The 51,576-nt window shown below is 41.8% G+C and overlaps 1 protein-coding gene and 1 pseudogene across 3 annotated transcripts; one reads left to right on the top strand and one right to left on the bottom strand.

Moving 5' to 3' along the window:
* Window positions 1-5,029: 5,029 nt before the first annotated feature.
* On the top strand, window positions 5,030-34,811 carry LOC116891146 (cytochrome P450 2C70). Of its 3 annotated transcripts, none has more exons than XM_032891895.1 (9): window positions 5,030-5,240; window positions 7,751-7,913; window positions 9,864-10,013; window positions 19,259-19,419; window positions 21,767-21,940; window positions 22,794-22,935; window positions 28,098-28,285; window positions 31,401-31,546; window positions 34,405-34,811. In XM_032891895.1, the coding sequence occupies exons 1-9, from the start codon at window positions 5,073-5,075 to the stop codon at window positions 34,580-34,582; spliced, it is 1,470 nt and encodes a 489-aa protein (XP_032747786.1). In that variant the 5' UTR covers window positions 5,030-5,072; the 3' UTR covers window positions 34,583-34,811. The 3 variants fall into 3 exon arrangements, with proteins under 3 accessions (XP_032747786.1, XP_032747787.1, XP_032747788.1); XM_032891896.1 differs by having other exon boundaries at window positions 5,055-5,240; window positions 31,401-31,542; window positions 34,401-34,811; XM_032891897.1 differs by lacking the exon at window positions 21,767-21,940 and having other exon boundaries at window positions 5,058-5,240; window positions 34,405-34,582.
* A 6,687-nt stretch (window positions 34,812-41,498) lies between these two features.
* On the bottom strand, window positions 41,499-42,608 carry LOC116893792 (annotated as a pseudogene).
* Between the last annotated feature and the right edge of the window lie 8,968 nt (window positions 42,609-51,576).

Here is a 51,576-nt window from a genome sequence, read left to right as displayed (position 1 = left end):
GACATCTATAGAGACCCACTGCTGCTGCAGGCCCAAGGAACCAGACATATTCTGGGTGGTAGCATGAGTAAGGATCTCTCTATGGCCTCAGTGGCAGCACAGGCTACCCCTATCAGACTGTTCATCACTACCCTTGCCTCTCCAGCACTGTTTCCCTTCACTGTCCACACACACAGCTCTGCTTTTCCTTCTCTGCCATCCCTCCACTACTTATTTGCTCATATTATTTATTGCTGGGCCTCTGGGTGTCTTCACCCCCACCTACACCTTTCTTCAATTTCTCTAAGAGATTTATTCATCTCCTCCAATTGTTAGTTTGTGCTTTCTTGGATTTCTTTAAGAGATTTATCCATTTCCTCTTGAAGGACCTCTACCATCTTCATTTAGTTGGTTTTAGAGTCATTTCCTTGTGCATCAACTATGCTGGAATATTCTAGGCCTGCTGTGGTAGGTTAGCTGGGCTCTGGAGGAGACATATTGCCCTGTCTGTTATTGTTTGTGGTTTTTATTATAATATTTTTATTGATTATTTGGGAATTTTATGTCATGAACCCTGAGCATCCTCACTTCCCAGTCTCCTGTACCCTTGGGATGCCCCCTCAAAACTAAAAAAAAGAAGAAGAAAAGTAATTAAGTTCAATTTGTGTTGCCCATGTACTCATTGGCACATGGTCAAACTCCTGGTGGTCTCCCCACAAAGAAACCAGAATCCTTCTCCATCTTTACCCTTGCCAGAAGCCATTAGTTCTGGAGAGCTATACTTTATCCTTATCACAATATTTAAGAGTTCTCTTCTGTAGCTTTTTATTTAGGTTGTTACTCTTTGGGAGCTATTGGTAGGAGGAGGAAATGTCTCAGAAAACTTCCAGGTTCCGGGCAACATCCTGGAGCACAGATATCCACACACACAGTTCCTGGTATCAGCATGCGGCACTGACAACATGCTCTCCTGTGGCAGTAAAGACCACAGACATCACTCTGGCTTCCTCTGCTGCATGGACCACAGTCACCATCACAACACCCATCAGCAGCACAGGTGAAGGAAATCAACATTGTTCTCAGTATTAGCACAGCTCATGGACATCAATAGGGGGCCAGACCACATCACAAAACAAGTTTCAACAGATACAAGAAAGTTAAAATAACCCCCTGTATCATATCAGACCACTTCTGATTAAAGCTGCATTTCAACAAGAGCACAGACAACAGAAAGCCTAAAAACTCAGAAACAGAACAACCCTGAGTGACTACAGGGTCAAGGCAGAAATAAAGAAATTAAAGACTTCCCAGAATTCAATGAAAATGAATGCACAAAATACCCAAACTTATGGGATGCAATGAAAACAGTGCTAAGAGTTCATAGCACTAAGTGCTTCCATAAAGAAATTGGATTCTGAACATCTATGCTCCAAATGCAAGGGCACTCACATTCATGAGAGAAACTTTACTAAAGCTCAAAACGCACATTGCAACTCACACAATAATAGTGGGAGACTTCAACAGCCCATTCTCAGCAATGCACAGATCATGGAAACAGAAACTAAACAGATACATAGTGAAATTAACAGAAGCTATGAACCAAAAGAGTTTAACAGATATCTATAGGACATTTCATCCTAAAACAAAAGAATATACCTTCTTCTCAGCACCTCATGGTACCTTCTCCAAAATTGACCATATAATTGATCACAAAACAGGCCTCAACGGATATAAGAAGATTGAAATAATCCCGTGGATCCTATTAGATCACTATGGACTACGGTAGGTCTTCAATAACAGCAAAAACAACAAAAAGCCCACATACACATGTCAGCTGAACAATGTTCTACTCAATGATAACTCTGTGTGGGTTTAAACCACACAAAGACCCTTTAACAACAGAGAACTTCAGATCAATCTCCCTCATGAATATCAGTGCAAAAATACTCATTAAAATTCTCACAAACTGTATTCAAGAACACATCAAAATGATCGTCTATCATGATCAAGTAGGCTTCATACCAGGGATGCAGGGATGGTTCAATATATAGAAATTTTCATCAATATAATCCACTATATAAACAAACTCAAATGAAAAAAAAACCCACATGATCATCTCATTAGATGCTGAGAAAATATTTGACAAAATTCAACACCCCTTCATGGTAAAAGTCTTGGAAAGATCAGAAATTCAAGGCCCATACCTAAACATAGTGAAAGCAATGTACAGCAAACCAGTAGCCAAAATCAAACTAAATGGAGAGAAACTTGAAGCAATCCCACTAAAATCAGGGACTGGACAAGGCTGCCCACTCTCTCCCTACCTATTCAATATAGTTCTTGAAGTCTAGCCAGAGCAATTAGAAAACAAAAAGAGGCCAAAGGGATACAAATTGGAAAGAATGAAGTCAAAATATCACAATTGTAGATGATACGATAGTATATTTAAGTAACCTCAAAAATTGCACCAGAGGAATCCTACAGCTGATAAACAACTTCAGCAAAGTGACTGGATATAAAATTAACTCAAATCAGTATCCTTCCTCTACTCAAAGGATAAACAGGCTGAGAAAGAAATTAGGGAAATGACACCCTCCACAATAGTTACAAACAATATAAAATACCTTGGTGTGACTCTAACCAAGGAAGTGAAAGATCTGTATGACAAAAACTTCAAGTCTCTGAATAAAGAAACCAAAGATCTCAGAAGATGGAAAGATCTCCCATGGAAAGCAATCTACAGACTCAATGCAATCCCCATCAAAATTCCAAATCAATTCTTAATAGAGTTAGAAAAAGCAATTTTCAAATTCATTTGGAATAGGAAAAAACCCAGGATAAGAAAAACTATTCTCAACCACAAATGAACTTCTGGGGCAATCAGCATCCCTGACCTCAAGCAGTATTACAGAGCAATACTGATAAAACTGTATGGTATTGGTGCAGAGATAGGCAGATAGACCAGTGGAATAGAATTGAAGACCCAGAAATGAACCCACACACCTATGTTCATTTGATCCTTGGCAAAGGAAGTAAAACCACCCAGTGGAAAAAAGAGCATTTTCAACAAATGGTGCTGGTTCAACTGGAGGTCACCATGGAGAAGAATGCAAATAGACCCATTCTTATCACCCTGTACAAAGCTCAAGTCCTAGTGGATCAAAGACTTCCACATAAAACCAGATACACCGAAACTAATAGAAGAGAGAGTGGAAGAACACATGGGCACTGGGGAAAATTTCCTGAACAGAACACCAATGCCTTGTGCTCTAAGATCAACAATTGACAAATGGGACTTCATAAAATTGCAAAGCTTCTTATGTATGGCAAGGGACACTGTCAATAGGACAAAACAGCAACCAACAGATTGGGAAAAGATCTTTCTCAATCTTACATGAGATAGACGGCTAATATCTATTATATACAAAAAGTCAAAAAGTTAGACTTTGGAGAATCAAATAACCTTATTAAAAATGGGGTACAGAGCTAAACAAAGAATTCTCAACTGAGGAATATCAAATAGATTCAAAGCACCTAAAGAAATGTTCAACATCCTTCGTTGTCAGGGAAATGCAAATCCAAACAACCCTGAGATTCCACATCATGCCAGTCAGAATGGTTAAGATAAAAACCTCAGGTGACAGCAGATACTGGTGAGGATGTGGAGAAAGAGGAACACTCCTCCATTGTTGGTGGGATTGCAAACTGGTACAAGTACTCTGGAAATCAGTCTGGAGGTTCCTCAGAAAGTTGGATATAGTACTATCTGAGGACCCAGCTATACCACTCCATCCAAAAGATGCTCCAACATATAACACAGTCACATGCTCCACTATGTTCGTAACAGTCTTATTTATAAGAGCCAGAAGCTGGAAAAACCTAGATGTTTTTCAACAGAGGAGTGGATATAGAAAATATGGTACATCTACACAATGGAGTAAGCTTCATCTATTAAAAACAATGACTTCATGAAATTCTTAGGCCAATGGATGGAACTAGAAAATATTCTGAGTGAGGTAACCCAATCACTAAAGAACACATGTGGTATGCACTCACTGATAGGTGGATATTAGCCTAAAAGCTGGGAATACTCAAGACACAATTTACAGACCACATGAAGCTCAAGAAGAAGGAAGACCAAAGTACAGATGCTTCAGTCCTTCTTAGAAGTGGGAACAAAATACTCACAGAGGATATATGGAGACAAAGTATGGAGCAGAGCTGAAAGAAAGGCTCTCCAGAAATTGTCCCACCTGGGGAATCCATCCAATACACAGTCACCAAACCCAGACAGTATTTCTGATGCCAAGAAGTGCATGCTGACAGGTGCCTGATATAACTGTCTCCTGAGAGGCTTTGTCAGGGCCTGACAAATACTGGGGCAGATGCTCACAGCCAACCCCTGGACTGAGAATGGGGTCCAGATGCAAAGACCATAGCCAAACATTAGGCAGAGCTCAGGGGGACTCTGAAGAAGACAGGGGGAAGGTTTGTAGAGTCAGAGGGGTCAAGGACACCAGAAAAACATGGTCACAGAATCAACTAAACAGGGGTCATAAGGGCTCACAGAGACTGAACAGGGATTCTTTTGCTTGCTTTTGGGATCCTTTCCCTCTTAGTTGCCCCATCCAGCCTTTATATGAGGGTTTGTGTCTAGTCCTGCCGCATCTTATTATGTCATGTTTGGTTGAATCCCTGGGAGATCTGCCATTTTCTGAAGAGAAATGGAAGAACAGCGGGTCAAGCGGAGAGGTGAGGTTGTGAGGAGGATTGGGAGGAATGGAGAGGAGGGAGACCGTGGTCAGGGTGTAGTGTATAAGAGGTGAAAGAATAAAAAGAAAAAAGAAAAAAAAACCATAGGCATCCACAGTGCCTTTTAAAGAAAGGAGAGTTATGTTGAAACGACACACATTTTTACAATTCCTAATTTTAGAAAAAGAAGTGTTAGGAACGGGCAGTTTTGTTTAAACAGATCAAAGTGTACTAAAGATAATGAGGTCATACTCAAAGTCCAAACACTGTGTACTTTCTGAAGTTGCATTTATAGACCCTTGGAGCGCAAGCTTTCCAGCGTGTTTGTTCCCAGTGAGCCAATGGCTCTCTTCATTTTTCTGGGGATTTGGCTTTCTTGTTCGGTTTTTCTTTTTCTATGGAATCAGCACCATGTCAGAAGGAAGCTCCCACCTGGTCCCACTCCTCTACCAATTTTTGGCAATGTTTTGCAAGTGGGTATTAAAAATATCAGCAAATCTATGTGCATGGTAAGTGTGATTCGTTTCTTTTCAGTGCCTTTCTTTCTTTCTTTCTTTCTTTCTTTTCTTTCTTTCTTTCTTTCTTTCTTTCTTTCTCTCCCTTTCTTTCTTTTTTTTCTTCTTTTTTTTTAAAGAAAATTATTTATTTTATGTATGTGAGTACACTGTTGCTGTCTTCAGACACACCAGAAGAGGGCACCAGATCCCATTACAGACGGTGGTGAGCCAACACGTGGTGGCTGGGGATTGAACTCAGGACCTCTGGAAGAGCAGTCAGTGCTCTTAACCGCTGAGCCATCTCTAAACACCATCCCCCCCATTAGTGGTATTTTTTAATGAGTGAATTATACATCCTTAGAACAAATAATATGCAGTTCCAGACTGCATCAGATGTTACGAGGAGCCAAGCAAGAAGTCTTCTTTTAAGTGTAGGAATACAGGTTTACAGTAAGGCAAGGAAAGGTATTTTAATATCACAGTGGCCACTCAGATAGATAGATAGATAGATAGATAGATAGATAGATAGATAGATAAAGAGATAGATCCAGAGGCTTCCTTTAGGTTGGCAGTCTTGAGGTTTTATACAGGTGAAAAACAAAGACAAAGCTTGAGGTGTTTGCACAGCATGGTCTTATTGATCAGTGTAGAGGAAGCTCCTAGTTCTTCAGGATAGGGGACAATGCCTATTTGGTACAGAGGAAGCAGATTTCTTTTTGTGTTCAGGAAGTTGTTAAACTGCTCAGGGATAATCTCTTGGGATTCTGGATTGGTGCCTTAGTTCCCGGGAGATGACTGCCCTTGTTTAGAGGGTATTTTCTCCACAGAGTGAGCTTGCCTGTTCCTGGTTGTTTAACACTGTTGTTGAAGGCTTCCGGGGCAACTATAGAGGCTCTGAGACAGGATCTCACGTTGGTGGTTTCAATATTCAGGCAGGAGAATTAGCCTCTTAGGATAAACACTTGAATGCTTTTCTAGCCTACACTCAGAGTCCAATAGAATCACACTTTAAGGTCAAGAAGACAGGTACCACCTGAGGTCAGAGATGTATTTATCCTGTTTTAGGTACTCAGGCACCTGGAGGTCCAGCTCAAGAGTGAATGTGTGTGTGCATAACATGTACATGCATGCATATGTGTGTGGATACGTGTGTTTGAGTGTGGGCACATATGTACTACAATCATCCCGTGACAGTCAGAGGTGTCCTGCTTGTCACCTTATTTGAGACAATGTTCTTTGTCAGTTATTGCTGTGTATCTCAGCCTAGCTGGACACGAGCTTCTGGGGATTCTCTAGTCTGTCTTCCTTCCTGTGGTGGGAACACTAGGATTGCACGTGTGCATGACAGTGCTCAGTTTTATGGAAGAACACCGAGTCCTTTATATACGGAACTATATTTCCAGCCCAAGAATGAAAACAAAAATTTTAATGCAAGTCCAAGTCTGTGCTCTGCATAGAGTTTGGAGGAGACAGGATCCAAGAAGTGTTTTGTGACAGTCAGGGGCAGCAGAATCCATGTTCACAATCTGTCCCAGGTCCCTTTCAGTCCGTCAGTTATTCTCTGATGAACTGCAATGTAGGAGGGGCTGTGTTCAGTTACAAAACATATTAATCTATACCGTCTCAAGTCTACATTTTTCTATAACGATTTGGAGTCAAGGGCATAAGCAAGGTTTCAATAATTCTGAGAGTTCTCATTAAATTTCCAGATAATGAGTCAATGACTTCTCTATCATTCATTCACATGGTGGTCATTCCCTGAAACATGAAGGGATGACCAGAAATCTATCTTTTCTCTGAGACAGTCAGAGTCACCAGGGAACTCCCTGCCTCCACAGGTTCTTCTTCCTGGGCTGGGAGCTCTGAATTAACTCATGGCCGGAGGCAAATCTTAAAATCTTTCTGAGCTTTACTTTGTATTTCTCTATATTGTGTAAGATAATATATATTATATATTCAGCACATGGGAGTTGACTGTTTTTGCATTCAACAGCAGTGAATGGCTGCTTGGTATCAGGTACTACGCTCTGTGCATGCGGCTGGTTTTAAGAGAGATTACAATATATAAAACCCTGTAGAAGGGACAGCCTGGACAGCAGGCATGTCCAACTAGCTTTGTTCTCAATGCTGTTAGAACTCAGAACCGTCAGTGTATGGATGGCATGGAGAAGGGATGGCGGGAGATGACTACTAGTGTACAGCGTGGTGACTGAGAGAAATACCATAAACTCAGGAAGAGAAGCACAGTGTCCATTGTAAGAGCAGGCAGGAGTAGAAATCTGATGCAAATGTAGGTTTTTCAGAAAAGGTAAAAAATTTGAGTAAATATGTATCACAGGCTGTGTTGCACTGGAGAACAGTAGTAACAGCAACATTGGCAAGAGCACAGTGATAACGGCCATTTAAATGTCACGTATTATGAAACTACTGCATGTAATGTTAGTGAAGTTGGCAAATATTAAGATATCTGTGCAGTATGAATGAAAATATCACCCTCTCTGATCACTCTGCTCTGTTTTCAGCTAGCAAAAGAGTATGGGCCTGTGTTCACCGTGTATCTGGGCATGAAGCCCACTGTGGTGCTGCATGGATATGAAGCATTGAAGGAAGCTCTGATTGACCGGGGAGAAGAGTTTTCTGATAAAATGCACTCGTCAATGCTCAGTAAAGTCAGCCAAGGGTTAGGTATGGCTCTTTGTTTGGACGTATCCAGGACTGTACAAGTGGCAATGAAGCTAAATAGGGAAGAAAACCGAGAAGCTAGAAGTGACTTTGTAAAAATTCAGAACAATTTAAAGGTAGCACACGAGACACATTTCCTTATATCATTTATTTTTTTTGCAACCTTGGCTTTAGTCACCGTTCGACTACTCTCTCCCATTCCTATTCCTGTTACCGATTCCCTTCCTCTTCCCAGGAGCCCCATCTCTGCATGCACACATTACCCCCTCTTTTCACCTCCCCCTCTTAGATGTCTTCTGCCTCTCTTATGGGCTTTCTTCTTTCACGTGTGTGTGCATGTGAGACACATACATACAGACTTGCTCACACACACATCATACACAAATACAAGCACATAAACATATATCTCTAGGTTCTCTATAACAGAAAAAAAAGTGGTCTTTGTTTTTAAAAGTCTGGATTCTTTTACTTGAAATAATAATTTACACTTTCATGTAAATGTGACTTCATTTTCTTTATGTTTGCATAAATCTTGACTAACGTGTATTAGTAGATTTTAGTGGCCTTTGGTGTGATATGTGTACACAGACACAGCGTCCATTGGTGAGTTTGGCTCCTCTATCCCCTCTTGACACAAAGAACTATAAGAAACTGAGAAATGTTGAGAGTGGAAGAGGTTGTTTTATCCAGGAAACTAATTCAACTGCTTGGAAATGTTTTTGAAACTTTAGTGCAGATGTTTCTCAAGTCACAATGAGATTACATCCCAGCAAACCCATCTAGGCTAAAACTAGCCTAAGTTGAAAGCGTAGTTACAATAATTAGCCTACAAATCACCACAGCCTCATAGAGCACTGCACGGCAGTGCTTGTCTTTCAAGGTTGCATGGCTGATTAGGCCATCGGGCATGCTGCCCAAGATTAGGAGGGTGTATTATTACACATGTGAATAACTAAGAAAGGAGGAATATTCAATATCCTCCTTTACACTGATCGGGTAGCTCCTTTTCTAACTCATAAGCAGACAAGCCACAGGTTGAAACTGTGCTAGATGGAGAAATTAACTGTCTATCAGTTATTGGTTTTCAGAGCTGGTATAAAGCTATCCAGCTATCCAGTCTTCTGATGGAGAACTGAGTTCTGGAAAAAGTGACAAGGAATCTTTTGCTTCTCTGTATCATTCTCTAAAATTTTCTTGACAAGTTTATTTTTTTTTATGGGTTTATCTTCCTTTAGTATCACTTTTTTTCTGGAGCTGAGGACTGAACCCAGGTACTTGCACTTGCTAGGTAAGCGCTCTACCACTGAGCTAAATCCTCAACCCCATCGATCCGGTTTCTAATTTTGAGAATTTTTGTTGAACTTTTTAGATTCAAATACGTCACAGTACATGCAAGAATTTAAACAAGTACAGAGTAAATTTTAATCTACAAAGAGGAATTTGTCAATTACTTTACATACCCCTTATCTGAGGAACACAGTGTTGTGAGATCTTACCCATCCCTTGTCTCCACTCAAGGCCTTGGACATACTAAGCAACCACGGAACCACCTGATCATAATCCAGTATTCATTTTTTTCTGGAGAATTATCACTTGATGGTTCTAAAATTCACAAGCAGAAAAGCTAGCCCTGACTTTGCCTCCTTACAATTTATAATCTATAGGATCATAGAAGAAACACTTTGCTGACATCCTCCTTGTAAGCAAAATGGAGGAGATTGAAGATTCACAGAGTTATACTGAGGCTTTGAGAAGTTACTGGTGGGAACCAGCTCTTCAGTATGTGAAATCTAGAGCCCGAGTGGTGAAATACTAGGTTGAATTAAGAGGGGTATCAGGTAAGGTGGGGTTGACAATCAAGTCTTTTATGCCTGCACAGGAGCCAGTGTTATTTCCTGAGATGAGTACTCTCAACTAGAATTCATGATAACAGATTTCTTTTTGTTCCAACAGGCATTGTCTTCAGCAACGGAGAAATATGGAAACAAACACGGCGTTTCTCCCTCATGGTCTTAAGGTCTATGGGGATGGGAAAGAAAACTATTGAAAACCGAATTCAGGAGGAAGTTGTTTATCTGCTGGAAGCACTGAGAAAAACCAATGGTATACCTATTTCTATAATTAACAGATATGGAAGATGAACTTTTATTACAAATAGGCTCTTTATAAACATGGAGCCAGAGTATAATTGAAGGTTTCTCTTCTCTCATGACAACAGTAAGAAATGAGGTAGTTATGATGTCAGTTTTTCCAGGACCCTCACTGACCAACTTTTGTGCAATTAACTTTCAGTATTATCCATGGTTCTTGTTTTCATGTGATCATGGAAGGAAACAAAGGTATAGACAACAGGAAATGTGTTTTTAAGTTAGACATGGAAGTAGCACAGAAAATTCGCCTTACCTTGGTAGGCTGTGTCTAGCAACAGGTCCACATCTAACTGGCAAACTATCCGCCCCCAGAAGGAAGACATACATCTTGGTTGCATCAACTTTGAAAAGTAGGAAAGTTTTCTGATAACCTTTTGAGAAATGTTACAGGGTGGTCAAATTGTGTAAAGTGTCAGTGTACGACTGTTTACACGGGAAAGTATGAAAGGATGGAGCTGCCCCAGCACAGAGCTCAGTGAGTGTGTGTGCACATGCAGGTGTGGGATATGGTGGAGGAGAAAGAGTGGGCTGGAGAGCAGGCAGGAGGGGATAAAGTCAGGGTCAATAAGGGTCAATATGTGTGTGTGTGTGTGTGTGTGTGTGTGTGTGTGTGTGTCCATAGGACCTCACGATTTAAATGTTTTATAAAACTATCATTAATATATTATTTTATTTTCTGTGGAGAATTATTATGTTTTAAACCAATATTCTATACCATTTATTTTTGGTATCGCGCAGAATGCAATTTTTTAAAATTTTTTCTCCATCTTTATTAAATTGGATATTTCTTAATCTTCATTTCAAATGTTATTCCCTTTCCCCGTTTCCAGGCCAACATCCCCCTAGCTCCTCCCCCTCCCCTTCTATATGGCTGTTCCTCTCCCCATCCTCCCCCATTACCGCCCTCCCTCCAACAATCCTGTTCACTAGGGGTCCAGCCTTGGCAGGACCAAGGGCTTCCCTTCCACTGATGCTCTTACTAGGCTATTCATTGCTACCTATGAGGTTGGAGGCCAGGGTCAGTCCATGTAGAGTCTTGGAGTAGTGGCTTAGTCCCTGGAAGCTCTGGTTGGTTGGCATTGTTGTTCATATAGGGTCTCAAGCTCCTTCAAGCTCTTTCAGTCCTTTCTCTGATTCCTTCAATGGGGGTCCTGACCTCAGTTCAGTGGTTTAATGATGGCGTTCGCCTATGTATTTGCCGTATTCTGGCTGTGTCTCTCAGGACAGATCTACATCCGGTTGCAGAATGCAATCATTACAGAGAGTATTTGTGTAGTTTGGTTGCTCCGAGGATAATTTGAAGAAACGAAGTGAGTGTGTCAGTAAGAGTTGTTTGGGTGATAATGTAGTGTACCAAACTATGCACAGACATGGAAAGGAATAAACTCCATGCATTGTGTATATTATGCTTTTAGTTCATTTTCAAATATCTCTTCTTGGTTACTCTCATGTGTTTAACTTTTGTTGGATTCTAGAACGTTAACTGCGATTTATCTCAGTCTTTGATGTTAGTAATATAAAATTTACAGTGTCTGAAAGTCATTGCAGATCTTTGAGTTCTCTGTCGGTGTATTAGAGTAATATTTTGTGGCTAACTGGGGTACCTATTTAACATACCACAGCAGAATCGGTGCCGGATTCTCTGGACACCTCTCAATCTCTACCTGCTACTGGGTAGAGCTGGCATTTCCCATCCTCTACCCTGAATGTTTCAGCATATGGGCTGGGCTGCCCTTCTCCCAGCTGCCCTTCCTTATATAATACAGCCATTTTGGTTTCCTGGTTTTTTTTTTTAACCTACCCTTTATTCTCCTGTCTCTCCCTTCTCCCCTTCCTCCTCTCCTCACATGGTTCAGCTGAGGGTCATGTCCATTCCTGAATCTCCCAGACATCTTTGATTTGATCCTGGCCATGGACTCTTACATCTATAACAAACCATCTCCTCTACCATACCTAGGAGCAGTCATGTCCTTCCTTTTCTATTTCTTGTTTCATTCATCTGGTACTGGAACCTAGGATTGGCATATATGAGTTCCCTTTCAAGGAATTCAGCCTCTCGGAGCCAAGCTGCTGATCTGACTATCCTAAAGCATGCACAGATTGTTTCTGCTGGTTCCTGCCCTCCATGAACTCTGACCCCAAATTCTAGAGTCTCCGTTCTGAGCTACTTTCCCCCTCTACATGTTCTAACCATTCCTCCACTTTGGCTATGCCCTAAGTGTCTCTCTAGCTCTGCTACACCTTTCTGGGTGTCTGTACTAAAAATACTCTGTCCCTTTTGCCTGCTTTCTCATCTCTCTCTGCTGGATAAGTGTAACCGGAGCTGCCTCTTTGTCTGCTGGTACTACAAAAGTCGCACCGGTGTGCCAGGAAGCTCCTCTTGCCCTACTTGGTCCTCAGTCATGGTCTTGAGATCTGCCTTGTGGCTGGGGTGTGGGAACGCCACTTGGGGCAGGCAAAAATGGATATTCTAGATTGCATTTACCCTATACCATCATCAGATGCTTGTGAAAAGCGGGGAGACACTGCTCAGGGGGTGGGAAAACACAGCTTAAGGTGGGGGCCTCTGCCCTAGTGCAAAACAACATAGGTTGAGGCCGAAGCTGGGGTTCCCTGACTCCTGGACATCCAGACACCGCTGGAAGTCTAAGGGAGGTGGGAATGTAGGGGATAGGAGGGGGTGGCGGTGGGTGATGGGACTCTGGCTTTGCTCACCAACAATTGTCCTTAGCTTAAGGGTGATTGTCCAGGAGTGTGGAGGGACCTTCTGCGGGAGACTACTCTGTGGATGAAGGCCTTTTCCATGTTCCGCATGGCAGTTCTTGATGAGAGAGACAGGCTTTGGTCCCAAACTGTTTATTGATTGTTCATTGTGGAAAATGGGTGCATATCCCCTCCTCAGGGTGGACCAGAGATTAAATACTTTTTGTAGAAAAGAATGTCTGGGAAGGGCCGCTAGATAAGCATGGAGAACTCAGCTCTGGGCTACCTGACTACAGGTCACGTCCCTCTGTGGGGAGTGTGGACATGTGTTCTGGGATAAGAATCTGGTAGGAAGCAGAACCGCAGATGGGTTCTGGGGTCTCTGAACTCACTTAACCATACCAAGCTTCCCGGCACGGTCCACTGCCCCACAAGAAAGAATGCCTCTCCTCTGTGATTTGGAACTTTTTTTTTTCTGACAAGTTTCCCATTCTGCTCGGGAATGTCACTGGGTCTTTACTGAAAAGAGATACATCCACAAAACAAGTTTCAAAGTAACCTTTTAACTTTATTCCTTCTTTTAAAAGGAACTTGTTTATTTTACAAATATTGCTCCCAGAAATCAACCACCTGTGCCTCATGGTAAATGGTTGGATAGAAGTTTGAAGTTTATGTGAAGAAAGTGTTCTAAGGGTCTGGAGAGATGGCTCAGCCGTTAAAGTCTAGACTCACAACCAAAAATATAAGAAAGTGTTCTAAGGTATACAAATGTAGGTTGTAAAGTCTAAGAAAGTAATTTAAGGTATGTAAAGACCGAGGATGCACAAGTTAGAAGACTGTTTCAAATTTCTTTCTCCCTACGTTATTGTCAACTAAAACTTCTAAAGTTCAAATTTCCAACTTCAATCAATGAAGCTCTGATAAAAGCTAGTAAAGCCCCAGATACTATTATCAGTGACAAGTTCAATATTTTAAATTTTCTTTGGTTGTCTTCTAAGAAGAGACATAAAAGTGCTTTTTTTTTTTGAATGTCTTCTTTTCCCATCTTTATTAACTTGAGTATTTCTTATTTACATTTCAAATGTTATTCCCTTTCCCGGTTTCCAGGCCGACATCCTCCTAACCCCTCCCCCTCCCCTTCTATAGGAATGTTCCCTCCCCATCCTCCCCACATTACCACCCTCCCCCAACAATCCAATTGACTGGGGGTCCAGCCTTGGCAGGACCAAGGGCTTCCCCTTCCACTGGTGCCCTTACTAGGCTATTCATTGCTACCTAAGGGGGTGGAGCTCAGGGTCAGTCATGTATAGTCTTTGGGTAGTGGCTTAGTCCCTGGAAGCTCTGGTTGGTTGGCATTGTTGTTCATATGGGGTCTCGAGCCCCTTCAGCTCTTTCAGTCCTTTCTAAGATTCCTTCAACGGGGGTTCCGTTCTCAGTTCAGTGGTTTAATGATGGCGCTCGCCTATGTATTTGCCGTATTCTGCTGGGTCTCTCAGGAGAGATCTACATCCAGTTCCTGTCAGCCTGCACTTCTTTGCTTCATCCATCTTATCTAGTTTGGTGTCTGTATATGTATGGGCCACATGTGGGGCAGGCTTTGAATGGGCGTTCCTTCAGCCTCTGTTCTAAACTTTGCCTCCCTATTCCCTCCCAAGGATATTCTTATCCCCCTTTTAAAGAAGGAGTGAAGCATTCACATTTTGGTCATCCTTCTTGAGTTTCATGTGTTCTGTGCATCTAGGGTAATTCAAGCATTTGGGCTAATATCCACTTATCAATGAGTGCATATCATGTGTGTTTTTCTGTGATTGGGTTACCTCACTCAGGATGATATTTTCCAGTTCCATCCATTTGCCTATGAATATTGTAAACTCATTGTTTTTGATAGCTGAGTAGTACTCCATTGTGTAGATGTACCACATTGTCTGTATCCATTCCTCTGTTGAAGGGCATCTGGGTTCTTTCCAGCTTCTGGCTATTATAAATAAGGCTGCTATGAACATAGTGGAGCATGTGTCTTTGTTATATGTTGGAGCATCTTTTGGGTATATGCCCAAGAGAGGTATAGCTGGGTCTTCTCTTGATTGTGCTAAAAACATCTCCGATCAATCTATATATCCAGTCCTCTGGAAAGAGTGCTAATGCCTTTAACCCAGAGTCAATTTTTGGTCCCCATGCTTTTACTATGACTCAAAGGCATGAGTCTACTGCCTTTTCTGAAACAGACCTCAAACAGTGGCAATGCTGACATACGTTGGAGGTTGGTCTGGTGCTGTATATACACATGCTAATTTATGAACCCCAAGTTCTGGTTGCTCTAAGACAAGTGAATTCTCAGGTACACCGGTCTTTGTTGTATAAACCTTGCTCCTCAATTTAAAGCTATTGGCTATATAAAAGAGGCTATGGCTAGTTACTGTGGAGAATAGAAGTAAGCAGAGCTTCTATAGCCAGGCCGGGGGCTGCAGAGAGGGACCATGAGGAGAAGGAGAGGAAGAAGAAGAAGAAAGGGAGAAAAGAAGGAGAAAAAGGAGGAGAAAGAAGGCAGAACAGGAGGTCTCTATTAGATGTGATGGACCAGGAACACATGCCTGAGTGAAATGCTTCACCCCCACTCCAAGGACAGACTGATGGGGTAGAAATAACCCAGGTGAGACTCAAACAGCAAGTACTTGGGAAGCAGCCAGTCTAGTGTTAGAAAAATAGATTAGGGCTAATTTCCCAGTAATTGGGCTGAAGCTAAATGAGTAGACTCAGTCTCACTCATTTGGAAGCTAGCCAGGGATAAAAGTAAATATGTGAATTTACAAACATATCTAAATTTTTTATCTCCTTTTGTATACTTATTCTGATAAGCTTCAGGGAGTCAACTTGGATTCACCTCTAGCAGGTCAAATGAACTTCAAATAAGTATGCCTAAGTTTCTCCACCTGCCTTTTCCTGAAAGTGGGATCTTTGATCTTGGGATTTCCCTAACCACAACTACCAGGACCTTAGGCCTGAAAGTTTTAGATATACCTCCTGTCCCTAATCTATCTGTCCCAGCAGATTTCAAATCAACCACAGACTGCTCCAGCAATTGACCAGCTCTAGGGATTTTGAGTCCTAGAACACTTGCACATAGCTAGCTAGCTCCAGGTAGTCCAGTTTCACAAACTGTCCCAAAGCAGCCTATGATTCCCTAGCCCCAGTCCAGCCCAGCCTGGACAGAAAGTGAAAAGCCCGTACTTCAGTCTTTTTTTTTCTTCCCAGGCTTTGGTTAGCATTCCAGTTTTCTTGGGTCCCCAACAACAAAGCCCCAATGTCAGCAGTAAATAGTCATAGAATATATTTCATTGCTTCTTTTAACTCATTTTCAACAGAAAAGCTTGGATGTTAGGTCTCAAACTCTGGGACAAATGGTTATCTGATGAGCCTATTTGATGTATCAAAACAGCCTGGCCAGCAGGTTCTCCAAGTATCCTTCGGTTCCTACCTGCCATAGGGTGTGCCTGACATACTCTGCTCCTCTACCATAAACTTCTCCAGCCCAGGGGCTGGGCTGACTTCTCCCTAGCTGCTTTTCCCTATATAATCACACCATTTTGGTTACTTGCCCCCCCCTTATTTTGGTCTACTCTTTACTTTCCTGGCTCTGCCCTCTCTCCTTCCCCTCCCCTCACATGACTTGGCTCAGGGTCATGTTCACTCTAGACACTCCCAGAGTCTCTGACTCTGGCTCTGCTCTATTATCTATAATAAGTCTTCTTCTCCACCATAATTAAAAAATGAATAATATTTTGAAATTTGAGTTAGTAAAGGAATGTACATATGGGAAGTGATTTTGTATATATAACATTACAACAATGTAATAATATAATAATATAATATAATGAAATACAATACAAGTCTTGTCTGAAAATGGTGTGAAAGAACAGGGAAATTTATACTTGGTTATGACTTTCCATCATCTCCTGGCCCACATTCGCTTACACTTACCTTCATTCAACCTCTCCATTGGACTTCACACTCTTAGCAATACCATTTCTTCATTACATAGCTCAAAACACTGGAAGTTTCTTAACAGGTTGCATAGACCTATTGTCTCTGTAACTTTTGTTTTTATACCCAGCTGTTTGTGTCCTTTTGAGGTTGTAGTGTGATGATTGGCAGAAGTCAGAGGTCCTGTGCAGATGCTGCACACTTGACAGCACAAGGATGGCTTCATGATACTTTTTGGAGGTCAGAGTGATGCTGTAGTTGGTCTGTAAATGGTGGAAGTGGTGCTCTGAATTTCCATATTGATTAAGAGGTGGGTCTAGGATGAGGAGTCCTGTATTGGCCACAGTAGCATGGGTTGACCTTCCTACCAGTGCTAAAGGAACATATACTGGGTCCTTTAGTCCACATGCCAGATGTGGGTGCAAGGGAATCAGTAAAGGAAGACTGTAAGAACTGGTACTGGGTGCACTACATTAGTGTGTTCCCTAAACTACCATGTATGCTTTCAAACATCTGAGTATATTTACACTTTCTATTACCACCATGTAAGGAAAGCCCATTTGAATTATCTTGTGTGCTTTGTTAAATGCATTGCATGTTTCCTGTGTCTGTTGATTTTCCCCAGCCCTAATTACTGCTGCTTTTATTTCATGCTAGATTATGTGAAAAACAGCATTTGGGAATTTGTGTTATGAAAGTTGGAAGTGTATCAGATCCAAAAAATAGGTTTTTGGGAATTTGATACAAGTCCTAGCCTATATCACTTCCACCCCTTCCACAGTTGATGATTCTTCTTGTATTATTGATTTGTACTGAGATTTGTATTTAGAAGACAATTAGAAATTATTTTTTCCACTCCCTCCAACATCAGAAGGCCCTGTCTGACTTTTGTAGTTTTCCCTTTTTATTTCCACAGGAGATCTCAGTCTATATGCTCTCCATTCCACTATGTGTCAACCTGCTATTTATTTATTTATTTATTTATTTATTTATTTATTTATTTATTTATTTTCACACTCCAGATTTTCTTGCCCTCCCGGTCCACTCTGATTGCTCCACATCCCATACCTCTTCCCCAGTCTCCACAAGGATGTCCCTACCCCACCCACCCCACCAGACCTCTAAACTTCCTGGGGCCTCCAGCCTCTTGAGGGTTAGGTGCATCTTCTCTGATTGAACCCAGATCTGAGTGTCCTCTGCTGTATATGTGTTGGGGGTCTCAGCTCAGCTGGTGGTGCCTGGTTGCTGCCTGGTTGGTGATCCAGTGTCTAAGAGATCCCAGGGGTACAGGTTAATTGAGACTGCTGGTCCTCCTACAGGGTTGTCCTCCTCCTTACCTTCCTCCAGCTTTTCCCTAATTCATCCAGAGGGGTCAGCAGCTTCTGTTCGTTGGTTGGGTGCACATATCTGCATCTGAGTCAGATGCATCTGCTTGGTGTGTCTTTTGGAGGGCAGTCATGGTAGGTCCCTTTTTGTGAATGCCCCATAGCCTCAGTAATGGTATCAGGTCTTGGAGCCTCCCCTTGAGCTGGATCCCACTTTGGGCTTGTCATTGGACCTTCTTTTCCTCAGGCTCATCTCCATTTCCATCCCTGAATTTCTTTCAGACAGGAAGAATTATGGGACAGAGCTTTGACTGTGGGATAGCAACCCCATCCCTCACTTGATATCCTGTCTTTCTGCTGGAGGTGGGTTCAATAAGTTTCCTCTCCCCACTGTAGGGCATTTCATCTACTATCTTCCCTTTGAGTCCTGGGTCTCTCACTTCTCAGGATTCTGGTATATTCTAGAGTGTCCTCCCAACTTCTTCTCGAGGTCGCCTGTTTCCATTCTTTCTGCTGGTCCTCAGGGCTTCAGTTCTTTCCCCCCACCCAATACCAGATCATGTTCCCCTCCTCCCCCATCCCCTTCCCCTCCCCTGCTCCCCCGCCCCCAGCCCTGTGTATCAGCCTGCCCTACTTTCTGCAGTCCAAGCTACCCTGGGAAACTGAGGAGCCCTCATTGTCATGGAACTGCCCAGGGCATGGTGAAAGTAGATGGGCTGTAAACGTAAGATGTACTGTGATGAGAATGTGATTGTCTCCTTCACAAGTTTAAAGCATATAACACACACTGGCTGTTTTAAATTTAACGAAACGTAAAAGTTTTTAGAAGAAAATAAAGCGATTTAAAGAACGAAGTTATTAAGGTTTGTGTAGGCATGGTGAGGAACTATCAGCACCTAGCTTTAGGTTGCACACATTTATAAATATTTTTAAATTATCTATCTTCATGTTTTGTCCTCTTCAGAATGAGGACTTTCGGAGTGTGGTAAAAATAAGAGAACAGTTGGAGACCGCAGAGTAGATGGAGCACATCAGATAGTTTATTTGGGGAGCCCAGAATAGTGTCTCTCATGTCTGCAGAGGTCAGAGGGTCTGATTCTTCACTAGGTGGCTCTCTCTCCTGTTTCAATCTGAAAACTTAAAGCCCGTATGAGGATTGTCTATTAACTTCTAATTCCCTTTCTTCTAGGGTCCCCCTGTGACCCCAGCTTCCTTCTGGCCTGTGTTCCCTGCAATGTGATCTCCAGTGTCATTTTCCAGCACCGTTTTGACTACAGTGATGAGAAATTCCAAAAATTCATAGAGAATTTCCATACAAAAATTGAAATTTTAGCATCTCCTTGGGCCCAGGTGAGGTTCAGCTCTATTTATATGTGAAATATCATGTACCCTGGTCTGTCCTCTCACCCTCCAGGAGAAGGTTTTAGATCTCTTGGAACTTGAGTTATAGGTGGTTGTGGGCTACGTGACCCAAGTGCTTAGGACTGAACTTGGAGCCTCTGCAACAGCAGCCCATGTTCTTAACTTCTGAACCATCGTCTCTCGAGACCCAATATTAGCTTACTGTTTGCTTAGAGGCCACTAAATTGCTGGGTGTAGTGATACAGCCTGGGCTGCATAATAAAATTCAGGCCATGTAAGGTTACCCTGACATAAACATTTCAAAACCAGGCAGACAGACAGACAGAACAAAACAAGAAAACTGCGAAGAAAAAGCCAACCAAAAGTATATCAAGATGGTTTAGGTGGCTTTAGGTTGCCTCTTGTTCACAAAATTTCTAGGTTATTTATTATTGTTCATTTTTGTGTTTTTATGATTCCTAACCAATTTACGAATTATCTGCCTCATTTAAAACTTAAGGGGAAAAGATGATATGAAATATGATATGAATAGAAAAAATTGTAGTATCAGAGGGTTTCATTTTTTAAAAATTTTTATTATGTATTTCTTTACTTACATTTCAAAGGTTATTCCCTTTCCTGGTTTTCTGTCTATAAGCCCCCATTCCCTCCCCTTCCCCTGCCCCCTACGGGTATTCCCCCTATACATTCCCCTTATTGCCCTCCCCAACATTCCCCTGCACTGGGGGGGGGGTCCAACCTTGGCAGAACCAAAGGCTTCTTCTTCTGCTTGTGCCCCAACAAGGCTATTCTCTGCTACATATGCAGTTGGAGCCGTGGGTCAGTCCATGTATAGTCTTTCAGTAGTGGCTTAGTCCCTGGAAGCTCTGGTTGGTTGACATTGTTGTTTTTATGGGGTTGAAAGCTCCTTTACCTCTTTCTATCCTTCCTCTAATTTCCCCCAGGGGGTTCCTGTTCTCAGTTCGGTGGTTTGCTGCTAGCATTGAGAGGGTTTTATTTTTATCAAAGCATTTCTTTTGGAAAACAACAAGAAAACAACAACAGCAACAGCAAAAACAGCAGCAACAGCAACAACAGCAGCAACAGCGACACTTTCTTGATTTTGCTCAATATTTGGGGAATAGATATTTAGGCTACAGAACGCATTTCTTACTATGGTGCCTGGCCAGAAGATGTTTCTAACCTATACTGTAGGACCACAGCCAATCTTGTTTCTATAGACTATAATGGCAAAATATGTTCCACGAAACAAGGGCAATGGGGGATAAATAGTTTAGCTGTTTTATTTGTGGGGCAAGGAGTTGAATCCCAGCCATGTGAAGCACATTATTCGAGCAGCTCTGGCTTGCTTTATTTCATTAAAACGGTTTAAGTAATATTTCATAATAAGATGGCAGTTGAATATAGAATGTCCCTACTCCATACTTTTCCCAAATTAAAAAAAAATACAGATTTTAAATAGCTAGGCACTTGGTGTGTTTTAAAGTGTGTGTGTATGTGTGTGTATGTGTGTGTGTGTGTGTGTGTGTGTGTGTGTGTGTGTGTGTGTAATGAAATATATACAGCAGAGAGAACATGGAGGCAGATGTTACACATATATTTGCGATTATAATCACATCATTTTTCCTTTCCTTTTTTTCTCACCCAGTTCCTCCCATGTACTTGCCCCCCCTTGCTCTCATTAAAATCCAAGGGTTTTTTTCCTTTTAAATTTTGTTACATATATACAAAGATAAATATCTATCTATTAGTAAAACCTGCCTGGTTTGTTAAGTGTTGTTGCATTTATGTACTTCAGGGCTGATAACTTGATATTATATAACTGATTAGGAGACATCCCTGGGGAGGTTTAATTCTCCCTCTCTCTGGGGTCTTTACTCATATAGGGGCGGAATCTGATGAGATTTCTACTTCGACTTTAGCATGTCTACTAGTGTTTCCATTTCTTCAGGTGACTGGTGAAGTATGCAGCAGGTAAACCGGGATATATATAGACTGTGTCTATCCCTGCTATCACTAGTTTGTTGCCTCAGAATTTCTGACTAGTCATTCCGCATCTCAGTGTTCTCAACAGGACAGATGGGACAGTAGCATTAGCCCGTACACTCCTCTGGAAAATCTGTTGTCAGGAATTAAATGTGGTTTGGAGTTGCTGTACAGGCTGTGTGCACATGGTAGATCTGATAATTTGATCCATGTTGTGCCTGTTTCTCCAAATGCTGGGGCATCTAGGAGCACAGGGAGGCATGTGAAACTCGCCTTTATGAAGTATTGGACAGCTAGTTATGGCCCGGAAGGTTTGCTGATTGTATGAATGCATTTGTTTCTCTTCTAGTTGTGCAGTGCCTATCCTGTTCTATACTATCTCCCGGGAATCCATAACAAATTCTTAAAAGATGTGACTGAACAGAAAAAGTTCATCTTGATGGAAATAAACAGGCATCGAGCGTCTCTGAACCTCAGTAACCCTCAGGACTTTATTGACTATTTCCTGATTAAAATGGAAAAGGTACAAGTGCCTTGACTTGCTACTTCACATTGTGGGTGTTCTGACTCAGCTCATGTTGTCTTGGTGAAAGTGGGATGTCCCAACTAATGTTCCTTCTGTTGATATATTCATTGCTTGTGGAAACAATTTCTTAGGCAAATTATATTCGGGGATCATTCAGATTCTCAGTTTATTTAGAATTAGAAAATTTATGTTTACTATGCTTGAGGTTAGCTCTTTTCTTTGAGGCAAATGAAAACACATACACATCCATTCAAGGTGATGATAACATGTAATTCTATGTAAATGAATCTCCATGAACAGCAGGTGGAATGACTTAGGGAACACAGGATTCTTTTTTAAAGATACTCAGGGAACTCTTTGCAGTTGAACTAGGCTTTGAGGAAACTCCAGTTTAGATCAACAGGAGGATAAGCTAGAGGATGGTAATTGTGGTCATCAAGTGAACTAACTTTGAAAAAGAGACATTAATTTGAATTATGGTGGTAGATGTGTGGAATGAAGAGATAAAAATAGTGATAGAGTTTGTATGTGTGTAGTCCCGGAGACTTTAAGCATAATGAAGAGTTAACAGGCGCTAGAACTGATGGTGTTTCTAAGTGCCTCAATACACATTACCTTGAAAAGCATGACAGAGGAATTAATTTCCTTAGTGGGTGAGAGTGAGTCACAAGAAAAAACTTGGAATTTTGCCCCATTGATTGTGTTATAACCATGTGAAGGAATCCTAAGCTAGAACACTCTAATGTCTAGCTTTTCTACAAAATGCTTGCAGCATCGTAGCATCGTAAGCCTTTAAACCAACCAAACATACAAACAAACAAAACTAATTTCTCTCCTCCAAAATTATTAGGAAAAACACAATGAAAAGTCTGAATTTACCATGGACAACCTGATTGTCACCATAGGTGATCTTTTTGGAGCAGGAACAGAGACAACGAGTTCCACAATAAAATATGGGCTTTTGCTCTTGCTGAAGTACCCAGAGGTCACAGGTATGATCAGATGGGCAAGGGGTGTCCAGTAGAAATGGGTAGCACTAGAAACTTCTCCACTCTTTCCTTGAATAGACTAGCAACAATTGCATGAATAATAATGCACTTACCCACCATTGGATGAATTCAATTCAAACTATACCTCAGGAAAGAACAAATGTAATAGCTAAGGTAAAGCAGGGAATAGAAGGGCGGTGGCCATTACTCTCCCTGGTAATGATGTGGAGTCATTGATTTGTGTTGGGAAGAACACAGAGCTTGTGTTATGGTCTGAATAGAACTATCATCCTTCTCACATTTTTCCCTACATGTTAATAAATGCTTGTTTTTTCAGAAGTATTTACTAAACTTTTGTTAGCACGTATTAATTATAGGCAATGATGTGCTTCATTACAACATTTCCCTACATGTATAACTATTTTGATTATTCCTCCATTCTTCTCTCTCCCTCCCAATAATTCCCTTCCTCTTCCCAACTGGTCCCTGTTGCTGTAAAATTATGTAAAAATGTTGTCTTCTGTCCCGCACTAGATCTGACTCTGTCACGCCCCAAGACATCTGTTAGATATGTTCATCTCAGTCAGCAAACCATCTCACCCACTTTACTCCATCCCATATCACACTGCTGATGGCTACTCTCTGAGCTTGGCAGCAATCTCTCCACCCATCTAGTTCCCAAGGCAGGTTGTCACTATGTCAGACATATATATCCCAAATCTGTGGCAGCCCAATGTCTCCAGCCACCACATACTTTATTGAATTCAACTAAATCATCACATGAAAGAACACGCAGCACAATAACCTCTGACCCAATTGATAAGATATAATTTGCTCCTCTAGACATACAAAGCCCTGTGTAATCCATCCCTTAAGAATGTCAATAGCAACCTGTAAATGTGCAGAGAGGAATCTTAACATCCGCCTCCATGTTCTCTCTGCTGCTCTCTCTTTCGCTCCAGTCTCCTCCTCCTTCTCTCTAAAACTTTTCTCCCGCCCATCCTTCCTTCTTGTCCAATGACAGGCCTCATTCTATCTTGTACCTGCCTTCACTTGCGTAAAGACATCATCCTACAGGTCCCTCTGGTACTTTCAAGTCTGGTTTTCTTCTCCCTCAATAAATCAATAGTTTTAGAGGGGCTGATGTGGATGTATCATTCATGGCTGAGCATTTAAAAGCATTTAAAAATCACTTATTTTATCCTCACTGTCTAGTTTCTACAATAACCTCTATCAGCTGTAGGAAGATTCTCTGACTGAAATCTGGAGAAACATCAATCTATAGATATAAACATAAATCTTTAGAAGACAATTGGATGGGCACATCATATTAATTTTGCAAATCAACAGCTCCCCCTTGAGTGCCTGTGACATTCTTAACCCTTTGCCCTGCCTTGCAGTACCAGACATGAATGTTGTCCTACTAAGATTGATTGAAAGCTAATCAAAATCAAGTTATGAAAGAGTATGCGGCATTTGCCTCTTTTGGGCCTGGATTGCCTCATTCAATATGTATTCTCATTCTGTAGTCTTACTTGCAATTTTATAATCTCGTTTTTGTCCACAGCTGAATGACGTACCACCCTGTATAGGTATAGCATTGTGATTATCCATTCACCAACACATTGACTGATTACATATCCTAGCCTTTGTGAGTAGAGCAGCATTGGACTTGTGTAAGGAAGTTTCTCTGCAGTAAGAAATAGAGTCTTTAGGGAAAGTACCCTAAAGTGTCTTTAAGGACAACTCCCGTGTTCCCTAAGTCATTATACCTGCTGTTCATGGAGATTCATTTACATAGAATGGCATGTCCTCATTCACTCTCAAATGGGCGTGTATGTGTTTTCATTTGCTTCAAAGTAAAGATCTAATGTAGAACATAGTAAACATAATCTTTCTATTCGGGTTTTTATATTTGGGTTATTAAGAATTTTATTTCCAGCCTTTTCGAGAAATTTCTATACTCATTAGCTATTGCAAATAGGGCAGCAATGAACATGTATGAGCCAGTACCTCTGTAGTATGATAGTGTTTTGGGAAAATACCAAAGAGTGGTATGCTTTCATCATTAGTAATCCTATTTCTTGTTCTTTTGAGAAATCTACACTGATTTCCACAATGCTTGGGCCAGTTTGCACTCTCACCAACAGCAAATAGTGGTTAGTTTTTTATCGTACCCTCAACTGCATTTGATATTAGATTTCTTGATTATAGCCATTCTCGATGGAGTGAGATGCATTCTCAAAGTAGTTTTGATTTGTGTTTCCAGGACGGTTCATGATGTTGAATACTTAAAAAACTCAACAAAACTTTACCGGCCACTTACGCTTCATTTTAAAGACCTCTGTTCAGAACTGTAGCCCACGTTTAGACTGGATTATTTGTTTTGTATTTAGAGTTTTGTGTTCATTGTAAATTCTAGATATCAGTCCTGCATTAGGTGTGTAGCTGAAAATGATTTTCTCCTGTCCTGTTGTGTGGAGGTGGCTACTGTTGGGTTAAATACTAAAAAAGTTACCATGCTACCACCGTTGGGCAGGCCGGCTGGTCTGGCCTGTTCTCATGTCCGCAGACTCTCTGACCTGTTGTTCTGAAACTTCCCCACCTGACTATGTTCGCAAGCCGGGTCTCTACCAGGCCCGGCCCCACTCATCCAAATTCACACGGCTAGCTGGGGTGTACTTCTAGCAAACCCATGCTTTCTCTCTGGAACCTAGCTGAGTTGCTGTGTGAAGGAAAACATCACACAATCTTAGTTTAGAACCAACAGGTAACACAATCGCTGGGCGCAGCAGCAGCTAGTATCCTAATTTGTAAGTTATTCTAAGCCTAGGGCCTCTTGTTTGCTACAGCTTCCCTCCAAGTATTCCCTGACCAAAAATCAAGTCACCTTTTCCTGCCTCCTCTCCTCCCATCTCCGACCCAGAAGTCCCGCCTACTCCTCGCCCAGTGATTGGTCATCTGAAATCTTTATTCATTAGGGGAAGGTTCTGCCACAGGCTACCTCTTCACTTTATTTACAGGGGTCTTTGCTCTAAAGAGACCTTTTAATTTCATGATGACCTCATCAATCGGTGCGTTTATTTCATGAATGACTTGTGTCCTATTAAGTCCTTTGTACACCTTCCCTTACAACCACCCCAACTCCCATAGCCTTACCAAAGCCTTTCCCCTCCTTTATGCCCATGTGTTCTTTTTACCTATACTCTGTCTTTCCTTATTATCGAATTCTACCCTTCCTTGGTCTCCACACTTAAAATTGTTCATATTCATCTACATCTATGTAGCAGGTTAGGATCCACCTAGGAGGGAGAACATGAAATTTTTTCCTTTCCGAGTTTGGTTCACCTCAATATTATTTTTTTCTTATCTATTACTTTTATTGATCATTTTTTCAACTATTAAATAAAACGTTTTAATAACATGGAATAAGTCATTTAGGTTCCCAGGAGACAAAAATTTTCACTAATAAAATTAATAGTACTTACGGTTTCACATCATTTTCTTTTTTTATTGGATATTTTTTATTTCCATTTCAAATGTTATTCCCTTCCCTGATTTCCAGGCCATAAGCCCCCTATCCCACCCTTCTTCCCTTCTTCTATAAGGGTGTTCCCCTCCCCAACCACCCCCTTCCCACCTCCCTGACATTCCCCTGCACTGGGGGGGGGGTCCAGCCTTAGTAGAACCAAGGGCTTCTCCTCCCATTGGTGCCCAACAAGGCCTTCCTCTGCTACATACCCAGCTGGAGCCATGGGTCTGTCCCTGTGTAATCTTTGGGTAGTGGTTTTTTTATTGATCAACTTTATGTTGTAACTTTTTTTTCACTGCTGAAAATCCTTCCATTCTTTATGTGTCCTACCTTTTAGTCACTCCTTCATCTGTTAATGGAATCTAGGCTGGTTCCATTTCTTTGCTTTCAATAAACAAGGATGTGTAAATGTGTCTGTCATAGCATACAGGGTTCTTGGATGCATGTTCAGGAGTAGTATTGAAGGGTCATGTGATAGATCACTTTTGAAACCATTGAGGAACCTCCATAATAATTTTCATGATGGCTGTACTAATTTACACTCCCATCAGCAGTGTATTCTGGGTGAGACAGCATCTTATTAGCACTCATTAAGAAGTGTTAATTTGCATTTTCCTGACGACTAGGGGTGTTGAACACCTAAGCAAATACTACTTATCCAACTTTGTTTCTTCTTATGAGAAATTTATATTCATTTCATCTGCCGACTTGCGGATTGGTAGATTTTCTGTGTGTGTGTGTGTGTGTGTGTGTGTGTGTGTGTGTGTGTGTGTGTGTGTGTGTGTGTTTTTTTTACAGTTCTTTGTCATTTCCGAACTATAGTCCCCTGTCTGGAAGATAGTTGGCAAAGATTATCCCATTCTGGGGATTCTCTGTTAGGTTTTTGTGTAGTTGGGTTATTCGTTTGTTTGCTTGTTTGTTTTTGCTGTGCAGAATCCTTTGATTTTATTTAGTTCTGTCTGTTGATTCTTGAGGCCAGTGCCCTGCAGTAAAAATTTTGTTCAGAAAGTTTGTGCCTACGTCTATGTCTTGAAGGGCATTCTTGATATTTTCCCTAGAAGCATCAGAATTTCAGGCTTCAATTAAAGGCTTTGATCTACTTTGGGTTGACTTTTGCGTATACTGAAAGACATGGATATAATTTCATTCTTGTGCAAATGGATAGCCAGTCCTTTCAACACTATTTAATGAATAGGCTGTCCTTTCCCCCCCACTGCACTGCATGTCTTATTGTGTGTGTGTGTGTGTGTACGTGTGTGTGTGTCTATGTGTATGTGTGTGTGTATGTGTCTGTGTGTGTGTCTGTGTGTGTATGTATGTGTGACATTATTCTCAATGTGCTTATTTGCTATTTGTTTCTCATTTTTGTTATTGATATATGGAAAAGGCATTGATTTCATACATTAACTTTCTATTCTACTACTTTGCTGAACGTGTTTATAGTCTTTAGGAATTCTGTGGTGGATCCACAAGTATCTCATATACAGAATCTTATCTCTATATTAGGTTTTCTCCTCTTGCAAAATGGACGAATTTAGCTCTCTACTTCCTATCCCAACTAGAAAACGATCAAAAATCATAGAAAGGATAATTCTTTTTCATTTTATAAAAACCATGATTTCTACCCTATAAGCTAAAATTCAGGAAGAAATTACTCGCGTGATCGGTAGACACCGGAGACCCTGCATGCAGGACAGGAACCACATGCCTTATACGGATGCTGTGCTGCATGAGATCCAGAGATACATTGATTTTGTTCCCATTCCCTTGCCTCGTAAGACAACGCAGGATGTGGAGTTCAGAGGATACCACATTCCCAAGGTGAGATGCATTTCCTTGGTGCTCCTCATTGGTCAGTTTGCCTGCCAATAATTAAGTAATGTGATTACAGATAGCTTGTCCTTCTAGAAGGGTTCCAGAACCATACCCCAGGCATCCCAGCCCTCTCACTCTATGCTCCTTTGCCTGACTTTTGTTGATATGGTTTTCTAATATGGTTGCATTCTCACGAACTTGTCAGTTCCCTGATATTTGATAATTCAATCTGTGGTCCACATCCTTGCTTTCCAGTGGGTTTTACTATTATCAATTAACCACAATTCTGTATTTCCATCTCCCCCAATATTTTCTGTTTGATTTACTTGGGAGAAGTACAATCTAACTATCTTTCTTCTTCCTTACTTTGGGGAAACTCACTTATGAAGTTCAGTAAGTTGGTATTATACCTTATACATTGCTATTGTTTTTATATACATATCAGTCTACATAATTTATTTGGAGACTAGATTTTAATTTGGACTTCAAAATAGTATTCCAGCTCCAGCCTCCTAAGCAGTGGAGTTTATAAGCTTGTGCTGCTATTTCCTACCTAGTTTTAACCAACACTTAGTATTTTATCAATAAAAATGTATTTCAATTAACTCACAAATTTAAAACGTCACACAGCTAATTTTGGCCCCACAAATGCATGCCTAGTCCTCATACTTGCTTAGGAAGCACTTTCTCCACGGAGCCATCTCCCTAGCCTCTACATTATTAATATTATTGAACATTGATTAACATTAGTTGGGTTCCAAGTTTGCTGGAGATAAAGACATAACATTTCTGTCTGAGATTATATTGGTTAGGGGTATGAGGGAATGTTTTGAATAATTCATTAGACATTTTAATGTTTGACCCAAACATGCCTAGTTCATGATGTCTCTAGAGATGTTGGTGATCACACCCAGAAAGTTTAGGGCTCTCCTACTCTGGTCATTCTGCTTCTGGGATGTACCCTTCTCCCTTTCAGCTTCTGTGTGAACCTTACATGGGAAGCTTGTCACCGGTTTTCTAGGCAGGGAGACTAAAGCTTTATAGCCAAGATATAGTCATTCAATCTCCCCCCCCTGGAACCTGCCCTCTGCACAATACCACAGTAACGAAAAACCCACTTTGTACTGTTTTCTTTTTTCAAGGACCAGAATATTCATGTTCCAGAATATTTGTTCCAGAATATTTCTGCTCAAGTTTTACTCCAAGCACACACACACACACACACACACACACACACACACACACACACACACACACACACACGTTTACTCCGGTTTACAGGTCTCTAAGTTCATGTCTTTATGCTTAGTCTTCTAATGCTTTCAATTTTGTGTAGTAACATTTCAATCAGATTTTTTTAAATTCTAGAATTTATGTCTTTGTTGTTTCCATTTATGAATACCTTGATACTCTGTAGTATTTGGCTATATTAATGGCAACCCCTGTGACTTAGAAAATGCCTCATCTTCTGTACATTCTTTGCAATGATTCCTTTGAGTGCTCAAATATATTCGTCACAGCTATAGTTAGAAGTTTTGTATGACTGCTCTAAATCTAGACAAGCATATGTCCCTTTCACATTGGCCAAGAATTTTTCAGTCCCCGTGACTCTCATTTCTCCCTTTTCATGGTGGCTATGGGAGCTTCTTTCCAGCTGCTCACCTAATAGAACTGAAAGATGTTGAAGAAAATGCTCAGGAGGCTTTGAAAATGACTCACATTTCATTCCAAAGTCAATGAAATGAATTTAATTTTCTTCTCTTATATGGAAAAAGATATTTAAAAAAATGTATTTGGACCAGTTTCCCTTCCTCCAACTCCTCCCAGATCTCCCCATCTCCATAGCTACACAAGTTTATACCTTTTATTTTTCCGATTAGATAATAAACAAGCAACTAAAAACAAAAACAAAACAAAACAAAACAAAAAAGAACCCAGTAACAACAAAAACAAACAAGAGTAGACCAAAAGAAATGGGAGAAAAAGTGCCAAAGCGAAAGCACATGAAAGACACCCAGATGGGGAGACGCACAAATTGCACACAGAAATACCATAAAACACAAAACCAGAAACTATAATATATAAACTAAAGACCTAATAGTAAAAAATGCCCAGAGAATGCATTAAAAGACAACAAACAAACAAACAATCAAACTAATCAACTACCAACAACAAAACCCCAAAAACCACCCCACAACAAACCAAATCAAAAGAGAAACCCTCCCAGTTACCACTGAGAATTCTTTTTTCTGTTGGCTATCTTCTGCTTGGCAGCAGACTTGCCCTAAGTGGCATTTATTTTCCTAGTGAGATCCTGTTGGAAAACACTTTTTTTTTTTTTTTAACGAGTGCTTGTTAACTTGAGATAGCTTCTGGGTTAGGGTTGGGGCTTGTGTTGACCTTTCCTCTCGGCACTATGAACATATCTGACTTAGACCTGTGAAGGTCGTGGGCATGCTGCTATAGTCTCTGTGATTTGAATTCATATGGCATGTAAGTCCTCTTGTGTTTTTTTTTAAAGAAGATTTATTCATATGCGTACACTGTAGCTGTGTTCAGACACACCAGAATAGGCCATCAGATCCCATTACTGATGGTTGTAAGTCACCATGTGGGTGCTGGGAATTGAACTCAGGACCTCTGGAAAAGTAGCCAGTGCCCTTAACCACTGAGCCATCTCCCCAGCCTAAGTCCCCTTGTGTTTGGAAGGCCTTATTTCCTTGATGTTCTTCACCCTGCTGGCTCCGACAATCTTTTCACCCCCTCTTCCACTGAGTTGAGATGGATTTTCAGTTGTATTGCCCCGTGAGATGACAAGCTGAATGAGTATCAAGATTCATGCACTCCAAAGAGCACTTTAATTCTGCAATCTGCTGGCATCAGATCACAGACTAGTGAGGATGGCTGTGAAGTCAATGGACAGAGAGACCTTTGATGAGCATTACAGGATTTAGGACTGTTAGGGCTGGTATTGATGTGCTCTCTTGACATGGAACAAATGACTTCAGTTTTCTGTCTCAATCTGCTCGTCCCAGAGCTAAGAGATCGAAGGAGAGACGTCTGAATTGTTTTAAGATTCCATGTCCCCCTTCATAAATGACTTTTGCTCTCTTTCTTTCAGGGCACGAGCGTAATGGCATGTCTGACTTCTGCCCTGCACGATGACAAAGAATTTCCCAACCCAGAGAAGTTCGACCCTGGCCATTTTCTCGATGAGAAAGGCAACTTCAAGAAGAGTGACTACTTCATGGCTTTCTCAGCAGGCAAGCAAGCTTTGTGTTCCTATGTGTTAGGGCCCAGGTGAGGTGAGCAGGGCTGTGCATGAAGAATCCCATGGGTGGCATGAATAGCCATCTTCACGAGGCCAGAGGCAGCACTGCCCAAGTGATGGCTGCTGCTTATTGGATTAGAGGCTCCACCCACTGATTCTGCTCTGTGACTCAGGGATGAACTTCTTGATAGCTCCTACTGGAAGAAATCCTATTCTAATTAGGACTTCCTTTCCACCCAAAGGAGCCAGTCACTGTAAACCCAAGGAATAAACACCTTACATGTAACAACTCAGGCTCAGATCCAGTGGTACAGTGTGTGAAGGAAACAAAGGTAATAAAGGAAAAGATTATTCTGTGAAAGTGTGCCATGCTCAAGTCCTTTCAGGGAGCCAGATAGAGTAGTTGCAACTCTGGTGTTTTTGAAGGACAACAGGCTGAGTGATCAGACTGTAAGAGAAATTGCTTGCAGAAGGTACCATTTAATTACCTTTCAATTTGAAATGGTCTCAGAAAAGATTGTTCCACTCTAATGTGTGATTAAGGAGTTTAAGGAAGTGACTGTCCTCATGGGAACAGAGGAAGTGACAGAGTATGGAAAAGTCCTCAAGACTCACACAAAAAGCTGTAGTGGATCAATAACTTAGTAGGGTCAGACCCTCTCCTCCTTAGACTCTTCCACTGTAACCTATGTATTGTAGAGAAATATAGGCAGCAGCCAGAGCTGGGACCTGGCAGTGTTAAACCAGAAGAAGAAATAATCACCCAATGTCCAACCCTATGAGTTTATTCAGACCCTGAAGGAACTAACTCTTAGGCTAATGGAGTCCAATGAAAGCTACTTCTTGAATATAGGATGAATAACAGTCAAATGCAGAAAGGGAGAGTAACCAATGCTGTCACGGTGTGGATGAGGAAGAGTGGAGGTCGAAGGTCCTTTCCTGAAATGTTAACTAAAATGGACAGAAATAGTAGATTTGCTTCAAGTTTTGTAAGAAATGTGTGTTTGGCAATGCTTGTAGTCATAAGTCCACACTGAAATGCTCAGGGAAGCTCTCAAAGGGTAGAAAGCCACCCTGCTGTCTAACCCCTGTCTTCCTTGCTGTAATTTGGATTATCTACCTTGTGAGGTTCCTGTTGACTTCTCATGTGCTAAAGGTCTGCTTGTCCTAACTCTGTGGGCATTATTAAAAGAACTAAGTCTTCGTCCTTAGAGCTCATATTGAATTTTTTTATACTAACTAATAATTTAAATTTCATAGACACTGTTTTTGCATAAGAAGCAACTATGGCAAACAAACACTGTGTTAATTTTGTATCTAAGCTTGTTTAAGAAGTTTACACAGACCACATGACATCTAAGCTGAATCTGAAGGGATACAGACAAGAGGTAGAGAACAGTGGCTGTTCATCTACTCAGAGAAGTGACTAGAATGTGTCATAGGAAGCTTGTTTTTGCCCATCTCCTTTGCAATGGGAAAACAGAGATGCCTCAGGTCTCGGGAAGTTGAAAGAGCAAGAGGAAGTTAGATTCCAATAATCATTTGCAGAACACTTTGTAGCATTTGTTTTTACACCTGCCCGTGTCCAGTTTTAGATTATTTTTCTTTTAGCAGATTTATGACTTGAGTTATCCCTTAGAAAGCAGATCAGTAGAAATAAGCTACCGAGACCTGGGGGATAGGAGAAAAGGACACTTTTGTATCATATAAATTTCTATACTGGCGTGTGTGTGTGTGTGTGTGTGTGTGTGTGTGTGTGTGTGTGTGTGTGTGTGTGTGCGTGTGCTGGTGTGCTCATGCCCATGCCTCACACTCATGACCACGGCAGTGTTCCTGGTCAAACTCAGCTGGTCATAGAGCCAAAACAAGACAAAGAACCATGTGACATAAAAGTGAGATCAAAACTTAGTTTGAAGATGGTGTGGAGGAACCTAGGAGGTATGAGTGGAATAGTAAGTGAAACTGAAATTTACTTACATGTATTTTCATGTATGAAAATAAATAATTAACAGCAAAATATAAAAATACACATGAGCAAAAATAAGTGCACTTAGTAAGATTTCTTTTTGTACACACACACACACACACACACACACACACACACACACACACACACACACAAGAATAATCAACCATGCAGAGTCAGAGTCAGAGTCAGAGTCAGAGTCAGAGTAAGAGTCAGAGTCAGAGTCAGAGTCAGAGTCAGAGGCACAGAGGCAGAGAGGCAGATGCAGAGGCAGAGAGGCAGAGAGGCAGAGGCAGAGAGGCAGAGGCAGAGAGTCCTAGGCAGAGGCAGAGAGTGAGAGGCAGAGGCAGATGCAGGAGAGAGGCAGAGAGGCAGAGGCAGAGGCACAGGCAGAGAGGCAGAGGCAGAGAGTCAGAGAGGCAGAGAGGCAGGGGCAGAGGCAGAGAGGGCGGAGAGAGGCAGGGGCAGAGGCAAGGGGGAGGGGCAGAGGCAGAGGCAGCGGCAGAGGCAAAGTGGATCTCTTTGAGTTCAAGGCCAACTTCGTCTCCAAAGAGAGCTCCAGGACATCTCCAGGACAACCAGGACTGTTATCATGAATTCACACACACACACACACACACACACACACACACACACACACACACACAAAACCAGGTTATGAAAATAAAAATGTAAAATACAAACAAAAAATGGTTAAAAGAAGAAAAGAAAAGGCATTTTCCTGAGGAAAGGAAGGAAAGAAATCAGAACAGTGAAGAAATACAATCAGTTGTTAGGTAACTAGTTTATGTTAATTATTCACTCATAACATATTTTCTATGTGTGTTCAGGCAGAATCAGAATTATGAGGAATCAATGACTTACCAGTTGCATGTCCCTTTTAGGAAGAAGAGCCTGTATTGGAGAAGGTTTAGCCCGCATGGAGATGTTCTTAATCCTGACCAGCATTTTACAGCATTTTACTTTAAAACCTCTTGTCAATCCAGAGGACATCGACACCACCCCAGTTCAACCTGGTTTATTGTCTGTGCCCCCACCCTTTGAGCTCTGTTTCATCCCAGTCTGAAGCGGCATAGTCTTTCACACAGATGACTGAGACCCTGCTTCTACTTGTGAGCAAACAGGTCCTCCTGTCCTGTGCACCTGTAACTTGGCAGTCCTTCCTGAATGGCAGGGATGCTACCTCTGAACTGTACTACATTTTTTTCAATTCTTTGTGAACCAGTTCCAATTTTTCATATGTGAAAAAACTTCACTGTTTCAGCACTAATAAAGTTTTTTTGTAGTGTGTGTCAGATCACTAGCCACGATTTCATTTGAGGGCATTTCTAGTGGAAAGCGTATTACTGATCTCATGTCTTGTTTTAGTAAAAGTTAACGATCAGAACTTAACACTGTGATTTTTAAGAAAACTAACCCACCATGGAACCAAATCACTGGTGACTCATTCCTATGTCACTATCTAGGAAAATAATCTCTCGACAGTGTGTCATGTATACATTTTCTCTTTCCTCCACAACTTGTTACATTTCTTTTGTAAACTTCTTCATAAGTGATATGCGTGGTAATGTATGTAAACACACTAGGCAGATGTGTGTGCACACAGGGAGATAACAGGGGAAAATCATGCCTACCAAGGGAAGTAACATGCAATAAAACTTGAATTTCCCAGTTTTCAAGAATCCCTGCATGTGGGATTAAAGTTAACTATGATTTGGAAGTGCTAATTGTATAGTAACAAATCATAGATTTAAAGCAAAACCACATAACCACAACTCAAAATATCTTACAGCTTGGATACTCCATAACTTCCCTTTAAAAAAAAACTTTATTCATTTTCTGTAAGTTTCACATCATGCACCCCAGTTCCACTCTTCTCCCTGTCCCCTAGTATCCATCCACTGCCCTTATAACTTCCCTAGACCAAATAAAGAACACAGGAACAACAGCGGCAGCAAAACCAAAACCCAACAACAAGCAAAACAAAGCAGAGAAAACATCTCATCACTTTCAAATGTTCATTATAACGTGTCCTTGGTTTGATTTCTGTGACACCATCAATACTGGGCACCTCCTGGTTATCATGTTGTTATTCTGTGTCACGGAGATCCTGCAGTTTTGGTTCAGTGAGACCAGCCCTTTCATGTGTTCCAACGGTTAACAGATGACTTTTGGGTGAGCCAACTAAAGCCCTGGACCTGGACCTGGACCCGGATGGCAGCTGAGCTTGTCAGCCTGCCTGCTCCCCCTTTTCCATACAGGGTGAGCTCTTCAGCACTGCTCTGATTAAGTCATCCAATGCAGCCATTGGCAGGAGGCAGGGTCAGTTCTCCTGCTCACCTGCACCCATGTCTTCAGAGTCAGCTCCACTCTGATGCTCAGTCAAGACAAAAAGCCTACCTCAGTAAAGACAAGCCACTTCCTCCCTTACCTCTCTTCTCCCCATCTTTCCATCCACTCCTCCTCTGTTTCTCTTCAGAAAAGTGCTGGCCATGATAGATATTAACAAGCCATTGGCATATCTCTTTGCAGCAAGATGAGGCACCTCCTCTTTCATTAAGGCTAGATGAGGCAATCAAGTAGGAGCGAAGGGTCCTGAAGGCAGGCAACAGAGTAAGAGACAGCACCTGGTCTCACTGTTAGAAGTCCCACAAGAAGACCAAGCTGCACAACTGTAACATGTGGAGGGCCTATGTCAGTCCCTTGCACTCCCTGGTTGGTGGTTCAGCCTCTGTGAACCCTCATGGGCACAGACCGGTTGATTCTGTGGGTTTTCTTGTGTTGTCCTTGACTCCTCTGGTTCTTACAATCCTTCTCCCTCTTCAGAGTGATTCCCCAAGACCCACCCAGGGTGACCCTCAAAGATTCCTGGGAATTTCTATTGTCTTAGGTTTCTTGCTCAACCCAGAAATGTCTACTGATTCCAATTGTCTCTCCTGTTACTCTCTCACTCTCTCCTCCTATCACCCGATTGGTCCCTTTTGTTCTAAACCCCACTTCCCCTATGCAGCTTCCTCCCCTGAAGGAAGCTGCAGTGTTTATTCTAGTTCCCTGTCACAGTGAAATTTATATTTCTCCCCCTTGAGCCCTCACTATTACTTAGCTTCTTTGGGTCTGTGAATTATAGTGTGGTTATCCTTTCCTTTATAGCTAATATGCACTTATTTAAATACAGGAATACCACACTTGTCTTTCTGGGTCTGGATTACCACACTCAGGAGGGTCTTTTCTTTCTTTTTTTAATTGGATATATTTCTTTATTTACATTTCAAATATTAGTCCCTTCTGGGTCTCCTGTCCATAAGCCTCCTATTCCCTACCCCTTCCACATATGGGAGTTCCCCCAACTCCCCTTACCACCCCCCCCGACATTCACCTGCACTGGGGGTCCAACCTTGACAGGACCAAGGGCTTCTCCTTCCACTGGTGCCTACAAGGCTATTCTCTCCTACATATGCAGTTGGAGCCCAGGGTCAGTCCATGTATAGTCTTTGGGTAGGGGTTTAGTCCCTGGAAGCTCTGGTTGGTTGGCACTGTTGTTATTATGGAGTTGTAAGTCCCTTTAGTTTTCCCAATCCTTTCTCTAATTCCCCCTAAGTGGGGGGTCCCATTCTCAGTTCAGTGTTTTGCTGCTGACATTCGCCTCTGTATTTGCTGTATTCTGGCTGTATCTCTCAGGAGAGGTCTATATTTGGTTCCTGTCAGCCTGCACTTCTTAGGTTCATCCATCTTACCTAGTTTTGGTGGCTGTATATATATTTGGTATATATATTTGCCCCACATATGGGGCAGATTCTGAATGGCCGCTCCTTCAGTCTCTGCTCTAAACTTTGGCTCCTATGGATATTTTTGTTTCCCCTTTTAAGAATGACTGAAGCATCCAAATTTTGGTCACCCTTCTTCTTGAGCCTCCTGTGGTCTGTGGATTGCATTCAAGTTTTTGAGCTAATATCCACTTATCAGTGAGTGCATATCATGTGTGTTTTTCTGTGATTGGGTTGCCTTACTCAGGATGATATTTTCTAGTTCCATCCATTTGCCTACGAATTTCATGAAGTCATTGTTTTTGATAGCTGAATATTACTCCATTGTGTAGATGTACATTTTCTGTATCTAGTCCTCTATTGAAGGGCATTTGTGTTTTTCCAGCTTCTGGCTATTATAAATAAGGCTGCTATGAACATAGTTGAGCATGTGTCTTTGTTGTATGTTGGAGTATCTTTTGAGTATATGTCCAGAAGAGTTATAGATGGTCCTCAGGTAGTGGAATGTCCAATTTTCTGAGGAACCTCCAGACTGATTTCCAGAGTGGTTGTAACAGTTTGCAATTCCACCAACAATGGAGGAGTGTTCCTCTTTCTCCACATTCTCTCCAGCATCTGCTGTTGCCTGAGTTTTTTACCTTAGCCATTCTGACTGTGTGATTTGTGTTTTCACAGGGTCATTTGATTTGCATTTTCCTGATGACTATAATGCTTCTCAGCCATTTGATGTTCCTCTATTGAGAATTTTTGTTTAGTTCTGTACCCCATTTTTTAATAGGGCTATTTGGTTCTCTGGAGTCTATCTTCTTGAGTTTCTGTTATATTACATATTAGTCCTCTATCTGAGGTAGTGTTGGTAAAGATCTTTTCCTAATGTGTTGGTTTCTGTTTTGTCCTACTGACAGTGTCCAAACCTTACAGAAGGTTTGGAATTTTATGAGGTCCCGATTGTCAATTGTGGCTCTTAGAGGATGAGTTGTCAGTGTTCTGTTCAGGAAATTTTCCCCTGTGCCAATGTGTTTATGTGTTTGAGGTTCTTTCCCACTTTCTCTTCTATTACCACTCTTCACTGTATACCCAAAAGATGCTCCAACATATAAGAAGTTCACATGCCCCACTATGTCCATAGAAGCCTTATTTATAATAGCCAGAAGATGGAAAGAACACATGGATACAGAAAAGGTGGTACATCTACACAATGGGGTTCTACTAAGCTATCAAAAACAATGACTTCTTGAAATTCATAGGCAAATGGATGGAACTAGAAAATAACTTCTTGAGTGAGGTAACCCAGTCACAAAAGAACACACGTTATGCACTCACTGATAAGTAGATATTAGCCATAACAAAGCCTGCAATACCCACGATAGCACTCACAGACTATGTGAAATCCAAGAGGAAGGAAGACCACTCCAAAGTGTGGATGCTACAGTCCTACTCAGAAGAGGGAAGAAAGTATCTTGGAAAGTTGGACGAGTCAGGGATCTGGCAGGGAGAAAGAATGGGGAGGGAAAAGATATGGGAGGAGATGGGGCACAGAAAGTACAGAGGGGGGGCTGGAGAGATGGATCAGTGGTTAAGAGCACCGACTGCTCTTCCGGGGTCCTGAGTTCAAATCCCAGCAACCACATGGTGGCTTACAACCATCTGTAATGAAATCTGATGCCCTCTTCTGGTGTATCTGAAGACAGCTACAGTGTACTCATAGATAATAAATAAATAAAATATTTAAAAAAAATAAAAAAAAGAAAGTACAGAGGGTTAGGAATTTGAAAGGAAGTGTGTAGCAGTGGGGAAGGAGAACTGGGAGTAGGCACTAGAAAGTTCTAGATGCCAGGGACCCAAGAGGTTCCCAGAACCCAAGAGGGAGGACATTAGCCAAAAATATCCAACAAAGGGGAGGTAGAACTTGTAGAGCATATATCCAGTGGCTAGGCACAACCCCTGGTTGAGGGATGGGGAAACCCATCCAACCCAGAAATATTAATCCAGAATTGCTCTTGTCAAGAGAAAAAGCAGGGACAAAGACTTGAGCAGAGACTGAAGGAAAGGCCATCCAGAGACTGCCCCACCTAGGGACCCATCCCATCTGCAGACACCAAACCCAGACACTGTCACTGATGCCAAGAAGCTCTTGATGACAGCAGCCTGGTATAGCTGTCTCCTGAAAAGCTCTGCCAGAACCGCACCAATACAGAAGCACATGCGAGCAGCCAACCATTGGCCTGAGCACAGGGACAATGGATGAGTTAGGGGAAAGACTGAAGGAACCGAAGGGGATTGCAACCCCATAGCAAGAATAATATCAACCAACCAGATCCCCCAAAGCTCCCAGGTACTAAACCAACAACCAAAGAGTACACGTGGTGGTGGTGGGAGTGGCCCTTGGCTCCAGTTGCCTATGTAGCAGAGGATGGGCCTTATTGGTCATCAATGGGAGGGGAGGCCCTTGGTCTTTCGGGGCTTGATGACCTAGGGTAGGGGAATGCTAGGTTGCTGAGGCAGGAGTGGGTGGGCGAGTGGGGGAGCACCCTCATAGAGCCATGGGGAGGGGGAAAGGGTGAGGATTTGTGGAGGGAAAACTGGGAGGGGGATAACATTTGAAATGTAAGTAAAATAAAATAACAAAGAGAGAGAGAGAGAGAGAGAGAGAGAGAGAGGAGAGGGAGGGAGGGAGGGAGGGAGGGAGGGAGGGAGGGAGGAGGGAGAGGGGAGAGAAAATTTTCAGCCAGCAGGTGGCAGTGTAAGCATGAAATGAGGGATGCCTATGCACAAAGCAGTAGTACTCCCAATTTCAGTTTTTTAGTTCCAGAAAAAGGATGTGCTTCTCCTAATAAGGAGGAGTTTCATCTTTTCTTGTCTTCTCTACTTCTACTATTCTATGGTTTTTCTTATATCCTGATGGTTTTCCAGTTGAGTGAATGAGCTATGGGAAGAGGATAAGTTCCTGCCCCCTTGTTTGGTTGGTTCCCTCAGTAGACGGTTTGCCTGCCCATGCTGTTCACATGTGCAGACTTGCTGCTCTTTCTTTCCCTTCAGATAGTAAAGATAGCCAAACATCTTCAGCAAGAGAAGCTGTTAGTATGCTTGAGGCAGGATGCCTCCTTCAATCCTTTCTCTAACTCTTCAATGGGGACCCCGTTCTCAGTTCAATGTTTTGCTGCTATCATTCGCCTCTGTATTTGTCATTCTCCCGCTGAGCCTCTCAGGAGACAGCTGTATCAGGCTCCTGTCAGCATGCACTTCTTGGTTTCATCAATATTGTCTAGGTTTGGTATATATATACATTTACATACACACATGCATATGCAAATGCAACACACATATACATACACATGCGCATATGCAAATATATGCATTTATATATACACACGCATATGAGCGTATGTATGTATGTATGTATGTATGTATGTATGTATGTATGTATGTGTGTATGTATGTATTGGTTGGTTCTCCAGGTAGGGCAGGCTCTGAATGGCCATTCCTTCAGTCTCTGCTCCACACTTTGTCTCTGTATCTCGTCCTATGAATATTTTCCCTCCTTTAAGAAGGACTGAAGCATCTGCACTTTGGTTGTCCTTCTTGTTGAGCTTCATGTGGTCTGTAGATTGTATCTTGGGTAATTTGAGCTTTTGGGCTAATATCCACTTATCAGTGAGTGCATACCATGTGTGTTTTTCTGTGATTCGGTTACCTCACTCAGGATGATATTTTCTAGTTCCATCCATTTGCCTATGAATTTCATGAAGTCTTTGTTTTTGAAAGCTGAGTACTCCATTGTGAAGATATACCACATTTTTCTGTGTCCATTCCTCTGTTGAAGGCAATTGGGTTCTTTCCAGCTTCTGGCTATTATAAGGCTGCTATGAACATAGTGGAGCATGTGTCTTTGTTTTATGTTGGAGCATCATATGTTATATGTTGGGTATGTGCCCAGGAGTGGTATAGCTGTGTCCTCAGGTAATACAATGTCCAACTTTTTGAGGAACCTCCAGACTGATTTCCAGAGTGGTTGTACTAGCTTGCAGTCCCATCATCAATAGTGGAGTATTCCTCTCTCTCCACATCCTCGCCAGCATCTGTTGTCATCTGAGGGTTTTTTTTTGGGTGTGTGTATGTATGCAGCGAAGTTTATTGATGGTACTCAAGAGAGTAGGGAGGGCTCTCTAGGCCTCTCCTGTTATTATGGGGGTCTGGGATGGAATTGTCAGAGAGATGCTCAGTGTTGGGGACTGAGTTGGGATAGGGACTCCTCAGCAACAGAAGGCCTCTCTTTTGCTCTAAGTATCCTTGCTGGGCTGGGGTGGGTGGTCCAGGGTTTCTTACTCCTTGGAGGCCATGTAGGCCATGAGGTCCACCACCCTGTTGCTGTAGCCTTATTCATTGTCATACCAGAAAATGAGCTTTACAAAGTTGTCATTGAGAGCAATGTCAGCCCCAGCATCAAAGGTGGAAGAGTGGGAGTTGCTGTTGAAGTTACAGGAGACAACCTGATCCTCATTGTAGCCCAGGATGCCCTTTAGTGGGCCCTCAGATACCTGCTTCACCACCTTCTTGATGTCATCATACTTGGCAGGTTTCTCCAGGCGACATGTCAGATCCACAATGGGTACATTGAGGGTAGGAACACAAAAGGCCATGCCAGTGAGCTTCCCATTCAGCTCTGAGATGACCTTGCCCACAGCCTTGGCAGCACCAGTGGATGCAGGGATGATGTTCTGAGCTGCCCCATGGCTATCACGCCACAACTTTCTAGAGGGGCCATCCACAGTCTTTTGAGTAGCAGTGATGGCATGGACTGTGGTCATGAGCTCTTCCATGATGCCAAAGTTGTCATGGATGACCTTGGCCAGGGGGGCTAAGCAGTTGGTGGTGCGGGATGCATTGCTGACAATCTTGAGCGAGTTGTCATATTTCTCATTGTTCAAACCCGTCACAAACATGGGAACATTGGCCAAAGGGGTGGAGAGGATTACCCTCTTGGCCCCACCCTTCAAGTGAGCCTCAGCCTTCTTCATGGTGGTAAAGATGCCAGTAGACTCCATGACATACTCAGCACCAGCAATCTCCCCATTTGATGTTAGCAGGATCTTGTTCCTGGAAGATGGTGATGGGCTTCCCATTGATGACAAGCTTCCCATTCTCAGTCTTGACTGTGCCATTGAATTTACCATGGGTAGAGTCATACTGGAATGTGTAGACCATGTAGTTGAGGTCAATGAAGGGGTCATTGATGGCAACAATCTCCACTTTGCCAGATGGAGAGAAGGCAGCCCTGGTAACCAGTCACCCAATACGGCCAAATCCGTTCACACTGACCTTCACCATCTTGTCTATGGGACGAAGCTGGCACTGCACGAGAAGATGCGTCTGCCTCTGGAAAAGGGAGGAGCAAAGTTATCACCTGAGTTTTTGATCTTAGTAATTCTGACTGGTGTGAGGTGGTATCTTGGTTCCTTTTGTTCTAGAGGTTTTGTCAACCTGCTAGTGTATGCTCTGTCGTTTCTCTTTAGAGGCACTCAGAGATTCTATAACATGTTCTATGATGTCTATAAAATTGTATTTTAATGAATACATGTCTTGGAGTATCATCTGCCTTATTCTGTAAAGCATCTTCAAGATAGTCACCATTTCTAATAAATGTGCAATCTTAGAATCATTCCCTTCAGAACCCAAGGCAAAAGTCCTTGGAATTTTAAGATACATCAACTGTATGATGTCCCATTCTCTCTCTCTCTCTCTCTCTCTCTCTCTCTCTCTCTCTCTCTCTCTCTCACACACACACACACACACCACACACACACCTTCCACATGCACATTTCAAATTCTCCAAAAATGAAACATATAAGCTATTGTGTAACATTGCTCTTATGTGATTTCATTAAACAGAGTCTGTATATGCATGTGTGGTCTATTAACTAGATAAGTTTATTTCTCATAGTTGTGGTGGCTGAAAATTCAACATGATGGTGTCTATAGGTTTGGTGTTTGGTGGGATCAAGTTTCTTGGTTCATAGATGGAGAACTTAAATGTGTCCTTTCCTGGGACAATACAGTATCCATGATGGTTGTGGCATGAGAGCAATTGTAACAATCAATTCCTAACATTGTTGCCATGGAGAATAGAATTTCAAAATATTAACTGAGGGAAGCAAATATTTAGACTGCTTTCTATCATCTATCTGTCTGTCTGTCTGTCTGTCTATCTATCTATCCATCTACCTATCTACAAGTTCTGATCTCTATAATCATTTATTTCAACATAATTAATTGATTAGCTTTATTAAATAACCACAGTGAAACTGAGCAAAAGAGTTGGTTTGTTCTAAGTATGATGGTATTATCTTTAATCACAACAATTAGGATGTGGAATAAGGGGTGTCAAGCATTTTAAGTGAGCAAATTGACAAAATCCTTGACTAAGGAGTATGAAGTTGCCATAACAAATATAAAATTAAAAAAATAATGATGCTTAATTTAGCTGTATTTATTTCCTGAATTCATTGCTGCCTAGACTTTTATTTTTGTGATAAGGAAATTAACATGGAGCTTATAATCTTCACCAGTTGTAACTGTACAAAGTGAAAGTATATGTATGTAAGTTTAATTTTTTTCAAAGCCTAGATTTTAATTTATTAATCATTTTATTTGTTTACATTTCAAATGTTATCCCCTTTCCCAGTCTCCCCTGCACAAACCCCTACTCCTTCCCTCTCCTCTTTGCCTCTAAGAGGACACTTCCCTCTACTCCCACCTAACCCCTCTAGTATCCCCTTTCTCTGGGGCATCAAGCCTTCACAGGACCAAGTACCTTTACTTCCACTGATACCAGATGAGGTGGTCCTCTGATACATATGTAGTGGGAGCCATGGCCTAGCCCATGTAAACTTTGCTTGTTGGTTTAATCCATGGGAACTCTGAGGAGTCTGGTTAATTGGTACTGTTGTTATTCCTATGGGTTTGCAATCCCCTTCAGCTCTTAGCCCTTCCCCTAGCTCTTCCACTGGGGTCCCCGGGCTCAGTCCAATGGTTGACTGTGAGTATCTATATCTGTATTTGTCAGGTGCTGGTAGAGTCTTTCAGAGGACAGCTATATCAGGGTCCTGTCTGTAAGCACATCTTGGCATCAGCAATAGTGTTGAGGTTTGGTGTCTGTGAATGGAATGGATCACATGGTGGGGAGGTCTCTGGATGACCTTTCCTTCAGCCTCTGCTCCATTTTTTGTCCCTGAATTTCCTTCAGAGTGGGACAATCCTGGGTTAAAAATTTTGAGATGGGTGGGTGGTTCCATCCCTCTACTGGGGGTCATGTCTATCTATTGGAGGCAGTCTCTTCAGGTTCTATCTCTCTGCTGTTGGATATTTCAGGTAATGTCATCTCCACTGGGTCCTGGGAGTCTCTTGCACCCCTGGCATCTGGAATTTTCCAGTGGACCCCCAAGTTCCTCACCTACCACTATTCCTTATTTCTATGTAGAGAAAGAGCAGCACTCCTCTATTGCTGGTGCTCTTGAAAGCTGGCACAACTACTTTGTAAATCAATTTGGTACCTTCTCAGAAAATTGGGAATCGCTCTAACTGAAGACTCAGCTATACCACTCCTGGGCATATACCCAATAGATGTTCCAATACATAACAAGGACATTGCTCCACTATATTAATAACAGCATTTTTTTTATAATAGCCAGAAGCTGGAAATAACCTAGATTTCCCTCAGTGGAAAACTGGAGACAGAAAACGTGGTATATTTACACAATGGAGTACTATTCAACTATTAAAAACAATGATTTCATGAAATTCACAGGCAAACAGATGGAACTAGAAATTATCATACTGAGTGACGTAACCGAGACCCCAAAGGGCATGCATGACATATACTCATTCATAAGTGGATATTAGCCTAAAAGCTCAGAATACCCAGGATACAACTCAAAAACTTCATATGAAGTTTAACAAGAAGAAAGGCCAATGTGTGGATGCTTTAAACCCATAATCACAGGGGGCAGAGGGAGGGAGGGATCTAGTTGGGAGAGGAGGGAAAAAAGGAGGGCAGGACCAGGTATGGGAAAAGACAGGAGTGAAGTCCAAAATCTGTATTTTTAACTCAATATATTGCCTCTCTATGGGTTTCCATTCTAATTCCTCAAGCCTTTGTCAATTTTTCTCAACTGGAATTACCTATTTTGTCATTGCTGTAGGTTCCAGAATGAATTCTTTTAAAATTCAAAGTATTGTCTAAATTTTGTTCTGTTGTTTGTAACTTAGGAAGGATTTTTCAAGTACTTTATCTAAGTCTGCCTTCTTCTGATCTCTCCTTAAAAGCATATATATCTGTATCTGTATCTACATCTCTATATATCTACACACATAATTGTAAATATTACTGTAAAATATTTGTATGCTGAGAAGCAAAACAAAACCATGGAGGGGGTACAGACACATTGCTCTTTCCATTTTTTTTTGCTCTTTCCATTTTTTAAACATAGTATTTTTCTTTTAAATTTCTATATCCTTAAGGTCTTCCCAAGTATTACCATAAGTCTGTTGACTTTTCAGGTTTTCCAGTCAGTATCAAGTTCTGTAGCTGGCATCCACTGAGCCTCACAATCACTGGTATCATCAACCTATAGTTGTATCTTGCTGGATGCAAGACCCTTTCCCTGGGGGCATGCTGCTACCAGCTAGCTGCACCCCTACGAAGCACTTCTGAAGACCAGGGGCCTGCCACATTCTTGCTGGCCTAGCCTTCTGCTTGACCCTATGTCCTCTGCTGTGTGCTGTAGCTCTTTGAAATTTTTTTTTTCTCATAGGCTGCAGCCATGAGCTGTGCCTAAAGGAGCCAAGGACTTGGCCTTTGGAGGTCTGCCTTTTTCCCTGCTGCTTACAGACTCAGTTCATGTCAGTCTGCTTATAGGACGCTGTCTGTGAAGGTCTGTGAGACTGGAGTGGCCAAAGAGTTGTGCTTTCCAAAAGGGAGTTGGAGTTGATTTTCCATGGCCAGTGGCCCCATTGTGGTGGTGATGATATGCAGCTAGGTGTGTGTGTGGGGTTGGGTGGCTGATCTAGGTGAGCTGCTGGATCTCTTCCAAGGCCATTGGTGCTCTGGATTTGGCCTCCAAGTAGGAAGTGACCACCATAGGCTTGAGCAGCTTCCAGCTGAGAAAGTTTCTGGAGAGAACTCCTCTTCCCCAAAGTGTTACAGCTCTTTATGACAGACACTCTCAGACAATCTTTGATGACATAACTTTCATTCTTTCCTGGTAGGTCTTATATACATTTTGGGGAAGCATCTAAGAGCAGATGCTTCCTATTGGCTTGGCCTGAGATGTTAGGAATGTTTGGGTGCTACTCCTCTGATTTGACTGAATGTCACAGTTCTCTCCATGGGGTGTTGCCGTCACATGTTCCTGGACAGGAATCTGGTTGGGAGTAGATGAAATATTTACTGTTTCAGATATGAGGTTTCTGAATCCACTCAACTTTACAAAGTTTTCTGACATGGTCCATTACCTCCCAAGTTCTCACTGAGGCTCTATCCTGATTGGTCTTAAAAGACCAAGTTCAGGAGAACCTGTGGCAAATTTCCTGCATGCTGCTATGTGTGGACCATGCCTTCAGAAGCTCTTTACTCACAGACCCCATTTATGTATCTGGCTGCTGGCCTGAAGCCTTTCTGAACTGTGGTGTGTACTTGTGCGTGTATGTGTGTGTGTGTGTGTGTGTGTGTGTGTGTGTGTGTGTGTGTGTGTGTGTGTGTGTCTTTTAAAGGATCTGAGTTTCTGGGGAGCACTGGTTCATGCCTTCCACCTATAACTTCTCTAATATCTGAAGATTTCTAAGTTTGAATTTTTGGCTAACAGTGGATTACATTCCTACTATGATGGGTGTCATTTGTAACTGCAGTCTTTTTCCACTCATGGTGCCCCAGTTCTCAAATAATTATGTGGGCACTATTATTATTAAAAAATGCCCAGGCTATAGGCTAGTTTTGTTACCTCTAGCTCATAATTTATTTCACTCATTTATACTATTCTATGTCTGACATGACTAGTTAGCTCTCCTCCGTTTCATATATCCAACTTCCTCTAAGTCCTGGTGGTCAAAGTTTCTACACTTGACTCCCAGAGTTTCTCTCTCTACCTCTCCCTCTCTCTTTCCCTCTACCCCCTCCCTCTCTCTCTCTGCCAGATATCCCACCTTCTAATCCTACCTCAGATTATTGGCCTTCAGGTTTCTATTGACAAGCAATGCTTCCACGCAGTACACAAGAGATTATTTCTACAACAACTGGCTTCTAAGATATAACAACAAACAGAACAAGATAAATGTAATAAAATAAAAAAAAAACCAGGAGAAAAAGAACCCCAAGAGAAGGCACAAAAATAAGAATCCAACTCATTCATACACTAAGTGTCCCATAAAAATACTAAACTGAAGGCTATAATGTATACACAGAGGATCTGGTACAGACCTATGTAGGCCCTGTGCTTGCTGCTTCAGTATCTATGTGTTCAGATGAGCTCCGTTGATTTGGAAGGACTTGTTTTCCTGATGTCCTCCATTCCTTTTTACTCAGATACTTTTTTTCTTTTTCTCTTCTTTGGAGTTTCCTGAGCATAGAGGGTAGAATTTGATGGAAACATCCCATTTAAACCTGTGTGTTTCTAGGTCTCTGTCTCTCTCTGTTTCTGTTTCTGTCTCTGTCTGCCTATTTCTCTGTCTTTCTCTCTCTCTCTCTCTCTCTCTCTCTCTCTCTCTCTCTCTCTCTCTGAGTAATATATGGTGTGTGTCTTTGTATTCCCATCTGCTGCAGGGAGAAGCTTCTCAGATGATGGTTAAATAAGAGAATAGAGTAGAATATTATTAGGAATAATTTTATCACTACTTTGTTTTTCAAGACTCATTGTATTTGGTTGTACCCCAGATCTCATGGATATCTATTATCTGGCTCTTGGTCACTCATCTGGTATAGAGTATAAGTTCCATTTTGCACTGTAGGCCTTAAGTCAAATCAGTTATTGGTTAGTTACTTCCATAAAGCTTTCTGTCACTACTGCTCTAGTATATTTTTCAGGAAGGACAACATTGTAGATCAAAAGGTTTGGGTCTGGTTTGGTGCTTACATTTATCTTTTTGCAAAATACTTTCCTGTTCTAGAAACCCCCAAATCAAAACAAACAAACAAACAAACAAACAAACAACAACAACAACATAAACTGGAATGTAGAAGGTGAAGATTCTATGTAGGAACCAGCTCAAATTATGCATTTTTAATGAGTTATGCGTGTGTTTTCTTCAACAATGGGGTCTTGCTGTCAGTTTATGGAGAGCAACCTATTGTCTTACCAACAGTGTAGGTTGTGTGGGGATTTCCAGAGGAAACCTTTGACCAATAAATCAATTGGATGAAATAAAGTCCAGGTATTTTCGTTTGGTGACAAAAGATGGTCAGTGGGATTCTGTTTCACCAATTATGTGGAGATTTCATTAGAATTATTTCATATATTTTAGGAGGTTTTCACTGTTCTGTTTTCATGCCCTTCAATTCTAGTTGTTTTTCCCCACATTACCTCCCTCACCCTTCTCCCTGCAACTGGATACTGCTGTTCCATCTCTCCCCACCCCCACTCATTCGTATGGGAGGAGAAGGAAGCTGTGGTTGATATTTTCTCTACATACTGTATATTCAGACCAGTTGAAAACATTTTTTCTGACATGTTTCCTGAAGCTAATAATTAAATTAATTTGTATAAGTCAAAAATTTCCTGTTCCTATGTCACTAGGGTAATTTGAAAGTCTTTAGAAAATAGTAGAGGTTCTTTATAAGGTTCAGGGAATCCCAGAATCAAGTATTTCAGTTAATTCTTTGTTCATGCTGTCTAACAGAATCTAGGCTTTTCCCTTCGTAGGTGTTACCTTAAAAGGAATCATAAGAATTTTTCCATATATAGGTCTTATATAGAGAATGGCAGTAAGTGCCTAACGAGGAGGGGAGTAAAATATTCTAAGACATTTGGCTCTGACTTACAACATCTTCATCTTCATACACCATTGAACTTCTAATCATTCAATCAGTTTTTGTAGTTCCTTCTTTCTAAGAGTTGTCATTCAAAAGGGATCTTCTTTGAAGGAAAAAAACAGATGCCAGAGCATTTTCTTTTTCCCATGTTCTAGGCTGAGATTCCTTTGCAAATCCCATTTTTTAGATCACTGTTTTAAAAGTCTTATGGCCAAAGGGAGGATTAGAGGCACCGCTGTTTAGAATCTCTTCACTCTTACAAGGACAGTTACAGTTAGTATCCTAATTAGGGCTCCTTAGAGGTCTTTCTCAATTAATGTCCTCATTTTAACTACCAATACTCAGGCTATGATCTAAATTTTTGCTGTAATTCTGCTAAATTTATAATGGGCTTCAGTTTCATCTTCTGCAATCTGAGCTCTGTGCTGCTGGGAAGAAGATTCTGTTCCAGGGCACACTTAGAAAACTTTTGACTGTTTCTGCCTCTGGAACCAGTCAGTTTTATCTTTATCACTAAGTTCATCATTGTCCTTCACCAAATTCTGAGATGCTAGAAGTTGTTTAATTTTATCACAGAGCTCATCTATATGCATTGTCAGATTATTCAGATATGCTAAGAGCAACAAACCAGCACCATTTTCCTATTATTCCCCAAACTGTCAGAAGTTTATTATACAGTGCGGGGCTATGAAAGGCAGCCTGGTTCCTGGTTGTGCTAAGGCTAGAAACCCTGGTGACCCTGAGGGGATGGTAGGCATTTCACCTGACTCCCTGGTAACCAGGCCCCTGTCACTAGCCACAGCCCCAATGTCCCAAGCCCCTCCACAGGTAGAGGACATGACCACAAGCTCAAGACAGATCTCCATTATAATGAAGTACCTAAAGGCCTGGAGGCTTAGCCAATCTCTTTTCCTTCCTAGACACTCCTCCTTGCAAAAGGTATTTATTCTCAGGCCCACCCTAAGAACTGGGGTACAGTTTTATTCATCTACTTTCCCCCATGACAATAAATGTCTTAAAACTGTGAACTATCTCTTTTCACCAGGATCTGCCTTGAGGAGCAATGGCAAAGGCTTTAATCTATAGAGCCACCATCTAATCTCCCGTAGAAAGTCTCTCTGAGCTTCCAGCTGTGGCTGCCATGAAGCCTGTAGCCTGCCACTGTCAAGCCAAAGACACCCCCTCTACACACAAACAAGGGACCACCCAGAGCTCTCCCTCCTTCCCCCTCAGTCCTGGGCTAGATCCAGTCTGTGGGGCCCTCACTCCTTTCTCAGTTCTTCTGTGGCTTCCAGCAGTGCCTGGATGCCCAATTGCTTGAGAACCCTACAGCCCTGGCCTCCTTGCAGGTCTGGGGACCCCTGAGCCAGCTCCAGCTGTGTCACATACCTCTGACTGCACTTCCCCACCCCTGGAGGGTGTCCTGTGGCTTCTCTACTACTCAACATCCATCAGCAACAGACAACATGGGGTAAGCACAGTCAACTTTCCACATCTTGCCTCCCCAGCAGTTGTGCCCTGTAGCGAGGCAGACTCAGGACCCCAACAACCCTACAATGTAAGGTTATCAAATTCATTGGTACTCACTATTGGCAAATTAGGATAATCAAATGCATTTAGCTCCTTAAGTTTGCAATATAGTCTAAACCGTGGCCTTTCAATATTCTCAAAACTTGCAGGAGGGGTATCAATGACTATAGAGGCTTCAGTAACTTTAGGTGTTGGAAAATTGCAAAGCCTATTTCAAACATGTGGATCTCCAGTGGGCTTTTGGAACCTGAGGATGTATGGTGTCCGTGAAAATCAAGACTGTGACCACTTGTTGACTTTCAGACAAGTGGTCCCAAATAACTCAAGTCATTTTTATTTTTATTTATACAATCACAATCTTGCTCACCTGAGCAGTGACATCCATTATTATTTTATTAAAAGAAATTGTAGCATCAGCATTATCAAAGTTCTATCATTTTAAAAAACAGGCCCCATTAGTTTCCTTTCCTCCTTCCTTCCTCCTTCTGGGTCAATCAGTTTCTAACCTTATTTTGCACTACAAAGCACAATTTCAGCAAGCCAAAAATAAATGTCTAGCCAGGCATACCCTGTAGACATAAGCACACATCCAGTTGGTTCCAAATGCACTTACATAGTTATGCAAGGTGAGATACAGATTAAACACTTGTGGATATAATTCCAGTCATCATGTCATAATGCTTTCATTAATAATTACAGAGAGCCCACACCCGCGGATCCCGGCCCGCAGCAGCTCTCTGCTCCCAG

Source organism: Rattus rattus, chromosome 2 (genome assembly GCF_011064425.1).
Source record: "Rattus rattus isolate New Zealand chromosome 2, Rrattus_CSIRO_v1, whole genome shotgun sequence".
NCBI classification, from domain to species: Eukaryota; Metazoa; Chordata; class Mammalia; order Rodentia; family Muridae; genus Rattus; species Rattus rattus.
Note: the sequence above shows the minus strand (reverse complement) of the source record. Positions and strands in the feature narration are given on the sequence as shown.

Excerpts from the sequence above, each read along its gene's own strand:
- LOC116891146 (XM_032891895.1), top strand. The coding sequence starts at position 5,073 with ATGGCTCTCTTCATTTTTCTGGGGATTTGGCTTTCTTGTTCGGTTTTT. Across the intron at positions 28,286-31,400 it reads GAGGATACCACATTCCCAAG|GGCACGAGCGTAATGGCATG; the intron begins GTGAGATGCATT and ends TCTTTCTTTCAG. Across the intron at positions 31,547-34,404 it reads ATGGCTTTCTCAGCAGGCAA|AAGAGCCTGTATTGGAGAAG; the intron begins GCAAGCTTTGTG and ends CCTTTTAGGAAG.